This window comes from Microtus oregoni, unplaced genomic scaffold, assembly GCF_018167655.1.
Source record: "Microtus oregoni isolate MIOR12 unplaced genomic scaffold, Mior012 000016F_ref0000370, whole genome shotgun sequence".
NCBI classification, from domain to species: Eukaryota; Metazoa; Chordata; class Mammalia; order Rodentia; family Cricetidae; genus Microtus; species Microtus oregoni.
In genome coordinates this window covers 16,770,257-16,839,265 of record NW_024543075.1, presented here as the reverse complement: position 1 = coordinate 16,839,265, position 69,009 = coordinate 16,770,257, and the positions used below count along the sequence as shown (strand labels likewise).

Below are 69,009 nucleotides of genomic sequence, written 5' to 3'. Positions count from 1 at the left end.
GAACAAAACAGGGATAGTGTGGCTCTTGCCAGGGGCAACATTAAAATACCAAACAAAGAAGGCAGTTCAGCACTAACCAGAAAAGACAGTACCGGCACAGCCTAGGGTCCTTTCCTTGCTGGATGCTGTGGTATCTAGGCCTCAGGAGAGGCACTAAATGTTTTATACAGAGGGAGAAGGCTCTCAGTGTTTTGTTATTGAGGCAGGAGATGCTTGCATTTTTTTTATCTACTGGACTTGAGGTCGATCAGTCACAGCTGTAGCCTCGTTATTAGATTCAAAGGCCTTGTCTGAGTCAGAGGCCTAAGGAGCTTTGCTCTCTGACACAGAGAGGGCCCACGAGTGGGGTTGGGCTATGACTGTCCGACTGAGGGAGATGGAGGGGGGTGGAGGGCACTGGGAGAAGGAGCTCCTGCAGCCAGGAGGCCTTGTGAGTGTCTCTTGGAGGATCAGAGCAACACCCTTTCTTAGAGTGTCCACGGCAGGAGCAGGACATCGTGTTCTTGATTGATGGCTCGGGTAGCATCCACTCCAGTGATTTTAAAACAATGCTACAATTCGTGGAAACTGTGATGAGCCAATTCCACCGACCCTACACACAGGTGTGTCTCTGGGGGCACGGGCCTGCGAGGCTTGCTGAGAAGGCTCGCTGGGCGGGTTTGAGGAGTCCTGGGAAGCTGTCTTAACCTTCAGCCCCATGTGCGCATGTGTGTTTTTTTCCCCTTAGTTCTCCCTGATGCAGTTCTCCGATAGATTCTTCACACATTTTACTTTCAAGGACTTCATCTCCACCTCAAACCATCTAATCCTGTTGAACTCTGTAAGGCAGCTGAGAGGGTATACATATACAGCCACGGCTATGGAGAAGGTCATGTGAGTCCAGCCTTCCCGTGTAGCCTTTCCTGGAGCATCCAGAACTCTCTTTGGGCCTCATCTGCCCATCTAAGAAAGAAACAGGAGGATCCTGTTGGTCCTCTTGTCACTTGGGAGTTTCTGAGTGGGAGGGGGGCCTCTCACAGGAAAGGCTACAGTCTCATTTTTGAGAAGCCATCTGCAGCCAGCGTAGTTTGTTCACAGACCTCTGGACTCTCTTTCTTCACAGAACGGAACTGTTCACTGCCCAAAATGGGGCTCGGAAAGATGCCACCAGGGTCCTCATTGTCATTACTGATGGGAGGAAAGAAGGTGACCGCCTGAGTTATGATGCTGTCATCCCCCAGGCAGATGCTAAGGGCATCATCCGTTATGCAATTGGGGTAAGACACAAAGGTGGTCATCCACTACTTGCTTCCTCCTGTCACTTCCTCTTCAAGCAACTTCCTCTAAAGGGCAGAACCCGGTTTTCTCATGTATGCAGACTGGGGACCTATGACCCCATCGAAACTTTGCTTCCACTCCCCAGTGCTGTTTGAGCCTCATTTCAGAAGACTCTCCAAGGCTGACCGAGGTGTTCTTGGTGGACGGCAGCCATAACAGTGCCTTAGTCACTTGCCTCATTGTGGGAAAGCATCCAGCAGAAACACTTAAGGGAGAAATAAGTTTTATTTCATTTTTCGTTCCTTGAACGTTTCACACATGTGCACAAGGACATGTGACCACACATGTCTTCATTTCTTATTCTCCTCCCCTGTGTCACACACATGTGACCACACACACGTGACCACACACACACGTGACCACACACATGACCACACACGCGACCACACACGCGACCACATACACGTGACCACGCACACGTGACCACACACATGTGACCACACACATGACCACACACGCGACTACACACACGACCACATACACGTGACCACACACACGTGGCCACACACATGTGACCACACACGTGACCACACACATGTGACCACACACGTGACCACATACATGTGACCACACACATCTTCATTTCCTATTTCTCTTCCCTTGGGTCACTTGTCCCTCCCTTTCCTAACTTTATGTGTTTAAAAAAAATGACCCACTATGTCCAATTAGTACTGCCCATATGTGCACAGCTGTGGGATGGGGCATGGACGCCATCTTTCCCATCTCTGTGGGACTTTGGGCTAGCTTGATCTTATGTGTGTTTTGTGAACATAACCAGAGCTGGTCTGAGTTCATGGATGCAGCAGTCACGTGGTATCCTGAAGCCAGCTCTTCATAGCACCCCCAACCCTCCAGCCCTTACACCCTGTCTTCCTCCTTTTCTGCAAAGGAACTATTTATGTTGATTCACGATTTCAGAGGGGCTCAGTCCATGATGGAGGAGAAGGAGGGGTAGAATCCATGGTGGGAGTTTGAGGCCACAGCTCTTCACAGTGTGGAGGACCAGAAAAGAGGCAAGAGAGGGTGGGGTGGTTGTAGGTTTAGGGTGGTATCCTACAACCCTAAAGCTCACCCCAGTGACCTTCTTCTGCCAGCCAAGCCCTACCTCACAAGCTGTTCAAAACACGAACCCATAAAGGAGTTTCCAGACTTCTGATTCTCTCCGGATCGGTCTTTTCTGGGGACAGGTAGGAAGGGCCTTTCACTATGAACAGACCAAGAAAGAATTAGAGAAAATTGCATCAGAGCCTTCCCAAGAACACATTTTCCACGTGGAAAACTTTGACGCTTTGAAGGACATTCAGAACCAGCTGAAGGAGAAGATCTTTGCCATTGAGGGTGAGTCAACAATGAAGCTGCTTGCTTCAGGAGTCCTCAAACACAGGGATTTTCCTGGTTGAGTCTAGACTCTTATGAGCTAGGCACTAATCCTTGCTTGAGGATTTGGATCTTAGACTCTCCTAAGAAGCCTCCCTGAGCCTGGGAAATGTCTTTCTCCCCAAGCCAAGCATCATGCCTCCCCCAGGTACAGAGACAGCAAGTGGCAGTTCTTTTGAGTTGGAGATGTCCCAGGAGGGCTTCAGTGCTGTGATCACACCTGTGAGTTGAGCTTTCTCAGGCTGGTGATGGAGGATGCTGGAAAGGAGGGCAAAGGGGAGCCAGGGGAAGTCTTTCTTCGGATTAGACTGGCATCCTGCTCCAGCCTGCTCAGCCCTGGGATCCTTTCCTCCCAGGATGGACCAGTTCTGGGAGCTGTGGGAAGCTTCAGCTGGTCTGGAGGTGCCTTCCTATACCTCCAAAATATGAGACCCACCTTCATCAGCATGCCTCAGGAGAACGTGGACATGCGGGATGCTTACCTGGGTAAGAAGAGGCTGTGGGAGGAGGAGGGGCAGGACGAGCTGCCTGAAGACAGGAGAAGCCTTCGTGCTGAGGTCTGGGCCCCTCAGGTTACTCCACCGCACTGGCCTTTCGGAAGGGGGTCTACAGCCTGGTCCTGGGAGCCCCTCGCCACCAGCACACAGGGAAGGTTGTCATCTTTACCCAGGAATCCAGGCAATGGAGGCCCAAGTCTGAAGTCAGCGGGACACAGGTTGGTAGAAGAGGAAGTCAGAGTGTGGCCAGGGTGGAGAAGGAGGAGATGAAGGGCCTTTGGAGCCCACAGGGGAAGCTGTGGTACTGGGACAGGGGCAGGGCCTCGCCCAGATGGGGCATCTGTAAGATGACTTCAGGCTTGGCCTACCAGATCGGCTCCTACTTTGGGGCCTCCCTCTGCTCTGTGGACATGGATGGAGATGGCAGCACTGACCTGGTTCTGATTGGGGCCCCCCATTACTATGAGAAGACCCGAGGGGGGCAGGTGTCTGTGTGCCCCATGCCCGGTGGGGTAAGTGGTGAAGCATCCTGCCTGGTGGTCTGTGGGTGTGGGTGGAGGGCTGCCCAGGTCGGGTCTGACGCTGGCTCTGTCTGCAGAGGAGCAGGTGGCAGTGTGAGGCCGCTCTCCACGGGGAGCAGGGCCATCCTTGGGGCCGCTTTGGAGCAGCCCTGACAGTGCTAGGGGACGTGAACGGGGACCGTGTGACAGATGTGGCTATTGGAGCACCTGGAGAGGAAGAGAACGTGGGGGCCGTGTACATATTTCATGGAGCCTCAAAACTGGACGTCAACCCCTCACCCAGCCAGGTGAGGCCCAATCACTGTCTCCCGAGACTACAAGAGCTTCCTCTTTGTCTCTTCTCTGTCACAAAGATTCTCTTCTGTGACTTCATTTCTTGGCTTAAGCACTGAGCATTTTGCAGCAGGTCAAACCCAAGCAGCGGAGACATGAAAAGGCAAGCAATTACCTTTCCCGCTTTGTCTTGAGACTCAATACTTGAGTAGTTTCCAAACCATAGCAATGCAATCAGTGATCCTTCCAGATGCCGAGCTGGGAAGGAGTCCTCCACACAGCAGAGCAGGGTTTCCCGGGAAGGGACAGCTGCTTGCCTGGGCAGATGTCAAAGCCGTCAAGCAGGCAGATATCTCAGCAGACCTTTCTCCCAAGGTTAACCAAGGCCAACAAACACAGGGCAAGTTGAGAACCCGGCATCATCATTCACGGGGTAGCGACCTCATCACTGTGCAGTGTGACTCATGGTCGTCTATACAGAATCACAGGGCCACCAATCATCAGGGCGTGGTGCATGCAGCACCCCCAGGCATGGCTGGTGAGAGTCTGAAGAAGCTATGGCAATTTTGAAACAATGTGTTAATTTCTCAGAAGATCAATTATAGAGTTATCATGTGACCAGACAATTCTAGCACAAGAGAACGGAACACACGCCCTCCCAAAGCTACATAGAATGCTGCTTGAAGCATTTCTCAGAATTAATAGCCGAAAGGTAGAAACAACCCATATGACCATCTACCTTTAGCAGATAAACCAAACGTTTACCTGTGCGGTGGCATATTACGCCACTATGAGCTGGTACAGGCTCTGTGAACGAACTTTGAAATCCTATGATAAGTGAAAGAAACCAGTTAAAAGAAATCATATGTTGTATGGTTGCCTTTACACAGAGTGTCTCTAGCAGGCAAATCCGCAGAGACTGCAAGTAAATTACCAGTTGCCTAGGTTTGGGTGTAAGGGGAAGTGACAGGCACGGGGTGACTGTTAACAGGTGTCCCATCTCTTGTTGGGGTGATAAAGTGATCAAAAATTAATCGTGGAAACGGTCTCACAACCCTGAAGACACGGGAGTTGCAGAGCTGTGAGGTGAACTCTACGGTGCACGAATATTTTTAAAAGGCCATTGTGCCGTCCTCCAGGAAAGCGCAGGGAGAGCCCTGTGGTTCTGCCAGCATCTGTGTAACACTTGAGACTGAATTCAGCAGTACTCAGAGATTAGTAAAACCTCTGTGTGTTTCTGTTCCTCCTTCCCCCCTCTCCCACCCTCCTTCCTCCCCCCTTCCTGGCTGCCATTTTGTGAACCTCTCTTCTCTTCCACACTTTCCCTCCATAATGAGCCCAACGAGCCCTTTCCCCTCTTAGTGGTTTAGTCAGGGATTTGTCACCGTGACATGAAAAGGGACCAACACCTGTCTGTGTCTGCCTGTAGGATGGTGACCACCATAGGATGGCCACACCTATTCTCACATAGCACTCAGACTACTGCCTGGTACATTAGCATGTCGTGTTACTGTAAGCTGCTGTCGTTTTAATTGTTAGCATCGTTTAACAGCTGAGGGAGATCTGAGGAAGGCGTGTGACTCGGGGAGAATCCCCGCAAGTGCACCCAGTTCGCACCAATGTGCAACTTCTCTTCCCCAGCATGGCTTACAGGCGCTACTGGGGTTCACCCATGGCCTTTCTGGTTCACTGACCGCAGTGATTCTTTTCTCATTCGCTGGACTGGAAAGGGTTTACGTCGTCCTCCACAGGCTCAGACACCAAACCCGAGACTTCCTGAATGGGAGGACCCTGGAGTCCGTTACCACACCCATCCTACCCGGGGTCCCTTAGTAACTGGCATTTGTTTTGCTTTTCAATTTTATGCTTATTACCAACATCTTTGGTCTCCACAGTGTCAGAGACTAAACCACAGGTTTCCTGAGGGATTAGGTATTTTAAGAATGATGGAAATAAAAGAGAACAAAGCCACAGGGGAGGTGATGCCCCTGAGGGGAGAATCGGGGTTAGCTGCAGCCACTCCCCCACCCCAGCTTTGTGTGTCTTTGTCCTTTGAAAAGACGGCAAGACGATGCTGGGTTCAGGCTGGAGTCAACTTCTTGTTTTGTTTATGAAGTGGGACTGAGGCATAGATGGGTCCTGAAGTCCTTTCTATTTCATTTCTGTAGTGCATGGGGGTGGCACACACACACGGGTGTGTAGGCATGTGTGTGGGCCCATGCATGTGAATGCGGAAGCCAGACGAGGACGTCTGATGTCTTTATTATTCTCCACCTTCTTACCTTGAGACATGGTCTCTCACTGAACCCGAAGCTTGAAGTTTCAGCTAGTCTAGCTAGCCAACTAACTCCCAGAATCTCCCTGTCTCTGCTCCCTAGTACTGGGGTTGCATCTACGATGGGGTTTTTCCTGAGTGCTAAAGATTTGAGCTCAGCTCCTCATGCTTGAACAGCAAACACTCTTACCCACTGAGTCACCTCCGCAGCTCCTGAGACCCGATTTAGCCTTGTCATTCATCATAGTAAGGTTGACTGCTGACCGCACCCCATGTATGGTTCTAATAACCATAGTGGATTCGCTTAATGCCTGCAAAAATATAAATATAATCCGTAGGCACAAATCCTAACATAGTCTCTCTGTGTGTGAAAGACAAAAATAAGGGAACCAAGGCACAGAAAGATTGAGTCCTGGCTCATGTGAGAGTCAATGGGAAGCAGGGACTAATTAAGTCAATGTAACTCAGGTCCCCAGGACAACTTGCCAGTCTCCGAACCCTTAGGACTCTAGCCGCCATTTCCCAGCTGCCCCTCTTCCTCTTAGACTCTGTTTAAATGATCTCTTGTCACCGCTTGCCCTTCCTTCTCTCACATTCTTACCTCCCTCTTTCTCACGTCGCTTGAACTTTTCTGTGTGTGGGTGTTTTGCCTTCATAACAGATGGGGGGCTGTGTGTGTGTAAGAAGGAGAGATATGCATGGCAAGACAGGACGCCAGGGAGAGCGCAGAAGGCTAGCCTTGCTTTGACACAGGATCTCACTGCATAGCCCAGCTGGGCCTTCAACTAGAGGTGCATGTTTGTCCCTTACAAGTGCTGGGATTGCGGTCGTGTGTCCTCATGCCTAGTCAAGGGAGAAGTCTTGTTCCTTTACAATAGCTCTAGGAACTAGATGATTTGTATAAACCCTACTTTCTCTCTTGGACAGCTTCTTAGTTACGGTTTCTCTTGCTGTGAATAACAAACCGTGACCAAAAGCAGCCAGGGGAAGAAAGCGTTTATTTCGGCTTTCAGTTTCATCTCACAGTCCATCAGGGAGAGAAGTCAGGGCAGGAACTCAAACAGGGCAGGAGCCTGGACGCAGGAGCTGCTGCAGAGGCCACGGAGGAGCACTGCTCACCAACTTGCTCTCCACGACTTGCTCAGCCTACTCAGGATCACCAGTCCAGGGGTAGCACTGCACACGTTGTTCTGACCCTCCAATCTATCATCAATCAAGAAAAAGCACTACAGACTTGCCTACAGGCCAATCGCATGGGGGCATTTTCTCTAAATTTCCTTCTTCCTACGTGACTTTGGTTTGTGTCAGTTTGGCATAAAAACTGGTCAGCACGGAGGGCAAAGGCCGCCAATAACACAGTTCCACTAGACTTCTCGGAGAGGCTGTCACACAGTTAGGAAACAAGCTGCAGCTAAACCATCATATCCCTTCATGGAGTCTGATTCACCTTCCTTTCTGGACAGAGGATTTCAGGATCCCGGCTCTTCCCTGGGCTCCAATATTTTGGGCAGTCACTGAGTGGCGGTCAGGACCTCACCGGGGATGGACTGGTGGACCTGGCCGTGGGGTCCAAGGGGAACGTGCTACTGCTCAGGTGGGCACAGCTTTCCTCAGACACTCCCCACCCATCCTAGACTAGGAACCTCCTTCCCGACTGGAGGCTGAGGTCCCAGTGGCCAAGAGCCTCTTCTCAGCTCAGTGTTCCACCAACAGGACCAGACCCATTCTTCGAATGTCACCGACTGTGACATTCTCACCTTCGGAGATCACCAGGTCTGTGTTTGAGTGTCAGGAGCAGGTGGCTTCTGTTCAGACACTGGGTGACGCCAAAGTCTGCCTTTATATTTATGATAGCTCCAAGACCCGACTAGGTGAGTTTCTTCCCTTTGACCCCCCCTGACCTTTGGAAGCCTTCTATCTGATGACTTGCCCCTCACCTACACGAGTAATTTCTGTCTCTCTCCATCTTCCTTGTGTTCCACATTCCCTTGCAGGTGACCTCAAAAGCTCTGTCACCTTTGACCTGGCCCTAGACCCTGGCCGCCTGAGTCCGCGTGCCATCTTCGAGGAAACAAAGACCCAGGCTCTGTCCCGAGTTCAAATCCTTGGCCTGAGCAAGCACTGTGAGACTGTGAGGTTGCTTCTGCCGGTGAGCCGACTGTAGACGGGTTGTGGGAATCGCTGTGGTTGGAGGCCTTCTGGGGACTGGAAAGAGGTTCAGCAGAGACAGAACACAGCATGTTCCAAATTTCCACCCAGGATCTGGCCTGCAGGCGATAGCTAATACTTGTTAGCTAAGGAAGCAGATGAATGACTATCGCCAGTTGCAGCTGCCAGAGGCCACCCAGCTGGATTTAGGGAAGAGAGCAGGGTTGCCTGGGAGAGCTGTGTGGCCTCAGATTGACTCAAACAGGCATTTATTGAGTACATACATAGAGCTGACCCCTGAGACACGCCCACCGCAGGGGACGAAGCAGTCATTGCCCATAAGGAGTTCCCTAGTGATGACCGGAACCTCCAAACAAACAATTTCTAGATAGTGAATGTCAGGTCCAGATAAATGCTACCCAGAGAAAACTAGAGAAGAGAACAGAACAGTCTTAGGAGGAGCCATTGAGTACAGTGGGAGAGCTGTATGGGGGTGGAGCTTACCGACCATAGATGAGATTGCTCTAACCCCCCTTCCACATGCAGAGATGGGGTACAGCCAGTAACAATGCAGAGGACTTTCTTTCAAACCACCCTCTTCTCTAGGCCTGTGTGGAAGACTCGGTGACCCCTATCACTTTGCGCCTCAACTTCTCTCTTGTTGGCCTGCCCATCCGTCCTCACCAAAGCCTTCTGCCCATGCTGGCTGTGGATGAGCAAACATACTACACAGCCTCTGTGAGTCAGCTTTTTATGGTGTTGGGGCTCAAGGGGGACACCAAGGCAGGCTGCCCTTTTGGGTAAGATATTTATTAGCAGGAGCTATCGACAGCATGGACAGGTATGGGCGTGGTGGGGACTCTGAGGAGAGTTCATGAAAACACAAGGCAGAGTGGGGAGCTTCTTTTTTTAAAATTATTTATTTTTTATTTTATATGCATTAGTGTTTTTGCCTTCATATATGTCTGTGTGAGGGTGTTGGATCCCCTGGAACGGGAGTCACAGATGGTTGTGAGCTGCCCTGTGGGAGCTGAGAATTGAACCCAGGTCGTCTGGAAGAACAATCAGTGCTCTTAACCACTGAGCCATCTCTCCAGCTCCATGGGGGCCCCATTTTATTGGTCGCAGAGAATGGCAAGGTTTCGTGCGGTGTGGTGGATGAGTGGTTCACATCACGGGCCTGCGGCCAGGCTGTGCCTGATTCCTGGGTAGCACGAGGAGGACGTCTGGGAACCTGCATTATGGGCAAAGATACGAGCAGCTGCAAGGCTGTGAGGGAAGGGGGAGCAGGGGCAATCTAGCTGAGGTGTAGCCACTATAATGGCAGTGATGGTTTGGGGTTTGGCAACCTGAACCTGCGAGCTTCTTTGGGGGAAGTTAGAATGGTGCTTGCCGTTTTCCTGGAGCCTGGGATCTGTTATGGAGCTCGAGAGCGGCTGAGAGGTTTTTGGTGGAGAGCTTGCCATCCCTTCGCTCTGGCTGTTTGCCAGAGGCTGGTGCATGAGCGCATGGCGTGAGCTGCCTGTCACCCCAGACCTAATTCCTATGTCTCCCTTTCCTCAGCTTCCCTTTGAGAAAAACTGTGGAGCCGACCACATCTGTCAGGACGACCTTGGCATCATCTTTGGCTTCCCAGAGTGAGCTTTCACAGGCTCCGTCTTCCCCCAGAGCCCCCCCCCCCCCCCCCCCCCCCGCCTCTCCCAGGGCCCCGCCTCCCCCAGGGCCCCGCCTCCCCAGAGCCCCACCTCCCTCCCAGGATCTGGTGCTCACACTCTCATGGGGAGGGGGGAGCAGAACGGGGCATCTCCTGTCTATCTTTCACCTGCTACCCCACATTTCATCCCCAGACCGTTTCTGGCCTCAGTCACAGAATCCTCTCCTCCTCCCTCCCAACACGCAGCTTGAAGACCCTGGTGGTGGGAAGTGACCTGGAGCTGAATGTAAATGTGACGGTCTCTAACGACGGGGAAGATTCCTACGGGACCACGGTTGCTCTGCTCTACCCGGTGGGCCTGTCCTTTAGACGAGTTGCAGAAGGCCAAATACTCCTCCGGGGGAAGGAGGAGGTGAGTGGGCTTGGTAGTACAGGCCTCTGTACTCGGTTCAAAGCTCAGGCTGGTGGCTCTTGCTTAGCAGTCTTTGGTGAGCCAAGAGATCTTCGCTGGTTCTGATTGGATGGTGGGGTGGTATTACGTGGGTTTTGGACTTCTGGAACCATATTTTGAAGGGCCAGTGGGATGGCTCAGCAGGTAAGAACACTTGCCAGCAAGCCTAGTGACCCAGAGCCCACATGGTGGAAGAAGTGACACCGGTGTAGCACGGATTCCGACTGGTATTAATAATAAAAGCTCGAGTCAGCTATCAGGGGTGATGCTGAAAACCAGAGAAGCAGCGCGGCCAGTCACTGGAGAATTCTTACCTCTACCAATGCTCAGATCAAAGGGGCGATCCTATCCTCAGACCGCACCTCAGACTGCTTCAGACTACGCTGTTCCTCAGACTGCGGGCTCAGACTGTTCCTCACCTCAGACTGCATCTGAGCTCCTGTCCCCTCCAGCCTTATATTCCTCTCTCCGTCCAGTCATATCACTCCTGTCTCCACCTCCCTAGTGCTGGGATCACCTTTATATGAGCTTTGTTTTAGACTGAATTAAGTTTGTGTAGCCCAGGGTGACCTTGAACTAACAGAGCTCGGTCCCCCTCTGTCTCCCGAGTCCTGGGATTAAAGGTGTGAACCACCACTGCCTGGCCTCTAGGGATTAGCTAGCTGCACCCTGATCTTCAGGCAAGCTTTATTTGTTAAAACAAACAAAATATCACTATATACCCGAAAGATATCATGGACTCCTGCCCCTGATTCCCTAACACTATTATCTGGGCTCAGAACTCTGGCGATCTGTCCTCTGTTTATCTTTGGCCTGTGTGCATGTACTATTTGTTTGTTTTTCCTGAGACATAGTCTTACTGGCCTGAAACTTGCTATGTAGCTCAGATTGGTTTTGCGTTCATAATCCTTCTGTTTCAGCCTTCAAAGTGCTAGGAATATAGGCACATACCACGAACCTTATAAAGTACTTAAAATATTATAAAATAAAAAACTTAATGTATTGGCTACTCTGGCCTTGGGCTTGCCAGAAGTTTTTCTGTGAAGGCTGGATGGGAAATGCTTCAGCTATGTGGACCATATTGTTTCTGTCCTAGCCTCTCAGCTCTACCTTTTCCAACAGTAGCAGATGCTGACACGAATCTACAGAAGTGTGCACAATACAACTTTGTTTGCACGAATCTACAGAAGTGTGCATAACACAACTTTGTTTACAAAAATAGGGCAGGTCACTCTGTTCTAGAAGACAGAACCAGAACCATAAAGAGTTATAAAGAAACAGTTTTTTTTTTTTGTTTGCTTGCTTTGTTTTTTGAGACAGGGTTTATCTGTATATCCCTGGATGTCCCAGAAGACCAGGCTGGCCTCAAACTTGCAGAGATCTGCCTGTCTTTTGAATGCTGGGATTAAAGGCAGGCACCACGAGCTCCCAGTGAAACATATTTTTCAAAACAGTTATTGTTAAAACAATTTTAAACTTTTACTGAAGTAGTGAGAGTTAAACAAACATCCTCACAGCGCTGTTGACAAGCATCAACAGCGATCAACATGTTGACCCGTTTGCTCCATCTGTTTCTCCCTCTCTCGGTGCCAGTGTCTCATTTAGCCCAAGCTAGCTTCAGATTCAAGCAGCCAAGGCTTTCCTTGAACTCCTGATTCTCCTGCCTTCACTTTTCCAGGGCTGGGAGCACAGGTGTACACCACCACACCTGGCCTTGACTTTATTTGCTGAAATATTTTCACACAAGGTTAGACATTGGACCATGGCTTCCTCTTCATTTGGCTCTGGAGTTCTGAGCAGCAGCGATGTCTTATGTGACCGCACAGTTGTCATGTCACCCAAGGAAATGAGCGAGTGTTTAGAGCATGGACAAATTCCTCTAATTCTCCCCCCAGTATCTGTTTTCCACCTGGTTCATTTGAGTGGGAATTTAAACTGGGCTCATACATTTGCTTTGTACGCGTGCTCTACCTCCTGACCTAGCATCCCTCCCTGGGAGCACATTTTAATTACTTATAAAAAAATGAACCAGGAAAAGTAATTCCCAGAGAGCATGCAATGACAGTGATCCTAGGTACAGCAGCCCAGTGTGGTGTGCGGATCTTTGATGGATAGTTATTTAACAGGAAAGCAATTTAAAATCAAAAGGGTGAAGAGGCAAGCCAGGAAAATGGAACATGACCGCTACATTGGGGGAGGCTTTGCTACTTCTGTTGTGTACGGTTTGTTTGGTCTTGTGATTCTATCAAGAAAACAACCTTGTTGGTTTTGAGTAGACATTGAAATATATTGGGATAAAATAATACGATGTGTAGGAAGTACTTTAAATTATTAAGAAAAGAAGAGGTGGAGAATAATCTACGGGGAGAGAAGCATAGGAAAACGTTGGTAACTTGTGCTGAGTGACGGGAAATAGAGGTTGATAGTCCCCTCTTTCTACCCTGATTGTGTTTGAAACTAATTGTGAAGTAACAAGAAGCAGGGTGTGCTGGTTCATGCCTGTAATCCTAACAGTTGGAGTCTGAGGCAGGAGGTTCACCATGAGTCTGAGGCTAGATTGGGCCTTCTAGTGAGTTCTAGAACAATATGGGCTACAGAACAATAACAGCAAGAACAAAAATCCCAACAAGAGGTGAAGGGTGGGGGCGCTAGGGACTGGAGCTTTCTGCATTTTAGGAAGTCTGGCCAGATGTCCAGCCTCAAGCCCTAAGATTTCCAGCGAACTGTGTGCTTGAATCCCAGCGTCTCTCTGGAACACTGACAAACACCATCTGCTGTACGCTTTTGGCCTTGTTTTTATCTAGAACCAATGGCGGCAGCGTTCCCTACACCTCACCTGTGATAGCTCTCCAAGCAGGAGCCAGGGCTTCTGGAGGACCAGTTGCAGCATCAGCCACATCATTTTCCGAGGAGGTGCACAGGTCAGCCTGGCTTCCGCCTAGCCCATCCCTTGTTCCCATTCTCCTCACTCTTCCGTGACCACTCCCTTTTCTTCCTCAGATGACTTTCTTGGTAACTTTTGATGTCTCTCCCAAAGCTGTGCTGGGGGCCCAGCTGTCTCTAACAGCCAGAGTGAGCAGGTAAGCTGGCTAGGCCCAGGGGGGTGTCTTTCTAATTCTGCTCCTTACACCTCATTCTCTTCCTCTGTCCCCAGTGAGAATGATACGCCTAAGACCAATAAAACCACCTTCAAGCTGAAGCTCCCAGTAAAGTATGCCGTGTACACTGTGATCAGCAGGTACGCTCTCTAGGACCCCGGATGGTTCTTCTTTACGTGGAAGTAGGGTTTGCAAGAGTCACTACCCTCACCGGGATGTTTCAGGCTTTATTGTCCTTTCAGTAGGAGATGATATTGGTAGCTGCACATATTCATCAATGGGTGTTCGTTATGACCATAATTGTGAAATCACTATCATTACAGCCTATATTTAATGCAGGCTACAGGCTTTGAAAATTCACAAGATTGTCTTGGGTCCTCTGGGGTATATGCAATACACCCTTGTATTCAAGGTTCTTATAGCCTACGTGGAGATCAAGGTTGCTGTACCCAAGTCAAAATCTCACCAAGCGCTGTTCTTCAGTTCTGTACCCTACGTAGCATGGCATGTCAATCAGCTTTCTATTGCCACAAGAATCTGAAGCCATCTGCAAATGGAAAAGGCTGATTTGGGCTCACGGTTGGGAGGTTTTAGTCCACGGCTCACTGGCCTGATGCTTTGGGTCTGTGGTGACATAGTGTACCATGATGGATGTCCTCATGCCATGGCAGGGAGGCAGCAGAGAAGGCAGAGGAAGGAGTTTTGGTGTTACAGCCTATGTTGGGGCACCCTGCACTGATCTAGGAACTTCCCAGTAGATCCCCCCTTCCTGACTGTGCTGCTCAGAGTGCTAAGCCTAAATTTAGGGAACGGAGAGAATGGGTTTCAATATGAAACTGTAGCTGTGGGTTACTAAACTGGTAGTGAAAGAGGGCTCATCTGAACACTGGGGGGTCTACGGCACTGGGCTTGACCAGGGTGATTCTCAAAAGAGCCGTTGGCATTTGTGCAAGACTGTTATTTTTCATAAGAAACGGACACAGCTCATAGGGCAGATTCTCCACAGGAGTTGCATATCAGATATTTACATTATGATTCATAACTGTAGAAGAATTACAGTTCTGAAGTAGCAAAAAAAAATGTGGTTGGGGGTCACCACAACACGGGGAACTAAAGGCTCACAGCATGCAGGTTGAGAACCATTGCCGTAAGGCTTTTTGAACCTTCTCCTTCCCAACTTTTATAGAAAATAGGAATGAAAGATACCTGCTGAGGATGGGTGTCAGGGAGGCAGGTAGGGCCTTAGCTGGGACTAAGAAGCATGGGAGGAAGTATTGAGACTTAGGTGATCCTACAGATAGGGCACAGCACCTGCAGACTTAGGTGGTTCTGCATGTCAGATAGGGCACAGCACCTGTAGACTTAGGTGGTCCTACAGGTCCATCACAGGTCCCAGTCTTCAGGCAATCGAGAGCATTTGGGAGCAGTCCTCTGAGTACAGGAGAAGTGAAACGTAGGAGGGTTGCCATTGGGTGAGGGCAGGGAGCTGTCAAAGGTAGAGCAGGTGCTTCCAGGTCACCACTGGAGAAAGAACTCAGACCTGAGACAGTGAGGAGTTGGGAGGAGGAGTTACTGCAGAGCGAAAGTGCACATTTGAGAAGGAGCGCAAGCTTCTCATGAGAGAGTGGTGTAGCCCAGGATTCCGGAGAGCTTGTCTGATTGGCCGACTGCAGTAGAGACAATCCTCCTGATAGGGCCTGCCCATCTTTACTGCCCTTACATGGGGCTGTCCTCAGATGCATGATGGGAACAGCTAGTCTTGTGTGCTAATGGTTATGATCCCTTCATTAGCCATGCTGGTCCTAGTTGGCTTGGGTTGGTCTTGTTACTGTTCGAGCAGACACCGGTGGTGTGCTGTAGTACGGCTCTGCCGGTATATCAGGCACAGCTAACCATACAGGCTTTTCCTCTTCTCCTCTGTGCCTTGCTAGCTTGCCTCAAGAGGAGGAGTGGTGGGCTAGAATTTGGGGTCTAGAGGTTAGGTACCCGAGGAATAGAGTGGTAAGGGACAGAGGTAGAATCAGCTGGGATGTGAGGGACCTTGAGGTCCCTGCACTCCCAGGCTTGAACCCAAGTAGGTCTCATGAAGTTTTGTTACATCGAGACCTATGGAAGAGTCTGGCATTGGCCCTTCAAAGCTTCACGGTGATAGAAGGCAAAGAAACAGAAAAGGGGGCGGGGTTAGGAGTCAAGAATGGGCGGCGGGGCACATGGTCAACAAAATTTGCTGTATCCTACATGTCCACAAAGGACTGAAATGAAGGGTGAGGTGTAGAAATGGGGCAGGCAGTGGCCCCTGCTCTCCCCACGACACAGTGGTGTGGATCTTAAGTCTGTTCACTACACCCCAACCTATTCTTTCTTCAGTGATCTCTTTTGGGTAGCTCCTGCATGCTTCTTTATACCCGCCCTGAAACCCATCCTGCCCCCTAAACCTTCTTTTATTCCAACCCTGCCACACACCTCGTTCTACCACCCAAAGGTCCACCCGACTACTTGTATCCTCATGCCAGTGCCAGGCCCTCCTCAGGAGGCCAGGCGGGACTTCATGACTCTTCTCTCCCCAGTCACGACCAGTCTACCAAGTATCTCAACTTCTCGGCCTCAGAAAAGGAGAAGAGCAGCGTGGTCGAACACAGATACCAGGCAAGTACGGAGACTTAGGACCGGGGAGCTGGTGAGTAGGGGCGGAGGACTTGGGTATAGACTCTACCCGCAGTGCCTTCTGTGCAGGTGAATAATCTGGGGCAGAGGGACGTGCCAGTCAGCATCAACTTTCTGGTGCCTGTAGCGCTGAAGGGAGAAGCTGTGTGGACAGTGGAGGCCCCCCAGCTCCAGGTACTCAAAACCAGCCCTGGCTCCTCAGCGAAGGCCCTTGACTTCTATCCCCTGTGTCACTCACGGGTCCCTGATGCTGCAGCCAAAGCCCTGTTTTCTGTTTGCCTTCTAGAACCTTCCCACCCAGTGCTATCAGAACAGAATGGTGCCAACACAATCTGACCTCCTGGCTCACATGCAGAGGAGCCCTGTGCTGGTGAGGAGGACCGGGAGGTTTCAACGTGTCACACCAGGGGACTCGAGCTCACTTTGCGAATGCCAAATGGCACCTGCTGAACAACCAGCTGTATTTAGAAGTTGCTGCTTCTGTCAAGTACCACAGCTTAGTGCTGTCTCCTACTCTCAGACTTAGCTTCCTCCGGTCTGATACTATTTCTCTGGCCCCAGGACTGCTCCATTGCTGACTGCCTGCACTTCCGCTGTGACATCCCCTCCTTGGGCATCCAGGACGAGCTTGACTTCATTCTGAAGGGCAACCTCAGCTTTGGCTGGGTCAGCCAGGTGCGTGGGCCAGAAGCAGAAGTCCTCCCCCAGTCCATGTGCGCCTGATGGCTCTGGAGCATCCTTGGGTCAGGGCGGTTCTTGACCCCTGAGCTCCTCCCAGGTCCAACTCCCAGCTCTGCTCCACCCTCTCTTTTGCAGACATTGCAGAAAAAGGTGGTGGTCCTGAGCGTGGCTGAGGTCACATTCGACACATCTGTGTATTCCCAGCTGCCAGGACAGGAGGCGTTTCTGAGAGCCCAGGTAGTGGCTGTGTGGCAGGCGGTGGCCAGGCGTCTGCAGTGCTGGCTGGGGGCCTTGCCAGCCTGGAGGGAGGACGAGTGAAGGGCCTTAGACACTCAGTGTACAAGAGCTTCTTTATTGCACCCCTTGGAACAGAGCCTGGACAAGGAGGAGAGGGAGTTAGAGGCTAGGATCCCGGGGGCAGGTGAGGCAGCATGAGAGATGATGTTTTCCACTGGGTCCACCTCCACCAGACGAAGACAGTGCTGGAGATGTATGAGGTTCACAACCCGGTCCCTCTCATCGTGGGCAGCTCTGTGGGCGGTCTGCTGCTGCTGGCTCTCATCACAGGCGGGCTGTACAAGGTGAGGGACTTATCCTTCTTATGGCAAGATTTGATCATGCTTCTCCTGCAGGGTAGGCAGGGGCTCATGCTGGAGTCTGAGCACATCATCACCGGCACACATCACGTGACAAACCCTCCCCACCCAGTGATCCCTCGTTTGTGCCTCCCCATCCGAGAGCCACTCTCATCTCTCTCCTTCTTTCTTACTCTTCTCTGCTTCTCTCTCTGTTTCCTTTTCCAGAATAATAGAACATAGGTGCAGACATGGACTTGAATGTTGACACCAGGGCTGGACCGGGCCTTGGTCTTTTTCAGTGTAAGAGTGATTGAAGCCACATAATTCTGTCTGTGTCTAAATGATGCAATATGTACCCGGTTATTTGAAAGTCGTAGGGCTCCAGAGATGGTTACCCTTCCTGTCCTTTAGTCATTTATTTCCTCTCTTTTTTTTGCATTTGTGGGCGTATATACATGCATTCATGCATGCATGCATGCATGCGTGCGTGCACGCGCATGTGTGTGTGTATGTGCGTGTAGGTGCACATGAGTTTGTGGGTACGTACTCATATGTGCACATGTGAGTGTGAAGGTTACCAGTAGATGCTGAGTACCTGTCTCTATTACTCTCTACCTTACACATTGAAGCAGAGCTTCTCACTTGAACACAGAGATCACTTTGGCTAGTCTTGCTCCAGGGATCCCGTCTCCACCTCCTGAGTTCTGGGCTTACAGGCAGGGCACCATGCCCATGCATCGTTAGTATGGACTCTGGGCATCCGAACTCCAGTTCCCACGCTTGTCAGCAAGTGTTTTACACACTGAGCCCCTTAGCGCCTCTCATCCTTCTTCCATTTTCCTCTTCCTTCCTACAGGCTGGCTTCTTCAAACGTCAGTACAAGGAAATGTTGGCGGAAGCAAATGGACAGACTGTCTCAGGAAACGAGACCTCAGACCCTCAGGAAGCCCAGTGAGAACTTGCCTCCTTGTCTTCTTTGAACCTGCCCTCCTGAGAGGCTTCCCAGATCTTTTACTCTCCCCTAGGTCAGGCTCAAGGACAAAGAAACATTCTGCGCCAGGAATGCTGGGGCCAAGCCAACTCTGCTCTTTGTGTCTTGTTTGGGAAGGGAGACTTGTCTGGTCAAAACGTTACCTGAAAACTCTGAGGATGCAGTCTCTTCTATGGCCCAGAGAACCCGACTAGGAACTTATGCCTAGGAACACATGGGCAGTTCAGTGGCCCCTTCGTTCACTGGCCACTAATGAGCTTTATAGGATGAAGAGTGGAAGTAGTCACCCGCTCTTGTCTGTTTCCAGTTCCTCCCATCTATGTTCAGGATGCTAGGACTGAGCTCTGTTTTCAGGAGGGGAACCTCAGACAGCCTGGGATACTCTGCTTCCGTGTCATCTTCATTTCTAGTAAAATACTGTTGGCATCAGCTTGTAGCTTTTCTCTGATACTCTAACCCAGCTTTCTCTGAATTGGCAAGGAAACATCTGTACAATGTAATCAGTGGAGCTGGCTTCTAGTGCCAGCGTTGCTAGCTGGGAAGAACAGTGTCCTTTTCCCTCAGGAGGGACCTTGCTCCCATACAGCGCAAGGTCAAAAGAGGCCCATGCTCCTTTTCTGTGTGACTTCTTCTGGGAAGACATAAGCAAGCATCTGTTTACCCAGGATAGAGCACTGGCAAAAGACCAAAGACATTTTTTCACCCAACCTTGCCTCGTGCACAAATGAGAGAGCTGGCTTAGTTTTTCCATTTCTGACGGCAAACATGTGGCATCTTCAGCAGTAGGAACTTACCATCGAGCTCTAAGATGCAGTCAACAGCTGTGGCAAGAGATTATTTTATGACTTTGGGGGCATCATGGACCTCTTTGACTAATAAATCCTAGGGAAGTAGCCTACCTTATGGCTCCTGAGAATGCCTTTCCCTACAAACGCGGTGTGCCTTCATTCAAACTCTTTCATCGCTGTCTTACCACTCCTTCAGATTCTTCCCTGAGTCTGAAGCATTGAGGATTAGCATTATATAATAAATCATTTTTCTAGCCTGTCTTTGTAGTGATTGATGGCTAATCTAGACTCATGGCTGCTTTTGGTGCTGAGACCAGGAGACTGGTGAGTGCTCAGAATTAAACAGGACGCTTATGTCACCCTTTCCAAGCTCAGAGTGGAGAGAATCACAGAAAGAGCGGCAATAGTGTAAGGGCTGAACATTAGGGAGGAGGGCTGTGGCTGTGAGAGAGATGCTGTCTTATGGGGTTGAGGAACAGTTTCAGTTGTCTGCACAGGACCTGGACAAAACTGACCTAGTCAATACTCAGTCATAGAGAAGGGGCCTTCCCTGTCCAGGGGAGCTAAAAGCATTCAAAGCTTGCTGGAGGAGAGGTTATTGTCTTCATGTTTCAGTGGTTAGCCCCATACCCATGCACTTGCCTCCGTTAAATCAGAGGGTCACAACACAAAACGGAAAAGCAGAGCAAAACCACACAGATATAGAATGGGACTTGTGGACTGGGTGGGCTGGTTGTGCTGGGAGAGAGTAAGAGAGGGTGAAGGGATGGATAGAGTCAGAATGTACACTGTGGCCCCTCACTCACCCTCCATCTCCACACTTGGAGGCCCAGCTCATGCCGCTTGCGCATCAACCTTGCTGGCTGAATTCCCCAGACCCCCCATCTGCTTTTATGGTATCGCTACACTTGCAAGCCTAACTCCAGCCAAGCACCTCGTGTGCTTGCTGTAGACCTAGATCTAGTCATCAGCTTCTGTTCCGGGCCAACCTGAGACAGATGTGAAATCTAGGAAAGAAGTGCACATGGCCAGGTATCACTGCAACAGCAGAAGCTATCAGAAAGATCAAGACAGGATGTCCCCACTCAAACCCATTAGTCCCATAGAAAAGCTCTCCAGTTACTTAGGAGAACTCTAGGACACAGAATTTAAAGGAACAATGATGAATGTAATCAAATAATTTCAAGGGGCTTAAAGAAGGTACATTATTGTGAATTAGGTCAGTACGATAAATAACCAGGCCAGCTCAAGGTGTATTTTAATGGTTAAAAGGGGGAAACTCACGCTACAAGAATGGGAGGTCTGACATCCTATCTGTCAGGCGGGCACTGCGCAGAGAGGGCATGCATCTGGGTCTTCCCAGTTTTTCTGCCTGGGCCCCAGGGAGCCACACCCTAACTAGATGTGATTGGTTGATAGAGTTTCCCCATCAGTACAGTGAAACGACTTTGTGTATTCTATCTGACCACAATGCAATAAAAGTTAAAAGAATGAACACATTTCTAGTAGTTACCCAGACATACAGAGGTTAAACAACACATTCCTTAATAGTGAACGGGTCAAGGAAGACATTAGGAAAGATTTCTATTTATAAGTTTACTTTTACTTATGAATCTATGCATATATATCATATGCGCAGGTTCCAGATGTCATTGGATCTCTGGAACTCGGGTAATAGATGCTTACGGGCCATGTGTTACGGGTGCTGGGAACTGAACTTGGATCATCTGGAAGATCAATAAGTTCTTTTAACTGCTGAGACATCTCTCCAGGCCAGGAAAGGTTTTCCTTAAATCCTGGAACAAAATGAAAATGAAAACATAGTACAACAACACCTCCGAGGCATATTGAGAGCAGTCCTCAGAGAGAAATCTATGTCAAACTCCTACATTAAAAAATCAGAGCAAGCTTGATGCACCCCATAGATGTGTAAAAATAAAGACGGGGGCTAGAGTGATCGTTCAGAGGTTAAGAGTTCTTGTTGCTCTTTCAGGGGACCTGGGTTTTGTTTTCAGTACCCGGATGACAGTCCACAATCATTTATAACTGCGTTTCCGGGAACCTGATGTCCTCTTCTGGACTCTACCGGCACCAGGCGTGCATGTGGTGCACACGCCTTCATTCATGCAGGCAAAACACTCATATTCTGAGAATAAAAGAATCTGGAAAACAATAAATCCAAATCTAGTAGATGACAAGGGATAATAAAGACCAGAGCAGCCCCTGGTCTTGCCACCTCTTGGTGCAGACCTAGAATGGTCCTTTTCCGCCGCTCCCATCAGCCTTCCCTAGCCCATCTCTGTTCCTTTGGGTCAGTGGCTGATTCCCAGAAACACTTTCTGCTGGGGATTCGCAGTGGCTACATAGGCTGGGCCTCAGGTAGGAGATTCTCACTGTCTTCCCTGCTCTATGTTAGCCTCTATAACAGCTTGCTTGTAGGAGCCCCTCCAACCACCCCAAATCCACAACTTAGGGAGTCTGCCTTTCTCTGCAGACCTAGGGTTCTCCTAACCCTTTCATTCTGGTCCCTCCAGACTTGCTCTTATACCACTGAAGTCTGCTTGCAGGAGCCCCACCTCCTACCACACCTCCACTCCTGGAGAACTCCACCTCTTAGTGTGGACCTACCTCCCTAGCTCTTTTCTCCAGTCCTCTTGACTCTTCTTCCTGGTCCACTGTCTTAGTTAGGGTTTCTATTGCTGTGAAGAGACACCATGACCCCAGAAACTCTTATAAAGAAAAGCATTTAATTGGGGCGACTTACAGTTTCAGAATTTAGTCCATTATCATCGTGGCAGGACACGGTGACATGCAGGGAGACATGGTGCTGGGGAAAGAGCTGAAAGTTCCTATATCTTGATCCACAGACAACAGGAAGTGAACTGTGACACAGGGCATAGCTTGAGCATAAGGAAACTTAAAGCCCACCCACACAGTGACACATTTCCTCTAACAAGATCACACCTACTCCAGCAACGCCACACCTCCTAATAGTGCCATTCCCTATGGGGGACCATTTTTGTTCAAACTACTACATCTCCTCACCAACCTGCAGAGGCACCCTCTACCAGGGACACCAAAGGATAGAATACCTGTCTAAGAAAGCCAAGACCAGAATGAATGTCAAGAAATACCTCAAAAGTATAATTCCAGATACCTAGACTGTAGGAAGCACAATGGTCAGCACTAGGGAAACCAGGAATGTCAATCACACAGGCCTGTCTCTTTAAATGAAGAGATGTATAATGTATTTTATGTCCAGAAGGCTGGGAATGGTGGTGGTCAATAGCCCAGTGACCTTTGTGCTATCTGTATGGCAAAACCACACCTGGCTCCCCCACATTCCCACAATAGCCCAGTGACCTTTGTGCTATCTGTATGGCAAAACCGCACCTGGCTCCCCCACATTCCCACAAGCCAGACCGAAGGTGGTTAACAGCCTACGTAGCCTTTGCACTATCTTTATGACCGAGACCACACCAGATCTTCCCCTAGACCCTAAAGATAACACATGTAGCCTCTCTATGGAGCCCACCTTCTTGGAAGAAATGACACATGCTTTAAGAAGTATTTTGGTGTAATTATGCCTCATTGTACAGTGGGATTGTGTTACAACAGGAAACATTTTTCCAAATCGTACTGCACTTACATACGCCTAAAAGAAACAGCCCGGTGTCAGACTCTAGAAGGCTGAACCAACACTGTTATTGAGTTGTGTTGAACTTCTTGCCTCATGCGGGTGGCTACTCTACCAGCTCTCCTGGTATTTGCAGAGACTGTCACACTAGACCACAGTGCACACACACACGCACACACACACACACACACACACACACACACACACACACACGAACACAGTTAAGACAATATGCCTCTACCTGAACCCTGTAACCCTGACAGATGGAATATAGTTGAAACATAAGATAAATGACTTCAAAGTAGCAGCTATGAATATGTTCAAGGACCTAAAGAGGATCGAGTAGATCTCGTAATGAAGTTTGTGAAAACACAAACAGTTAAATGAAATAATAAAAACAGTTCAAGACATAAACGTAGAATAACAAAGAAATAGAATAATTGAATAAAACCCAACTGAAATAAAACTGGAAATGAAAAACTTAGGATGTAAAACAAAAACTTCAAAGGTAAAAACCTCACCAACGGATTACAAGACATGGGAGAAAGAACCTCAGGTCTTGGGGGCTGGAAAGATGGCTCAGTGGTTAAGGGCACTGACTGCTTTTCCAGAGGACCCAGGTTCAATTCCCAGCACCCACATGGCAGCTCACAACTGTCTGAAGATCCAGTTAGGGGATCTGACACCTTCACACCAATGCACATAAAATAAAGTTAAATAAACCATAAAAAAAACTAACTTAAAAAAAAAAAGAACCTCAGGTGTTGAAGACAAGGTAAAAAAAAATGGATAGGTCAGCCCAAAAAAAAGTATTAAATTGAAAAAAAAAATCAGACACATAATATCCAGGAAATCTGGGACACTCTGAAAAGACCCAGTCTGCAAATAAGAGAGGAAAGAGAAGAAACCCAGGTCAAAGGCACAAAAAATATTTTGAAGAAAATCATAGAGGAAAATTTCCATAACCTAAAGAAGTAGATGCCTATCAAGGTACAAGAAGGATAGAGAATACCAAATAGATAGAACCAAAAGAGAAATTCCCCATTATGCATAATAATTAAAATACTATACGAAGGTATTAAAAGCTTCAAGAGAAAAAGATCAAGTCATACATAAAGGCAGACCCATTAGATTAGCACCTGACTTCTCAATAGAGATTTTAGAAGCTAGAGGGCCTGGACAGGTGGTCTGCAGACTCTGAGAGCCCACAGATGCCAGCTCACTCTATTATAGTCAGCGAAATTATCAACCACAATTAATAAAGAAAAACACTTCATGATAAAACCAAATATAAACAGTATCTCTCTACCAATGCAGCTCTACAAAAGGCACTAGAAGGAAAACTTCATTCTGAAGAGGTTAACTATGCTCACAAAGATAAAAGGAATAAATAATCCCAGAGCATTAAATCAAAAGGGGGGGGGGACTCACATCATAACAACAAAGTAACAGGAATCAAGAAACACTTCTGTTGACAACTGTCAATGTAAATGATCTCAATTCCTCAATAAAAAGACACAGACTAGTCCAAGGACCACCCACCTCCATCCAGGTCTAGTAAGGTGAGCATCCAAACTGCCTAGGCTCCCACAAAGCTAGTACATGCAGTAGGATCAAAAACCCATTGCCATTGTTCTTGAGTTCTCAGTAGTCCTCATTGTCCGCTATGTTCAGCAAGTCCGGTTTTATCCCATGCTTTTTCAGACCCAGGCCAGCTAGCCTTAGTGGGTTCCCAATAGAACATCCCCATTGTCTCAGTGTGTGGGTGCACCCCTCGCAGTCCTGAGTTCCTTGCTAGTGCTCTCTCTCCTTCTGCTCCTGATTTGGACCTTGAGATTTCAGTCCGGTGCTCCAATGTGGGTCTCTGTCTCTGTCTCCTTTCATCGCCTGATGAAGGTTAATATTCAGGAGGATGCCTATATGTTTTTCTTTGGATTCACCTTCTTATTTAGCTTCTCTAGGATCAATGTCCTTTATTTATGGCTAGAAACCAAATATGAGTGAGTACATCCCATGTTCCTCTTTTTGGGTCTGGCTTACCTCACTCAGGATAGTGTTTTCTATTTCCATCCATTTGTATGCAAAATTCAAGAAGTCCTTGTTTTTTACTGCTGAGTAATACTCTAATATGTATATATTCCATACTTTCTTCATCCATAGGTCAAGACAGTAATCAAGAAACTTTTAAGAATTGAATGAAAATGAAAGTACAATGTACCCAAATTTATGGGACACAGTGAAGGCTGCTCTAAGAGGCAAGTTTATAACACTAAATGCCTGCATCAAAAACTGGGAGAAATCTCATATTAGTAACTTAACAGCACACCTGAAAGACAATGAGGAGAAATAAAACCAAAAAGAATAGACGGAAAGAAATAATCACACTCAGGGCTGAAACAATAAAAAAGAAAAAATTAAAAAAGAATCAAGGAAACAAAGAGTTGGTTCTTTGAGAAAATCAGTGAGATTGATAAACCCTTTGCCAAATTAATTAAAAGACAAAGAGAGAAGATTTAAGGTAACAAAATGAAATGAAAAGAGGGGTATTAACAACAGACACCAAGGAAATCCAGAGAGTCATCATGTCATGCTTTTAGATGCTGGACTCCACCAAAGTGGAAAACATAAAAAAGAATGATTTTTTTATGTGTATGACATACTAAAATCAAGATCAGACAGTAATTCAAACAGATCCATAACCCCTAGTAAAATAGAAACAATAATTTAAAAAATGTCCAGGGCCAGATGGATTCAGAACAGAATTCTACCAAACTTTCAAAGAAGAATTAATACTAATATTCCTCAAATTATTACACAAAATGAAAATGAAGGAACATTGACTAATTAGGTTTTTACAAAGTCACTATTGCCCTGATATCAAAACCACACAAAGATCTGGCAATAGAAAAATTTGTAGACCAATATCCCCATGAATATAGATGCAAAAATTCTTAATAAAATACTTGCAAACTGAATCCAAGAACATCGCAAAAAGATATCCATCATTATCAAGTTGTCTTCATCCCTGGGATTCAGGAATGGCTCAACATACATAAATCAATAAACATAATTCACCACATAATCAGACCAAAAGGCAAAAACAAGGCAAAGCAAAGCAACACAAAACACATGATCACCTCTTTAGTTTTCATAAAGGCCTTTGACAAAAATTCAACGTCCCTTCATGATAAAAGTCCTGGAGAGACTAGGGATAGAAGGGCCATACCCCAGTCTAATAATGGCAGTTTACTATAAGAATACGGCCAATATCAACCTAAATGGAGAGAAACTCAAAGTAGCTTGTAGCAGGCTTTCTTTTAGGGCACCAAGCAGCTTCCAAATAAGGACATGGAGACTTCTTATTAGTTACGAATGTTTGGCCTTATCTTAGCTTTTATTTTAATGTTTCTCTTTATCTACATTTTGCCTTGTTTTTTTTTTTTTTTTTTTTTTTAACCTTTCTTTCCTTTTGTATGTCCTACTTTCCTGCTTCTGGTGTCTGACTTGCTGGCGGCTGCCTGGCTTCTGGTCCCAGGCATGTCCCCCTCTTTCTCCTTTGTTCTCTTCTCTCTCATTCTCTCCTATTGATTTTCTCTGCCCTCCAGCCCCATCTATCCCTCTTCTGCCTAGCTATTGGCCATTCAGCTTTTTATTAGATCATTCTGGTGCCTTAGGCAGGCAAGGTGAAACAAATGCAACACATCTTTATATAATTAAACAAATGCAGCATAAACAAAGGTAACACTGTTTGCATCATTAACAAGGGTAGCGGAAACAAATGTAACACACCACCACGTAGTTAAAGCAATACTTTGCAACATAAACAAGTGTAACACATCTTTGCCTAGCTAATCAAATATTCCACAACAATATTCTTCTTTGCAGGTGATATAGTTTTATACTTAAAGACCCTAAAAACTCCACCAGGAAACTTTCTACAGCTGATAAACACTTTCAGCAAAGTAGTATAATACAAAATTAGTGTACAAAATTCAGTGGCCTTCCTATATACAAATGACAAGCAGTCTGTGGAAAAAAATCAGAGAAATAGTTCATGTCACAATAGCCTAAAAAATATCTAACCTCTCTGGAAAGTGATGGCACGTGCCTTTAATCCCAGTATTTGGGTGGCAGAGGCAGTCACATCTCTGTGAGTTTAAGACCAGCCTAGTCTACAAAGCCAGTTCTAGAACATCCAGGAGTGTTACACAGAGAAACCCTGTCTTGAAAAAATCAAAAATTAATCAAACAAAAAAACATAAATTTAACCTCAAAAACAAAACAACAAAAAACTTATCACCTCTAACCAAGCAAGTGTATAATATAACTTTATAATATAACTTTAAGACATTGAAAAAATTGAAGAAGATACCAGAAGATGAATCTATTATGGTCATGGATTTATCAGATTAGTATAGTGAAAATGGCCATCCTACCAAAAGCAATCTACAGATTCAATACAGTCCTTACCAAAATTCCAACACAACTCGTCACAGAAACTGAAAAAATCAACCTTTAACTTCAAATAGAAACACTAAGAACCCAGGATATCTAAACCCATCCTAAATACCAGAAGAGCAGCCTGAGGCACCACCATCCCAGATTTCAAGTTGTACTGCCTAGCTGTAGGAATAACAGCATGGTGTTGGAACAGAAACAGATGTGTTGATCAATGGAATGGAATTGAAGACCCAGACATAAGTCCACAATATATGGATACCAAAAATACACGCTGGAGTACAGACAGCATCTTCAGCAAATGTGCTGCTCAAACTGGATGTCTGCATGTAGAAGAATACAAATGGATCCATATCTATCCCCTGCCCAAGACTCAACTCCAAATGGATGGAGGACCTCAATGTAAGATCAGGTACCCTGAATCTGTTAGAGTAGAAAATAGGGGATGGGTTTACATTCATTGGCACAGGAGAAGACTTTATGAGCAGGGCACTCATAGCACAGGCACCAAGATAAACAGTGAATAAGAGGGACCTCATGAAAATGGAAAGCTTCTGTACAGCAAAGGACACCATCGTTCAGGCAAAGAGGCAGTCTGCAGAGGGTTAGTTTCTAAAATATACAAAGAACTAAAAAAAAAAACCTGAACATCAAGAAAACAGCCCAATTAAAATAGGGTGCAGGACTAGGCAAATAATTCTCAAAAGATGAAACACAAATGGCTGGGAAACAAAGAAATGTTCAGCATCCTTAAACAGCAAGGAAATGCAAATTAAAACCTACTTTGAGATTTCACCTTACTCCTGTGTGTATTTTTGGTGCTTTCGCCCAGTCTGCAACTGTAGCATGAAGCTGTGAAACTTTTTAGTCATTTCAGAAAAGAGAAATGACCACTTAGGGGAAGGAACAGGAATGCGAGAAACACAGGGCAGCACAAAACTGTTTACGTTAGCACGAGGCATGAATGCGACAGCAAAGCCGTAGCCTCCTGAAGCAGAGATATTCCCGCAGCAAAAGCAGGAAAAGCCACAAATGTCTAAAGAAGCTTAGGAAGATGGGCCACAGCTACACGCGACAGGAGGAACAAGTGCAGAAGAGCATACACCTGTTCTACACAGAGGTCTACTAGTGCATTTAGTCTACTAAAATGCAGGCTGCACCCAGGTCCTGCTGTTGCAGACATTTGGGAGGCTGAGGCAGGAAGGTCGCTTGAGTTCAGGATATGGGGGCCAGGCTGGGTACCACTGGAAACTCTACTGCTGCCCCCCACACAAAAAGAACATGATTTCAACTTAAAAATATTTAAGTTTTAAAAATTATTGCTTGTATTTGAGTGTTTTATCTGCATGTATGTCTGTCTGTGCAGCACATGTGTGCACTGCCTACAGAAGCCAGAAGAGGGCATCAGATCCCTGGAACTGGAGTTACAGATGGTTGTGAGCCACCATGTGGGTGCTGGAAATCAAACTTTGGTCCTCTGGAAGAGCAGTCAGTGGTCTTAACCACTGAGCCATCTCTCTTGTCCCATTCCCAACATTTCAACCACCTTTCTTTGTGTGCTTCTGTCCTCACCACTCCCTCATGATTGCACAAGAGCTGCCATAATTCCAGGCACTTATTCCTAAAAAACTGTACCGTAGGCAAAAAGAGCAATTTCTCCTCCTACCCCTGTGCCAAAGAGATAATTGATTTACATATATTCTCCTATCCTCTTGAGCAGTATTAATTTTGTTTTCTTACTAAGTGGAGTGCGGAGAAGGTAATCATGTGCTTTTTTGTAGGCCATTCGTTAAGTTATTAACTCTATTAAGTTGGAGAAGGGACCTGGGCAGAGGCCTAAGTTGGTAATGTGCTTGCTGTGCAGACATAAGGATCTGAATTTGATCTCTAGCATCACACTCAAATCCATGCAGAATGCTGTGGTGGGATATTAGTTAAAGAGGTGCTAGAGTCTTTTGTGCTGTGGAACATTTGTTTAATGATGCAGAGATGTGCTGTATTCTTTTATGTTGCATTTGTTTAACTCTGTGAAGCTGTGCTACTTTGCCGGCCTGAAACATGTGATTGGTCTACTAAAGAGAGGGATAGCCAATAGCAAGTCAGGAGAGGAATAGGCAGGGCTGGCAGGCAGAGAGAATAAATAAGAGGGGAAATCTTGGCTTAAGAAAGAGAAAAGAGAGGAAGAGAAGAGGGAGGAGCAAAAAAAGAAAGGAGAAGAAGAGGACACCAGGGGCCAGTTGACCAGCCATAAGCCAGCCATATAATAAGAAAGAAAGAAAGAAAGAAAGAAAGAAAAAAAGGAAGGAAGGAAGGAAGGAAGGAAGGTATACAGAATAGAGAAAGGTAAAAGCTCAGAGGCGAAAGGTAGATGGAATAATTTAAGTTAGAAGAGCTGGCCAGAAACAAGCCAAACTAAGGCCGGGCTTTCATAAGAAGGAATAAGTCTCTGTATATTTATTTGGGAGCTGGCTGGTGGACCCCCAAAAAGTAAAGAGTGAAAAACAACCAACTACATAATATAATCCCAGTCCTCTAGAGACAGTGATTGGATGATATCTCGAGTTTGGTGGCCAGGCAGCCTGACCTTAGTGCGCTCCAGGTTCCTGGGAGAGACCCTGATTCAGGGCTCCCAAGGAAACAGTGCCCGAGGCTGACCTCTGGCCTCTGCATACACGCACATATGTGTGCCCTTCTACAATGAGCGTGTGCATTCAACTGCGCGCGCGCGCACACACACACACACACACACACACACACAAATACACAATAAAATAAGAGAGGAAGCTGTTTCAGGCAGGAAAAAGGTGGCTGAACGGATGGTGCAAATATGTTTGAGGAAAACACCCCGTCCTTGATCAAGAAAGGCTCGCACAGTGTTAACCAAACAGCAATGACCGACTCTGGCGGGGAGGGGAACAGAAAATAAAGGTACCTCTTTTATTCTGAAGTCTCGATTCCTCAAAGCTTTCTGCCGTGCTGGAATGTGGGAGGAGTTAAAGATGGGGGTCATTGAGCAGTCACATTTCCAGCGTTTCCATGGCAAAATGAATGAGCAGCTGGTTGCTTTTCACACGAATGTCAGAGAGAGAGATGGTCACTTGGGATTGCAAGATGGGCATTTCGTCAGCTCGGCTTTATGCCTTATTCATCTTTTAGTTAGTGTAGAAAGCAACGGTTTTGTGGAGATATTGTTTATAGCGCTGCCCTTTGCCCACGCGCACACCTGCTGCCGTCTCACCCTCCCTTTGCTGCCGCCTTCCTGGCCTCTGATCTGATGACTCAGAAGTATAAATAGATCACATCCAGATACCACATGTGAGAAACCACATGCGTGGCCTTTCTCCCTCCTTTTACCCTTCTTTGTTTCTCTTTCCTTTTTCCAGAAGTCCCTTTCCTTCCCCAACTAGTTCCTTTTCTGTTTTTTATTATAGATATGGAGGCGAGAGGGTCAGGAATTCAGGGCCAGGCTTGGCTACACAGCAAGTTTGAGGCTATCCTGAGTTACGTGAGGTTCCATATATTGAGAGAAAACATGCAATATTTATCTTTCTCAGTCTGGTTTATTTTGCTTACCGGGTAGTCTCCAGTTCCACTCATTTTCAGCCAATGATGTAATTTTGGTCTCCTTTCGGGCGCTGTGTATACAAACCACAGAGTCTTTGTCCATTCATCTGCTGATGGCATCTTAGCCGGTCTGTGTGCAGAGCCACAGTTAACAAGAATGTGAGGTATCTTTGTGGTGTGCTAACTTAAATTCCTTCAGACCCCTGCCCAGCAGCGGCGGGACTGGAGCGGATGTAGACTACTTACTGGGTGTTGTCAATGCTGTTGTGAGTATGGGGCATATAAATATCTCTGAAGTGTTAAACTTATTTTGGAGATTTGACATGAGGACACACTACACTGTTTCTCATAAAGGCTACGCTGTTTTGTATTCTCTCTCTCAGTGCTTGTGTTTCTCTGCCTGCTCAACAATACTCATTTACTGCCTCTGTTTTTGCTGCCCCGACAGCAGTCACCTCAGTGAGCCGAATGAACGTGACTCTGGTTTTGATCTGTATTTCTCGAAAGGTTCATGAGGAAGAGTACCTTTCTGGATGCTTGTTTATTTGTATATTTTCTTTGAAGAAATATCAATTTTTTTTTTCAATACAGGGTTTCTCTGTGTAGCCCTGGCTGTCCTGGAACTTTTTCTGCAGACCAGGCTGGTCTCGAATTCAGAGATTCACCTGCCTCTGCCTCCTGAGTGCTGGGATTAAAGCTACTGCCTGGCCCGCTTGTCCAATTTTCAATCGGGTAATTTTTGCTAAATTGTTGCATTGTTATGCTTCTTTAAATGCTCTGTATATGAAAACTTTATCAAATATAAACTTTGCAACTATTTCCCTCATTCTGTTGATTATAGCTTTTAAACACAGATTTTTAGTTTTGATGAATTCTAACTTATCTAGTTTTTCTTTTATTGCTTCTTTTGTTGTATTAGCCATAAAATTGTTATTATATCCAACATTCTGAGGAATTTCTTAGCTTTTTTAAAAACGTAGTTTGTTGTATTTAAATCTTTGATCTGATTGAAGCAACTTTTCTGTATGGTTAGGGCAAGGATCCACTTTACTATTTCTTAGGGATGCCCAGCTTCTCAATCTCTTCCCTCCAAGTCTAGACACTCAGGCAACTAATGGGTCCTATTGCTCTAGCTCAGTGGTTCTCAACCTTTCCAAAGCTTCGACCCTTTAATAAGTTCCTCATGTTGTGGTGACCCCCAACCACTAAATCATTTCATTGCCACTTAATGACTGTAATTTTGCTACTGTTATGAATCATAATGTAAATATCTCATCTGCAGGGTATCTGATATGTGATCCCCAAAGGGGTCACGATCCACAGGTTGAGAACTGCTACTCTCTATTAACTTTCATTTTTAAGAATTTGTATCAGTGGCCTTAAATCCCAAAGGTGATTCCCGGAGATGGGATCAGCCATACCTTATTTGGAGACTTCTCTCAACTGCTGAACTCCTGGCATCTACCAGCCTCAAGGTTGGGTGGAACAAGATGAATTCCCTAAAGTACGGCCCAATGCTTTATTTAATTCCCCCGTTAATTTGCTGAGCGAACTTTCTCTAAGCTCCACTTGCTAGACTATAAACGCAAGGGTTCTTTGTTGTTCTGAGGTCCTGCTGCCGGATCTCCACGTTCCAGCTCCTCTTGCTGCAAGCGACTGGTGTCCTTAAAGGACCCATGGCCTAAGATCTGTCTCAGAGCTTCTCCCTGCTGAACCTGGACAGAATCTTTATTATTTGAAGCAAGTGGAATCATATGTTACTCATCCTTTCTGTTTGTTTGTTTTTTCGTGTGGTATATTTGAATTAAGCATCTGTGGTTTCTTGTTAGCTGGGGCTGAAGAATCCTGTGATAAACAAGGAGATCTCAGTCACTGATGTGAGAGTTTAACTTTGCTGGATCAATTGATTACCCTAACTTGATGGTTGCATGTTGTCTACCTGACTGGACTACTGTAAGGTGACTATGTGGCAGAAACCAAACAAAGGCAAACAAATCAAAAAGAAGAAACAAAAAGCTCTGAACAGCGCACTTAAGCTGTGGGAAAGTCATGAGTCAGACTTCCCACTGCTGGGGCAGGCATGGCTGGTTCTGCTGAAAGGTTACAAGAATTATTAAATATGGAGTGTACTAGTAAAGTGATTGTGTGGCCAGGTGGTGGTGGTGCACCCCTTTAATCCCAGCAACTCAGAAAGCAGAGGCAGGCAAATCTCTGTGAGTTTGATGTCAGCTTGGTCTACAAAGTGAGGTCAAGGACAGCTAGAACTACACAGAGAAACACTGTCTGGAAAAACAAAAGAATAAAACAAAAACAACAAACAAACAAACAAACCAAATCCCCCCCAAAAACTTAAAACCAGCCAATCAAGCAAGCAAAAAAAAAAAAACCAATTAACCAACCAACCAAACAAAAACCAAAACCCAATTTTTGTACTTTGGAGCTGAAGTCAGGGCCTTGCTCATGCCAGGCAAGTGCTGTACCACCACGCTACATCCAGCCCTCAGCTTCTCTGTGGAGTCTTCTGTGTAACTCGGGCTGGCTTTGAATTTGCCATCTTCCTGCCTCAGCTTCTGAGTGCTGGGATTACAGCTGTGTGCCCCTTACCCTGAGGCAGATGGTGGCTCTCACAGTTATGGCGCCCCCTGAGATCCCCTGAAGAGGCTGTTCGAGGAATAGCGCTGCCGCTGTGGCGGGAGGCAGTCTTGGCAGCTTTTGCACTGGGTTTGGGAGGGAGATATTCTCACAGCAAGATGTGGTACCTGACAGTATCTGAACAGTGTATTTCACTCTTAGTTTTTAGTCTACTTGACACAAACTAGAGTCATCTGGAAGAGGGAACCTCAACTGAGAAAATGTCCTTCCCAGAGTGGCCTGTGGGTGATTTTTTTTTTTCAATGAAAGGTTGATGTGGGAGGGCCCAGCTCACTGTTGGTGGTGTCCTCCTGGGCTGGTGGTCCTGAGTGGCCTAGGAAAGGAGGTTGGACAAGCCATGAGAAACAAGGCAGTAAGCAGCGCTCCTCCATGGGCTCGCTTCCGTCTCTGCTTCCTGTTCCTGCCCGTTGTTCCTGCTTTGACTTCCTTCAGTGACGTAGTGAGAAGGGAAGCTACAAGCTGAAAGCGATCCTTTCCTCCCCGAGTTTCAGCCGCAGTGTTCCATCACAGCAGTAGAAAGGTGGAGACTCTCTTGTTCGCTAAGAACGCTAAGACACTCTTGCTGAGGCAAGTGATAATATAATAAAGGCAAAGCTGGAAATTTGTATTCTTGTTGAAATCAGCAAAAATGTGGGCCTCAAGTACGGTTCATAGAAGGAAGTCCAGAATGAAAGATCATGTGTGAAATGCTTGCAGCATTCCAGACTGTGTCTAAAAGGCATGGTGGAGAGGGAGGCGATTAAAAACTCTTTATGTTTTTACATTCAAGAGAATATTGACCTGGTATGGTGGCGCATGCCTTTAATCCCAGCACTCAGGAGGCCGAGGCAGGTGGATCTCTGTGAGTTTGAGGCCAGCCCGGGCTACATAGAGAGACCTATTCTCAAGAAAAGGGGCAGGGGTCAACAATAAAAAAAAAAAATCATAGTTCCAAACACAGATTTTCAGTGACCCATGGAACCGATGACGAGGTGCGGTGATTGTTGTGCAGACGTACCACGAGAAGGAGAGACCCTTGATGCTTTGACTGGAAAGGAGCCTCGCAGCCGTCAGCCACAGTTCTTGGCCTGGTTCCCTGCAAGGAAACCATCCACACAGTAAAAAGATTAGCCTCCGGAGAGTTACACACAGTTCAAGTAAACCGATGTCAAGTCGTTGCTTAGGAGGCCAGTGAGATGGCTCAGGGTGCCTGCCGTGCAAACCTGAGGACCTGAGTTCAATCCCTGAGCCCAGTAAAGGTGGATGGAGAGCACTGACCTCACAGCTGTCTGCTGACTTACCTCCATGCGTGTGCGGTGGCAATGCACCCCTTCACCACACATGATGATAACAGATAAAATAAAGGTCATATAAAAGAGGAAACTGATTTCAGGGGCTGAATACATGCGCTGTTGGTAGACTACTTGGTTCACTTTCATGAGGACCTGGGCTCCATCACAGCAAGGCCAAAACAAAAAGCAACCCAAAGGAAGCCAGTTTTGTGCTGTGTATGCTTAACACTTAAATAACTGTCACATAGACACACTAAAAGTAGTGTATGCTATGGGCAGAGACTTTGTCATGTGCTTGAACCATATATGGCCCCAGTTTCTCCGTATATGACTCGCCTCTGTGTTTTTGTAAAATGATTGTTTGTGCTTGTTTGCAGAGCAGCTCAAACATGCAGAAGATTAAAAGAATGAATAACAGTCATGCGTTTTCCCACCCGCCAGGCTTCTCCCCCATTTAACAAATGTTAAAATACGAAGTGTTATTGCTAAATTTAGCAAATGTTATGATAAATGTCCCACCCTCCTCATGTCACCAGAGGTGACTGCTCTCTGATTTCCAGCTCCAGTGCTTGGTTAGCTTTTCCTGCTCTTTTTCTTCGAAAAAAGGAATCCCACGTCAACGGAGTGTCTGGCTCCCTCCATTTCAGACCCCCATACAGCTGCAGGATATACTTAGTCTTGTGCCCATCAACTTATATTTTCATTATCTTTCTTCCTTGCTAGTCACTTATTTATTTACTTTTCTTTTAGAGTCAGACTCTTGAGTGGTCCAGGTTGTCCTAGGTTCTGCTATGCAACCAGGTTGAGCTCTAAGAAGTGATTCTCTCCCCCAGCTTCCCAAGTGCTGGGATTACAGGCTCGGCCACACACCCAGCAAAGGACACTGTGTGCTTCTGAGTGCTGGGATTACAGGCTTGGCCACACACCCAGCAAAGGACACTGTGTGCTTCTGAGTGCTGGGATTACTGGCTCGGCCACACACCCAGCAAAGGATCTGTGTGCTGCTGTACCAACATCTGGACTCAGGGTAGACTCCCTCCACTCTTTACCCCTTGGCTCTCCAACATCTCCCAGGTTCCATTCATGTCCTGCATAGCCTCTATAACTGTCTGTCCAGTTCCTTCCCTTTCTACTTTTATGCAGCCTTAGAGAGCCCCAAGGGCCACTCAGTAGCAAGTCTTACTATCATCTGACTAACTAGGAGAAGGGTAATCTCTAGGAGAAGGAAGCCTGCTTCCAATAGGTGATGGGCAGGATTGCATTCGTCGTGGGGTGTCTTTGCCTCTGCCCCACATATTAACCAAAGTCCTTTCCCCCAGTGAGGCTCTCTTCCCGCCCCTTGAGCTCCTGACTCATTACTTTAACTCCCCCCCCAAGGAGGTTTAGCACCCTGCAGGCTCTGCAGCTCTCTGCATCTCAGCCCACTGCTCAGTAATGGCTCGTGGAGTCGTGATCTTCCTGTGCAGCTGGGGTAAGGCTTGGGCGTGGAGAGGGGCTGGCAGGTTAACTGGGGACTGTTGGTCATCTCCAACAACTCTTAGGGCAAGGGTCTGAGTCAAAGGGAGGGAGGATAGGTGTCTTTGTAAGCTATGCCTCTATGCAGAGGGAATGACCTTACCAGGAAGTCCTGTTCTCCAGGGCTCCCCATTTACAAAGCTCCATGTGCAGAGGTATAGAGAGGAGATTGCAGAAGCTAGCAGGTGGGCAGAAAGGCTGGATTCCACCTTTCTGGGCCCAGGTGCTCTCCAAGTCTTGACTTCAGGTAGGTAGGTCCCACTGCTATCAAGAGAATAGTCCATAATTTGAAGTCTATACTGGGACCTCATCCATGTATCAGATTCATACAGAAGCCTAGATTTGCACCTCTCTTGGAGAGACAGGTCTGGGTGCCGAGCCTGCTCATGGCTGCCCTAATAGAAAGAGCGCTGTGGGTTTTCCATTCCCTGATGCCGGCCGACGTCCCCATTCACTTCCCTCTGCCCCGGTATTGTCCATGAGGGTTCGAGCCTGCTAAGAAGGGGAGTCACCTAAGGCGGGAAGATAAGTGTGTGAGGCTCCTGAGTATGTGGCCGCAGGGTTCCAGCTCTCTAAGTATCTGAACCTCAAGTTCGAACGTCTCTCTGGCACGGACTCAGACAAGTAACCCTTTGGAGTGTCCTTGCCCTTGATGTGGCGTGGACTCCAGAATCCAGAGACGGCTGGTAATTCCAGGGGCGTGGGGAAGAAGGACGGTTGTTTAGGAATATGAGGGAGTAGAAAGGCTTTTGAAAGGTAGAGACCTCCTGAGGGTTTGGGCTTCGCCATCAGCAAGGGGAGCGTGACCCAGTAAGGATCGGGAGAACACGCTGGGGTCCTGCATGCACCAGCAAATGGCTATCCTGTGAGGGGAATCGGGGATATAGCCTAGCACGCCCAAGGCCCTACCTAGTCCTAGAAATGGAGAGGGAGATATTCTGGAGCTAAGAAAGTAGATGGCCTAATTCCAGATCCCGGATGTCCTTTGAAATGGCGTGGAGGGGACGTTTCCCTGGAACTGTTGCCTTCTGCATTGGGTTTGTTTTTTGTTTTATTTCTTACACTTTTGGTTGTGAGCCTAGGCTTTAACAGCTGAGACATCTGCACGTTGCCCTGGCTGGCCTGGAACTCACCTTACTGTAGACCAGGCCAGCATGGAATTTGCAGAGTCATGGCTCTGCCTCCCACGTGCCGAGATTAGAGGCATGCACCAGCACATCTCTTGGGCTTGGTTGTTTATTTATTTATTTTTTTGAAGTGTTACATCTTTATTTATTTTGTGTGCATGCGTGTGTTTGGGGGTGCAGGGGTGTGGCTGTAGGAGTACCATGGCATGCAGGTGAGGGTCAGAGGACAGCTTACAGGAGTTAGTTTGCACCTTCCACCATGGGAATCGCAGGGATTGGATTCAGGTCATCAGGCTCGGTGGCAGGCCAGCTGAGCCACCTGGCTGGCCTGACTTTGGTTATTTTTGAGGGAGGGAAAAGGATGAGGACCACCCAGGTGGCTAGCCTGGAACCACAGTGGAAGCATGGTGGGAGGAGGAGACTTGGCTCTCTTGGGCAGGTGACACCCTAAACTGGAGTGGGGTTGAGCATCAAGAGACGGGGGAGGGGGGCAGTCATTGGGGATTTGGCATCTTTGATGACTTCTAATCCTTCTACCCGCTGTATTCCTTAGTCCTGGCTTCGTGTGATGGGTCCAACCTGGATGTGGAAAAACCCACTGTGTTCAGAGAGGATGCAGCTGGCTTCGGGCAGACCGTGGTCCAGTTTGGTGGGTCTCGGTAAGAAGGCCCTGCCTGCTCTCCTGTGCCAACCCCTTCCAGGTCCTCGGCAGGCAGGTAGCTGCTGCTGGCACATGGCAGGAATGTGCCTCGGGTGAGAGGGAAGTCCTCCATTTGTTATTAATGGGCCCAGGGAGGACTGTAGAACCGGAGGTAATGCCTGGTTTTACACAGGAGCCTCTGAACCTGCCCTTTATCCAGGGCTTCTCTGTGTGTGGTCCCTATTACTGCACCAAACCCACACTCGCTAAACTTGCTGTTTACTGGTCTACCCTGAGGCTTCTGGATTGCTGTTCTACCTTTGCCTTTGTGTTCTGTAAGCAAGGAAGGATGGAAGCAGAGAAGCATGCTGGGAGTTGGCCCACAGACCCATTTAGCCCTCAGCATCTCTCTGCAGAGATATCCCATTTCTGCTAGCAGCTCCTGTACCGCCTTCCCCTGGCATGAGCTGGGCATGGTCAAGGTTGATGAAGTTACCCCAAAACCTTGGGGGATTGAGGAGGTACTTAGAAAACTACCAAGAGACTAGGAGACGGGAAAAATCTCCCCAACCCCAGGAGGCCCCACATTTTTATTTTGCATTGATAGCCACAAATTATATACCTGCCCCACCTACCTCCCACCCCCGGGCACTCCTATTCTCTTGTCCCAGAAATACAGCATGGATATAAACTAACTTTTCGGAGACTCAAGGAGGAAGGGAGCAAATCCAGGGGAATTCCAGGCTGCTCCATGGAGGAGGTGGCAGTGAGCCTGAGAAGATGGGGTTTCCCAGACCAGCAGGGAGCCACAGAGGCCCCCGAATCCTGTATAGCCATGCCTACACCCAGCTAGTAAGCTGGGGAGATGGAAAAAGCATCAGCTACAGACTCTAAGTTCCAGGGTCTCGTTTTTTTCTCCACCCCTCTCTTTACTTAAAAATGTAACACATAGGAGGAGGAAGGGCCTTGGTCCTACCTCAAGTGGTGTGACAGACTTTGTTGATTCCCCATGGGAGGCCTCACCCTCTCTGAGAGTGAATGAGGGGTGGGGTAAGGAGAAGGCGGGGGGGGGGGGGGGGGGGGGTTGGGGGGAGGAGAGGAGGTGGGAGGACCAGAGGGAGAGGAAACTGGGATTGGTATGTAAAATAAAACAAGGGGTAAAATGTAACCCATAATGTAACACCTTAGCCGTGGTGATGCATGCCTTTAATCCCAGCACTCGGGAGGTAGAGGCAGGGGGATCTCTGTGAGTTCAAGACCAGCCTGATCTACAGAGCTAGTTTCAGGACAGTCAAGGCTACACAGAGGAACCCTGTCTCAAAAACAAAACAAACAAAACAACAAAAACAACACATAGACTGGTGCACGAATGTAAAGGGTCCAGCTCAACGATTCTTTACACACGTATATTGCCAGGGTAGCGGTTGTTTAGATCAGCTGGCAGCCCTACGCCAGCAGACCCCACCTACCCTGCTCGGCACCAAAATCCAGTAACCTGGAAGGTAGCCTTTGTACTCACATCTCTCATTGGAAGTTGGTTTTTAGGCTCCATTGGTAATTTCCTGATCGCCACAAAGCTACGGTTTGTCCTGAAAATTTCTTTAAGTCATAATGGAGACACTAAAAAGATTGAGTTTCTGTAGAAGAATGAGCTTGGTAAGAAAAATCAAATTTGTTCTTCATGATTGCCATCAAGTCCCAAACCCTGTAGCCATCTGCCAAGTTCTCCTCAGGGAGCTCCTGGACACCCCTTGACTCATGCATGGCACACAGAATTGCAGCTTTCTATAAAGTATCCTCTGGAGAAAAGAACCCTTAGGAGACTGTTGAATTAAGGCTGCCTTGGCTGACGAAAAGATACCGATCCTTGTCTGCTTTTCTTGTCTGGGTGGGGAGACTGTTGGTAGTGATAAAATATTTCCAGTTAAAAAAAAATCCCCTTGAGCTGTTTTTCAAGAAAACTATTTACATTTCTACTATGAGGATTAGGTACAGACCTGATATAATCACATTAAATTGTCCAATTTAAATTGCTTACATTATATTGAAAAATTTCTAGTTAATTATAATCACCTTTGCTTGGAAAGCTTATGGTCTCAGAAAGCTGTTTCACTGAGCTCAAGGTGACTGTTTCTCAGGTGGCTCAGAATGGCAGATGCATAATGTGTTCCCATCCCTGGGAAATGTCATTTTTGGTGCAATACTTTTTTGTAAAATAATCCGGAGTCTTTATTCACCCAGCTACATATGATTGCACATGATAAACAAGCCGGTGGGCGTCCCTTCCATGCGTGTGGATAAAACACAGGACTGACTTTTCAACAGCCTCCCAAGTAGAAAATGCCCGAAACTTTCCCACAGAGCCTTACTTCCTCATGGCAAGATAGTTCCTTGTACCCAGGGTGCTCCTGTTTCTTCTCTGACTGTGACTTGTGGTTGTTTTCCTAGACTCGTGGTGGGAGCCCCTCTGGAGGTAGTGGCAGTCAACCAAACAGGACAACTGTATGACTGTGCACCTGCCACTGGCACGTGCCAACCCATCTTACTGCCCAGTGAGTGACTGAACCAAGGGATGAGTGCTCTCAGCTCTCCTAATGTGTTCCTTTCAGTGGACCCCAGCGAAGGCTAAACCCCTCAGTGAAGCTGTGTGGTTGAGTGTGACTGTGTGTGTCTGTCTTCTCAGCTCCCCTGGAGGCTGTGAACATGTCCCTGGGCCTGTCCCTGGTAGCTGCCACCAATCGCTCCCAGTTGCTGGTGAGTTCTCTAGGTCGCACAAGGGTCATGAGAGGCATAGTAGGAACTGAAGGAGGCTGAGGGTAGGAATGGGAGTTGGGGTAGAAGACTATGCCCCAACAATAAGCAATGCTTATGGAGGTGGTCTCTGCCTTCAGGCCTGTGGTCCAACCGTGAAGAGAGCTTGTGCGAAGAACATGTATGCCAAAGGGTCCTGCCTCCTTCTAGGCTCCAGCTTGCAGTTCATCCAGGCAGTCCCTGCTACCCTGCCAGGTGAGTTTGCTGGAGACAAGGCTTCTGGGGAGCTCAGCTTGCATTGTGCGGTCAGAGAGTGAGGCCTTCTTCTCCTGGCCCCTTCTGGAGGGCAGTGTGTGGCTGAGCAGGAGCCTCGGCAAGTGGAAGAGGTGGGCAGGAGCACACTTTGGCCTGGCAATGAGGACAGCAACCCTCAGTTGGTTATGATTGCATCAGAGGAGAGCCTGGGTGCTGGTCGAGCAGGGTGTGGTGGTGTCACAGTTGCTACAGGTGTTTGGGCACTCCTTGGTTTTTCTTTGATGGCAAAAACAAGTCTTAAAGAAGAGAAACCCATGAGGGAGACAGCGCGGATGGCTCATGACCAAGCTGCTGGGTTCTCCAAACTCTCTCAAGGACAAATGACAGAGCTGCAGAAAGTGCGCTGCACAGTTGTGTGAATGTCATTGTTGCCCAGGAGGATGGGACCTGGGTGCTCTCTCATTGAGAGTCAGTCTGCAGGGTTAGGTGCTTTCGTGTGTACAGGTAATAACGCCTTTCTCTGGACTTTAGCTTCCTCATTGGTAAAATGGGGTTAGCATTCATGTAGTTATAAAGATGAAAGGATTTAAGGTATACAAAGTGACTAGATCCCTGGCTGGCACAGCCCATGTGATAACCCTTATTCTGTCAAACGGTTGTGTATTTGCCTTGAGGGAAGGGCCCAGGAAAACTGCCTCATCGGTAGCCTAAGAATGGAAGGCAGGAGTCACACAGGATGCTGAGAGCAATGCTTTAGACTGGAGAGGCCACAGTGCCGTTAACAGTAAACATTTAGTTCATGTTAAAGCAGCAGCAATAACAGCCCCAGACTACACTGCCAGACCAGAATCTCCTTGAGGAGCAGAAAGAACAGAGAAGCAGTGCCTATGTTTTAGGATTTGGGGAGACTGTGTCCAGCCCGAGGAGGTCAATGTCTCCTCACAGATGTCCTGGGAAGTCACAAGGTTTGATGCCTGATGGTGGAGAACACAGGTGCATGAACTAGGTTCAAGAGAGGCAAGTTTGGCAGAGGTAGAAAGAACCAGGGTCCACTGGCTGCCATCTGAGGACCAGCGCTCTGTAAGGCCTCCGGGTTGTAGGCAGGATTGTTTTTTATTTAACTGGTGAGTGAACCAGGGTCAGGGAGGCCTCCCTGATAGAAGGAGGCCGCAGAGCTCAGGCAACCACTGTCTTGTTGGTTTATTGCCTTCTGTGAGAAGCTCAGCTCTATTCAGAAAATTGCTGTTGGAAGCCTGGTGGACACAATAAAAAGGGAAAGAAACAGGAGACATCTGATAGAACTTGACATAGACCTGGCCTGAGAGAAAACAAGGATGTTGTTTTGTAAAAAGACTGAAAACAGGGACAAAATTACAGGATGGCAACTACTCAGACGCGTGCAGGGCAGCGAGGGCAGCTGTCGTGCCTACTGCGTTAGGCTACTGGCACAATAAAGTTAATTAATATGTATATAAGATGATGGCTACGGGGTCTGTCTGCCACTTCATGACGGTTGGCTGTGGTCACCATCCTCATTGGCCTCAAACATCTCTAGGTCTGCAGAACAGAGGATGCTTGAAGCTTCTCAGCCTGCTGCGTGGCTAGACTTTGTGGTCCCTGCAGAAGTAGAAAGGGAAGTGGTGATCCCCCACTTCTCCCCAGCACCTGCCATGGTCCCACCGCAGCTCCGGCTCAGGTCCTGAGAATGGGGAAGGGGCGTCGGCCCGAAGAAATGACGTAGTGTCCAATCACCAGTTGAGTTTCACACAAGAGGCTGGCCCGAATAGCTCCAGCAGTCTTTATTCATACTCCTAAAACAAACATGTTCTTCCCACCCTCCAATGTTAACTTCTAGCAAAAACAAATATGTCAAATATGTTTTCCCCCCAATGTTTACATCAAAACATCTTAAAAAAAAAAACAATGCTTATCATTTTGCCAGCTTGGCCAAATATGGAGCCAGGTACATCCTATCTTTACAAATCTAAAAGGTGATGCGCATAGGCACACATTATCAAGAACAGCAATATCATTCCAAAGTTAACAAAGCATATTTACAGAAATAGGGGTGAACTGCCGCCAATCCCATCAGCACTGACTCGGGACAGCTCCCAGGGTCAGGAGTGACAGCTGACATCCCCAGACAAGAAACCTGAGAAGCATCAGCTCCCAAAGAAATTTAGATGAAAATATTTGAGAAGAAAAAATGGGGTTTCCAGAAATGATCACATCTGTCCCCTGCATGACTGACAAAATGACACAAAAAAACGCCAAGAGAATCGCTAATATTATGAGAGAACAAAGAGTGCAGGTCACGCTGTCCCAGCAGCACTCTGCGCTGTCTGGAAGTCCACTGGTGCTTGCTAAGGGACACTGACCCTCTGGAGTCCCTGCCTCATCTGGAGACCTGAGGGACAAGCACTCATGTTCTGGTCTGAAACTAGGCCGCATGGCTCCCAACAAGCACCCTTGAGGCCCTGGTGAAAGGAGCAGATGAAGTGGAGGGGCAGTGGCGAGAGGAAAAAGCCCCTTTTATTTTAGTGGTGTGTGGGAGGCAGTTTGTAGCGCTAATGTCTCGGTGTGACACCTCAGGGTTATGCTGGTCGGCTCGCTCCCCACCCTGTGGATAACGCAGGATGTGGGTGCTGGTGGAGGCAGCAACAGGGTCCTGCGCATAACCCACAACCCCAGTGTGAACCTAGGGACAATCTGAAAGGTCCTGCTTGTTGACAAGCTTGCGGTATGTCTTTCCTCTTACAGTGTGACCTCTATGAGGCCCGAGGTGGTAGCTTTTTGAAAGTGAGGGCCCTGCAGCCAGGTTTTCCCAGAAACATATTCTGAGGCTTGGGGATGTTCTGGAGAGCAAGGCTGGTTAGCAAGAGGAAAGAGATCTGGGCAGTAGGTAAGGGCTGGTTAGCACTTCCCTTCTGATGGAAAGAAACCTTCTCTTCAGGGAGGAGCGAGAGCCCTTGAGGCAGAGGAAGTAACCAATCTTCACCCTCCGAGAAAGTGCGAAAGTAGAGACTGCCAAGATTCCCCAGGGCGCCTCCCCAGGGCTGTGCACACTTAGAAAACTGTCAGGGAGGGAACCCGCATTTCTGGGAAGAGATGTGTTGGCTCTGTGGAGCACCTGCCTGCAAGCCGTGCAGTGCTCCAGGGTTGCAGCTTTCGCTTGCTGTCACCTGTGCTGGTGACAGAGTGGCCTCTGGGTCACCCCTGCTCCTGTCAGTCGCCCCTGACCACACTCTTGCAGTAACCCTAAATTGGATTTTGATGCAGTTGTGACTTGGGTCTGCTTTGGGTTCACTTTCTGGGGTGATTCTATGTGTAGTGTCCAGAAGTCTGTCACACACCAGCGAGGTGAACGGTGAGGCGGTTCTCTATAGATGCTTCCCTGACCTGGGAGTTTGGACACTAGTTGACCCTGTATGTAGGCTGGAACCCTAGGTAACACACCTCCTGTCCAGAGGGATTCTTGGAACACTCAGGAACACTCAGAGCTATTGCTGGCCTGCTGCATGTAGGCTAGAAGCGAGTGCATCAGCATTGGAAGGGGGCAGGCCTGGGTGGTACCCCATTATTCACTGCACAAATGTTCTGCAAGCCTAAAGAACTCCTGGCACGTGTGTAATGGTGACAGTAATCCTCACACAGCGCCATGCCTTGTATTGATGTAAGTGTATTCATTGTGGCAATAATCTGATGTGGTAGGTACTACTGTTAACGGCATCTTAGAGACAGGGAAGCCCAAGTGCTGAGGTATATTGATTAAACAATTGCCTAAATTCATCAGCTAGGGAGTGATGGAGCTGGGGTTCAAGGACAGGCACTTTGGTGCCAGGAGGCAACCTTGAACCACCTTGCTAAACTATACTGCCTGTGCTTTCTAACCCGAGAGCATGGGGTTAATGAGGAGTTGACTGGTTTCCTGAGGAGCCTGTTTGGTCCCTAGCCTTTACTCCTCCCTTCCCACTTTTCCTGGCTTCTTTGAGGGTGAGTGAGGACAGTACCAGGGCTTCTGATGCAGGAAGAAGAGGGAAGGGCCGTCTCTGTGGAGGGCTTGGCTCTGTTGAGTAAGAAGGAATTCTGGGCCCCAGGAGATGGTTGAGGCCCATACGTGCATCTGATTTCTCTCTCCTTCACTGCAGAGTGTCCAGTCCAAGAGATGGACATTGTTTTCCTAATCGACGGCTCTGGCAGCATTGGTCAAAGTGATTTTAGCCAGATGAAGGCCTTTGTCAAAACGCTGATGGGCCAGTTTGTGAGCACCAACACCTTGGTGAGTACCAGACATGGTGGCCTGTGGAAGGGTGGTACAGATGTGGCCTCACACAGCCGGTGGAGGAGGAAGTCCAGAGGGGAAAGGAGAAGGGCGGGGAAGGGGAATGGAAGGGTGAAGGAGGGAAGGAGCCGAGGAGAGTCCTGATCCTGGGGCTCCCTTGACTTTTGCAGTTCTCCCTGATGCAGTACTCAAACATCCTAAAGACCCATTTTACCTTCACCACATTCCGGAGCAGCTCGAACCCCCAGAGCCTGGTGGATTCCATCGTCCAGCTGCAGGGCCTGACGTTCACAGCCACAGCCATCCAGGAAGTGGTGTGAGTCCTTCCTGGGTGTCCGCGCCTCTGCTTCATGTTGAGTCAGCAGAGTTCTTAGCTCGCCTCTGGAGGCTCTGGAGGACCATTGGGGAGAGGGTCGGCTGTAGGCAGACTGCTTTCCAGAGTGCAGTTCCCACGCCTGCGTGAGACTGGACTTCTCTGCAGCTACTTCCCCTACGCCTGGTTCTAGGAACCTCAACAAACCCTTTCTTCTACTCCTCTGGTCAGCACTGGAGCCAGGTGGTCCCTGCAAACTCACTTAAGGTGGTGGGTCTGGCAGAGGGTGCGGTTCTCCTGTGGAGGAGTGAGACTGAGTGTCCGGGATCCTTGTTTTTCTGCGCATCCTTGGGTGGTGCGCTAAAATGTGCTAGGATCATCCCAGGCAAGAGATCCTCTGGCTAAATGCACTCGCTCAATTTCATAGCAGCTCTTGTGCCTTGGAAAAAAGATAGAAACCCCGAAGCGTAGCACCCCTCCTTGAGCCCCTCCTCAAGCCCTCAATGCTTTACCGCTGCTGGGCCTTGAGAGGGAAAGTATATGAAGTGAATTGACAGTGGCTCAGGGCTCCAGGCCCATATCCCAGAATGCACTGCAGCTCTCCAGCAGCCCGTACCCCAAAGCCAGTCTCATCTTAGCATGGAACTCAGCTATTGCTTGATTCATTCCAGCGCTAAGCTAATTTTCTTCTCTTCTTCCTCCCCCTCTTCCTCCTTCCCTTCTTCCTTCTTTCCCTTAAGACATTTCATTTTAAAAAGACAAAATGGCAGCGCTGGTGCTGTGTCTTAGTCTTAGCATTTAATAGGGAGTGACATTCCTCTAGGCCTAGCCCTTGGGAGGTGGAGACAGGAGGATCAAAAGGTCAGTGTTAGCCTAGGTTGACTTTGAGATCGGCTTGGGATATCTGAGACCAGTTCAGCTAGTCATTCGTAAGACCTTACGTCAAACCACAGCTCACAAACTCCATAACGGTGGCAAGGTTACAGGATTAAGGGTTACCCATAATTCCTCTAGACATTCTAGCATGCAGAATATCAGAAACAAGAAGTGATACATTCAAATGAATCAATAAATTCCACCTGCCCGACACAGCTCAAATTCTATCATTTGCCTTTATGCAGACTGATGGTATATAGTCACAACAGGGTGAAAACAGATTTTCCTCTATTTTTAAAGGAAAACTTAAATTTATAGCATGTTCCATGTTTTGCTACAGTTTTGACTCTTACTTTTCAACAAAGGAGCCGAAGAAGCCGTTATGTTTTGTTGAATTCCCTCCCTAATGTTGGACAATTGGGTGTTTTCTAGCCTTGTCTTCGGCAGGTGTATGGTATGTTGTGGACTTGAGTGTCACGGTGCACAGTTCCCTTATAAGCGTTTTTTAGAGCTATGACCTGACCAGCACTCACTCACCCACAGGCCATTCACGGTCATGTAATCTCTCCAATAACCAGGCGCCATTTGTTTCAGTTGCCAAATCTGGTGGCTTCAACGACACATATTCTTTCCTCCTAGTCCAAAGAGGGTCCAGCTGTTTCTGCAGATGTTCTTTTATATAGCCAGAACCCAGAGAGCTCCTTCCTATGCCTGGTGCTCAGGAAGGCCTGGCTGGAGGGACTGGGCTCAGCTGGAGCTCAGCTGGGATGGGTGGGCTTGTGTCTCCCTGTGGTTTCTTCCCGTGGGCTGCTCCTGACACCTCCGACAGAGCAGCCAGACTTCTCTCACGGTGACTTAAAAGTGTAGCCGGTAGCCATGTGTCTACATCCACGAGGGGAGCACTTGCCTGGCAGTGAGAAATAAGTCCCTGCATTGCTCTGGGTGGAAGTGAGTCACGTCACGCCCGGTTCTCTGTGAGAGAAGACAGAGTTTTAGAGCATGGTCAGGGCACAATTGCTACCAGTTTGCTCGGAGAGAATCAGAAGCTCAGAGAGGTTAAGTAGCACGTTCAGAGGTGTCTGACTCCAGAGCTGCGCTGCACCGCACTGCCTCTAGGAATGGAGTTCTGTGGTAGAGAGACTTTAGTAAATATCTAATATGAATGTCTTTACTATTTTCTTTGTTTCTAGTTTAGCTTTCTAGAAGGAAATCTTTTATCTTTTCCTTCCTTCCTTCCCCCCTTTTTTTTGGGGGGGGGGTGTTTGTGGAATGGGTAAGAAGTAAGGGGATAGGTGTGAGAATCAGGGTGAGGGTGTGTGTGTCCCAGATCTCGCTGTGTAGCCTAAGCCTGGTCAGACTGGATCTCATCCTCCTCCTGTCTCCATCTCCAAAGATTTGGACTGCAGTCCTGCATCATCACTGCCAACGCCAGGTAGTTCCACAGCGTGCCCTGCATGGTCTTTCTGATGTAACCAGATGAGCTCCCGTCTTTGTAGGTTGTCTTTCCAGGATCAATTCTGTCTCGATAGTCATTTCTCTTCATTCTCTGACAGGAAAGAGCTATTTCATAGCAAGAATGGGGCCCGCAAAAATGCCAAGAAGATCCTAATTGTCATCACGGATGGGCAGAAATACAGAGACCCCATGCAGTACAGTGATGTCATCCCCGAGGCAGAGAAAGCTAAGATCACTCGCTATGCTATTGGGGTACAGTCTCTTTCTCCTCGTCTCCCTCAGACAAGCCTGCTCTTCACCCAGTGAAGGCTCAGTGGATTTCTACTGCTTTGATGCCTCTCTGCTGCAGGTGGGGGATGCCTTCCAGGAACCCAGTGCCCTGCAGGAGCTGAACACCATTGGCTCAGCTCCCCCGCAGGACCACGTTTTCAAGGTGAACAACTTTGTAGCACTCGGTAGCATCCAGAAGCAGCTCCAGGAGAAAATCTTTACCATTGAGGGTGAGTGGGGGCAAGCTCCGGCCTTGGGGTTGAAGGGATTGCTACCAATTGCCCCCTGTAATCTTGATGTTATCCTTATTTATGTCACACACCCTACCCCTAATGCCCTATAGAGCTCAGGCCCCAGACCCTACTGTGTTCTGAGTCCTCACGCTCGCATAGCTTTGGAGAATCTAAGTGACATGCTTCCCTGCAGGGACTCAATCAAGGACAAGCAGCTCCTTTCAGCACGAGATGTCCCAAGAAGGTTTCAGTGCGGCTTTCACGATGGTGGGTGGAACAGACATCAACTCTGGGCCTTCTGTGGGTGGGGTGGGGGCCCAGAAGGGGCCAGGAGCAGATCTGACCTTAAGTCCTCTGACTGAATGAAGAGTATCATCCACGGTTCTTAAGGTGCAGGGGACAAAGGCGAGCAGGAGACAGCCAGAGCTCAAATTTTCATGGGACACACATTGTAGTGGGTAGAGGCCACACACAAAGCTCTCTCAGACTCTCCTGGATACTGGGGTAGAGGACCCTGACTGATGAGGAAGGGCCAGCCCCGGGAAGGTATGGGACCAATTACTGCAGTTATGGGGGGGGGGGGAAGCTGTTGAAATGGTTCTGGTGAAGAACAAAGCTCTTATGCTAGGAAAGGAAGGGTGGACACAGCAGAAGCACAGTGAGTTAGGGACAGTGAGCAGCTGGAGGGCTAGGAGGGCCCAGAGCACACTGACCAGAGAGGAAGCAGTGCAGTAAGACTTGTCTGAAAGCTGTGTGCCCAGTGCATCTAAAGAGATTTTCTTCTAATAAGTTGGGCTGAGCAGAGCGTGGCAGAAGGGAACCGGGTTTGTTTGGAACTGGTCACTGGGGCTATGTCAAAGGGCCATTGAGCACTTTTGGTGTTTTTACATTTCTAAGTTCTCTATAATCCAGAGTCTAGAAATGAATACGGAATGCAGGGGAGCATGAAGCATTGCTACCCGAGGGTGCTGACAGAGACCGTACAACGTTGTGACGAGTGTGGCTTTGTCATAGAGGAGCTGAGAGAGGGGCGGGGGTGGTCAGGACAAGGTCCCCTCTGTCTGAAAACAGAGATTCACTGCCCAGATTCAACTGAGAAGTGACCCAGATGACATTCTAAGGGGACCAGTGATGGTTTACTAGCATATTGGTGCCTTCATGCTGGGTTTGGGGAGGCCTGATGCCAGGATGGGAGAAGGTAGAGCAAATGGCAGGAGCCTAGGAGGCAGAACAGGCGGAAGGGTAACAGGGCCGACAAGGGCAAGGACAATGTATTGAGAGACTAAGGAGTTAAGGCATAGAGACAGCTAGTGAAAGCTAAGGAAGAAGAAAAATTAAAATGACAGTTGGGGACAGGCTTCTTTGGATTAGGCTGGCACCCTGCTCCAGCTTGCTCAGCCCTGGGATCCTTTCCTCCCAGGATGGACCAGTTCTGGGAGCTGTGGGAAGCTTCAGCTGGTCTGGAGGTGCCTTCCTATACCTCCAAAATATGAGACCCACCTTCATCAACATGTCTCAGGAGAACGTGGACATGCGGGATGCTTACCTGGGTAAGAAGAGGCTGTGGGAGGAGGAGGGGCAGGATGAGCTGCCTGAAGACAGGAGAAGCCTTTGTGCTGAGGTCTGGGCCCCTCAGGTTACTCCACCGCACTGGCCTTTCGGAAGGGGGTCTACAGCCTGGTCCTGGGAGCCCCTCGCCACCAGCACACGGGGAAGGTTGTCATCTTTACCCAGGAATCCAGGCAATGGAGGCCCAAGTCTGAAGTCAGCGGGACACAGGTTGGTATGGAAGAAGCCAGAGTGGAGTTTGAGAGTGGGCAGTGTGGCCAGGGTGGAGAAGGAGGAGATGAAGGGCCTTTGGAGCCCACAGGGGAAGCTGTCGTACTAAGACAGAGGCAGGGCCTCGCCCAGATGGGGCATCTGTAAGATGACTTCAGGCTTGGCCTACCAGATCGGCTCCTACTTTGGGGCCTCCCTCTGCTCTGTGGACATGGATGGAGATGGCAGCACTGACCTGGTCCTGATTGGGGCCCCCCATTACTATGAGCAGACCCGAGGGGGGCAGGTGTCTGTGTGCCCCATGCCCGGTGGGGTAAGTGGTGAAGCATCCTGCCTGGTGGTCTGTGGGTGTGGGTGGAGGGCTGCCCAGGTCGGGTCTGACGCTGGCGCTGTCTGCAGAGGAGCAGGTGGCAGTGTGAGGCCACTCTCCACGGGGAGCAGGGCCATCCTTGGGGCCGCTTTGGAGCAGCCCTGACAGTGCTAGGGGACGTGAACGGGGACCGTGTGACAGATGTGGCTATTGGAGCACCTGGAGAAGAAGAGAACGTGGGGGCCGTGTACATATTTCATGGAGCCTCAAAACTGGACGTCAACCCCTCACCCAGCCAGGTGAGGCCTTGTCGTCGGCCTCTTCTATTTCGTTCCCCTCTCCACCTCTTGGGTTGGTTAGTCCGTCTGGCTGCTGGTGACAGCCACTGTCTCTTTTCACAGTCTCTCAGAAGTCTGCTCCTCGGCACTGAGCACCCAGCATCTCTGGGCCGACCCAGCCTCCGCTCTGCTGAGGACAGCTTTCTAAGAGACTAAGCTGGGAACTTAAACCCTTGAGTCAAATCCCTGGCAATAGCAACCATCATTTGCTTCATGTTCTTTGTCTGAACGATTGCTTCAGATTCTGCAAGCTTTAGTTTTTTTCCTATGTAACAGAAATGATCAGGCCAACTCCTTCCTGTAAGGATAATACGTACACTGAGCGCACTGAGCACTCCATCTACCACACATTTTCTGGATGACCATACACATGATGAACAAACTACTTTAATCCTATGTCTGTATATTTATTCCACTGCTGCTTATACCCTCAGGGCAAGCTGGACTTGTAAGAGGGCCCCTTCTCTCTTTCTGAGGGTCTCCTCAGGACCCCCCCCCCACCCCACTGTTTGCTTTCACCTCCTAACCCTTCATTTCTCCTTTAGCAACCCCTGGATACCATCATCTGTAGGTTTTTCTTCTTTTCTCTTCTTGATCAGCGGGTCACTGGCTCCCAGCTCTCCCTGAGGCTCCAGTATTTTGGGCAGTCACTAAGTGGGGGTCAAGACCTTACCCAGGACGGCCTGGTGGACCTGGCCGTGGGAGCCCAGGGACACGTGCTGCTGCTTAGGTGAGAACTCACCCACATCCCACCCAGTCCACCATGTCCAAGTCACTTGTGCTGGTCCTTCTCCGAGAGATCAGCATCACACCCTCACCCCTTGTTGATGTCCCCAGGAGTCTGCCTTTGCTGAAAGTGGAGATTGCTATAAGATTTGACCCCGCGGAGGTGGCAAAAGCTGTGTACCAGTGCTGGAAAAAGATTCCCACTGTCCTCGAAGCTGGGGAGGCCACTGTCTGTCTCACTATCCGCAAAGGGTCACCCGACCAGTTAGGTGAGTGGTTTCCTAAATTTGGGTCCAACATCGCCCCCTTTCGAGGCCTCTAAGGCTCTGTAGAGGGCAGAGAAAGCCCAGGAACACTAATCTCTTGATCTTTCCCGAGCTGTGTTAGTCAGGGCCTGAGTTCTTTTTTTTCCTCTTCATGCACCCAGGCCTATGGTCTCCTGTAGAAAGACCCACAGCCTGTCTCTTCTCCTCCCCACTTCAGCCTCTGTCCCTGCTTAAGCTACCACATCTCTGGTTACCTGCACTGAAGCAGACTCTCTCAGTGGCCCTCACACCTCTCCTTATCCCTCTCACCAATGAGAAACTAGGCTTGATTGGTCCCAAAATGTGAACCCAGGCTCCTTGCCCCAACACTTAACACCCTTACACTGCTTTCTCTTCAGTATTGGAGACTCCAGTCGTTTCTGTGATTCCATCCCACCGTGGTCCCTCCTTAAATCTCCTGTCACATCTCATTCCACTCTTCTCCTTCCATGTACTTCTGTGATTGTGCCAGCCCTATCTCCCCCAGAATCTTAGGAACATCAAAACTTTCTTTCCCCAGGCTTCATTCACAGTCCATGTGCTTAGCTTCTTTTCTATCTATCTATCTATCTATCTATCTATCTATCTATCTATCTATCATCTATCTATCTATCTATCTATCATCTATCTACCTGTCATCTATCTATCTATCTATCTATCTATCTATCTATCTATCCATCTATCATCTATCTACCCGTTATCTATCTATCTATCTATCTATCTATCTATCTATCTATCTACCTATCTACCGACTGATCCATCCATCCATCCATCCATCCATCCTTCCATCCATCCATCCTTGTTTCCATGTGTATCCCCAAAGGTGTTGCAGTCATAGGCAGTGCTCCGCAAGCTTAAACAGCTAAATGGAAGCAGGGATTCCAGGTTCTCTGCTTTTGCACTTCTCATCTTCCTTTTCACATCAGGTGACGTCCAAAGCTCTGTCAGGTATGATTTGGCCTTGGACCCGGGCCGTCTGATTCCTCGTGCTGTTTTTGATGAAACCAAGAACTGGACTTTGTCTCGAAGAAAGACTCTGGGGCTTGGCGTTCACTGTGAAGTGATAAAGCTTCTTTTGCCTGTGAGAATTTGGGGAAAGGGTTTGGGGAAGGAGAGTGGGTAAGGGAGGGTTTGGGGAAGGGGAAAGAGCCAAGACTGGTTTGTCAGGTCTCTGGTCTCTACTATGTGAACTGGGCAGAGAGAAGACATTGAGACCAGAGAGGAGAAGGGCCGGGAGTGAGCCTGGCCCCTTAGCCTGGGTGTGGCACTGTCTGTCTGGATGCAGAGAAGGAGCCCAGTGAAGGAAAGGAGGAAGGACAGTGGCTCTTCAAAGTTCCTTCTTTCCCAGGACTGCGTGGAGGACGTGGTGAGCCCTATCATCCTGCGCCTCGACTTTTCCCTGGTGGGAGACTCTGCTTCATCCGGAAAACTTTGTCCTGTGCTGGCAGTGGGCTCTCAAGACCATGTGACAGCATCTGTGAGTACTTGTCCAGTGGAGTCCAGGGACAGGGTGGCTTCATTGTGTCGCTCTGTGCTTAAGAACCCACAATGGATCCCAGCTGCCCACCAGGGACAACACACCCAAGGATGCTCCCCCTCCAGCTTCTTAGGCCTGGCCTAGCTGGTACCCTTGTGCATGCCCAGCACATTCTACACACTTCCCTCTTCTCTCATCCTTACCTCGGAACCTCGGTCTGCAGTAATTCCCATTTGAAAAGCGTTCCCTTCTCTCTGTCCAAAGAAAGAGCCTGCTTCATCTCCTCTGACCACACCGGTGCCTTCCACACCACATCTCCTCTGACCACACCGGTGCCTCCCACACCTCATCTCTGGCCACACCTGCACCTCCCAGCTCCCACTTTTCCTCTGGTTCCTAAGTCTGCTACGATTGTCCATTTCAAAGCGGTACACCTCGAAACTGAGACGCCCCATCTGCATTGCTCTTGGGTCACACGTTTCTCGTGCATTGGAGCCATATCTAATTCACCTGTAGTTTTTACTTCCCCAAACTTCCACCCAGTTGAAAACTCCTGCCCTATTTCTAACATCTAGTAACGTTTGCTGGATAGCTGCTGCGATGCAGGCTGGACTTGATCCAGCTAGACTTCATTGTGCTGAAGCCAAGACCTCATGTTATCACTCTTTCATAGCCCCCTTCAGCCGGAGGCCCATTCCTTGCTAGTGTCTACGAGAGTACGGCGGAGGGGGGGGGTTAGAGGTTTACTCACAGTCCAGAGAGGGGGTTAGAGACTGAGTCAGACATGGAAGAGAAAGGAGCAAGCCATTTTTGTTGCAGCTCCCATTTGAGAAGAACTGTAAGCAAGAACTCCTGTGTGAAGGGGACCTGGGCATCAGCTTTAACTTCTCAGGGTGAGTGCTGTCTCCTTCCAGATGATGAACCACTTGTGACCACTCCCTTTGACTCTCTAAAAAAAAAATGAATTCTGTTGGAATACCATCAGTTCATGAGTTCCCACTATCTCCGCAATGGAGCCCTTCCTTCAGGCTTGCCCTTCCCTCCTCAGCCTGCAGATGTTGGTGGTGGGAAGCTCCCCAGAGCTCACCGTGACAGTAACTGTGTGGAATGAGGGTGAGGACAGCTATGGAACAGTAATCAAATTCTACTACCCAGCAGGGCTATCTTATCGTCGGATAATGGAAATACAGGTAAGCAGGTCCCTTGGACTCTTCTAGATAGCTAGAGCCTTATCTATCTCTGATACCAAAGTACTACAGGCTGAATGAACCATAAAGAAATGATAGTAATTTGGCTCATGATTCTGGAAGTGCAGACTTAAGGGGTGCACCTGGTGGTGGCCTCACTGACAGAGTCTCAAGGCAGTTCAAGAAACAGTGTAGCAAAGACGGGTGTATGTGTATGTGTGAGCGTTCTGTCTTCTTCTATCCTGGGGTCCCATGTTAATGACCTTATTGAATTTTAATCACTTCCCAAAGGCCCCGCTTCTAAACGCCACAGTCTGGGCAAGTTTCTACTTCCTTAATATCTCACAAAGGGGATTAAATGTCACACACAAAATCTTGGGATCCTCAAGCCATTTTCAAACCAAGAGCCATTTTCAAATACTGGCCCTATAACTTCCAGTTTTGCAATCCTTCTACCATGTATGTATCTAGATATTATAGGTCATCACAGATAAAGTATATTAAGCCCATGTGTCAATAAATAATATTGAGCAAATATTCATAAAATCATGCCTAGTCAGAAGTAAAAAACTGCTAGCATCCTTAAAGCCGCCCGCTCTCTGTCATTCCCTGTCACAACCCCATTCTCTTTCCCATGATGACCAGATTTTTAACTTCATGAGAGTCATTTCCAGGAATTTGTAGGGTTGCCATCCACGGGTGTGTCCCTAAATTACACGGTTCAGGTTCACTGGGGCTTGGACTCTATGTGAATGGAAGCGTGTGGGATGTGCTCTTCTGTGTCTTGACCTCTTTCAGTGCTGTTTGTGAGGTCCTCCGTGCTGCTGTGTGTGACTGTGGCAGCTGCACCATTGTGACCAAATATCTGCCAGCAACAACCTAAAAGGGGACAAGACATATTTGGCTCCCAGTTTAGAAGGTGTGTTAGATAGAACTGACGGAGTGAGTATCTACTAAAAGGGGAGGTGCACACTTTAGAGGGCGTGTTAGTCAGGGTTCTTTAAAGGAAGGGAACTGATACAATGAGTATCTATTAAGAGGGGATGGACTGGGCTGGCTTATAGGATGCTGTCTGGGCAGTCCAGCAAGGGCTGACTCGGGCCAGGAAGGCTGTAGCAGTAGCTGCACTCAGAACTGGTAGCTGTCAGTCATGAAGCTGATGTCTCAGCGCTCTCAATCCGATGCTGGAGCCCTGGGGGCCCTCAGAGAGTTGATGGGCTTCAGTCTGTGTTTGAATCCTGAAAAAGATGGATTTAATACTCCACAGCCACAAGATAGATGAACTTGTCAGCTTGCGTTGTGAGGTAATTCTACCGGAAAACACACAGACACCCTTAAAGCCAAGTTGTATTGCCGACTGGCAGCTGCACAGGGAGCTTTCCCAAATTACGCAGCCTTGATCAACACCACTTTTTGTCTTTTATGAACAAAAACCACACCTGGTTGATATGCATTGGTTAGCAGGAGCAGTCAGCAAGAAAACAAAACTATGGGAGACATAGAGCAAGGTTAGCACTTTAGGGACTTTTCTGGGCCCTGGAACTATGGATTAGGTTTTGTTCTCATTTGGCAAGCGTTGGAGCCTATGTGCTGGGTATTAAGGTCAGGATGTTGCCTCTAACATGGTGTCAGTCATGCTAAGTTCTCAGGACCTGCTTGCACTACAGTGAGAGCAGAGAACCGAGTTTCCTTCTTTAATGTCCTTTTCTGTGGACTGCCACCAAAGATGTGGCCCAGATTTAGGGTGGGTCTTCCCACCTCAAATAATCAAATTAATAAGTTGGGTTTAGTTGATTCCAGATATAGTCATGTTGATAACTAGATTAGCAACCATCACAGAAGGTGACGGAGACACAGGGGCTGCAGCTGCAGCATGGCCTCTGTAGCATAAGGGGGTTGACTATACCTTATCAGCAAAGACTAAACAGGCCTCAAGCAGGCCCATTCAGAGTAGCCTGCACCATCCAGCGAGGCTGTGCATCCCCATTAAGGACAGCCTAGGGAGACCCAGCCTCAAACGTCGATCTGCAAGAACTCTTTACATACTCCGATGGTCCTGTAGAGTGATATGCTGCCCTTTCAGTCTCTGCGTTGTGTCTTCCAGCTCTATAAAAAATGTCTTAATTCAATCCAATTGAGTTATCAATCTTTTCCTCTAGTCTTAGTATTTTTTGTGCATGAATCTTGTCTAAGAAATACTTCCTCATATCCTAATGCCCGAGTGTGTATATCTTTCCACCTACCCATAGATGGCAGGCCTTTGCTCTTTTCCCCCCTCCCCAAGTCCATACCGTCCCTCAGGCTTGTACACCAAGGGTCACTGCCTACCTGCCTACGGCCACTTGGTGTTTCCTGCCACCCCTGAGGTGATGCCATGGCCAGCTCGAGCAAGGTCTGATCCAAATAAGACCTTGTATGAAGACCAAACAGTAATGACAAAGTGTCATGGTCACAGGCTGGCCTTGAACGCCTGAATTTAAGTGTTACAGGCATGTGCCACCATGCCCAGTTCATGAGGTTCTAGGAATCAAGCCTAACACAGCTACAGAACATCCCCAGCCCGAGAAAGGTGGTTAAGGATGCTTGACACCAAGACTGATGGCCGGAGCTCAATCCCCAAGACTGACAAGATGGAAGGAGAGAACAGGCTTCTGCAAAGTGGCCCCTGATGTCACACACACACACACACACACACACACACACACACACACACACAGAGAGAGAGAGAGAGAGAGAGAGAGAGAGAGAGAGAGAGAGATTGAGAGAGAGAGAGAGAGAGAGAGAGAGAGAGAGAGATCTAATAAAGAATTAATGTTTAAAAGAAAACAATGTATTCCTAGGGAAGGGTTGTAGTTCAGTGGTAGAGAATTTACCTAACATGCATGAGGCTCCCCACCCCAAGGTTTTGATAAGCTATAATCTCTTTTAAAGTCTTTATAGTTTTACTTTTGTACTTAAAAGTCTTTGAAACAACTAGAACTTATTTAATATTTAATAAAACAAGGCAGGGATCGCATTTCATTTTTCTCTCTGTACTTTTATTTTTCAATATGAGATGATTTTTCTTGGTACCATTTATTGAAAAGCCCGTCCTCCCCTACTTCTGTCAGATAAATGTGGCAGTCTGGATGAAAAGTGTCCCCACAGTCTTAAGAATTTTATCACTTGGTCCTCAGTTGGTGGCACAATGTCTGGGAGGTTTCGGGTCTTGTGGGAGGAAGTGCATCACTGCTGGGTTGGCGTCAAGAATCAAAGCTTCGGGCCCCTTGAAGCTTATATTTTCTGTTTCACGCTGTGGTTGAGGGTGTGAGCTCTCAGTTTTCTGTTCTGGCTCCCATACCTCCCGGCCATGACGGACTCTTATCCGTCTGTAGCTGTAGGCCAAATAGACTCTTCTATATTGAAGTTGCCTTGGCCACCGTGTTCTGTCAGAGCCACAGACAAATAACCAATGCCGTAACGTGAATTCCTCTGCTCTCCTACAAGCAACCTCACCAGCGCCCACTCCGCTTGGCATGCGAGACTGAGTCCACGGACCAGGAGAACCTGAGGAGCAGCAGCTGTAGCATCAATCACCCCATCTTCCGAGAAGGCGCCAAGGTCAGTGCTACCTGACCCCCCCAGATCCTCAGTGCTGGTCTCTTTGTCCCCACACACTCCCTCCCCTTCCTTTCCCACCTTCTCCATGTCTTCCTTTCTTACCCCCTCAGAGTACCTTCATCATCACATTTGATGTCTCCTACAAGGCCTTCCTGGGAGACAGGTTGCTGATGAGGGCGGAGGCCAGCAGGTGAGCCTGGGAGAGCTAGGCTGTTCTCCTCCTCCAGCCCCTCATCCCAGCTGGCTGTTGTTTTCCTGGACTCCTTCACAAGTGTCTTCCTCTCCTTTTTCTCCAGTGAAAATAATAAGCCTGAATCCAACACGACTGCCTTCCAGCTAGAGCTCCCGGTGAAATACACTGTATATACAGTGATCCGTAGGTACTAAATCCTCAGCCTTTGCCTTGGCCCTTTGCTTCCTCCAGGCCTGGTACTTCTTACTCAGCGGGCTCTCACTGTAATGAGAGTCTGAATCAGCCCATTTTACGATAGTGGACTGAGCCTGGATCCTAACAGAAAAGCTGTGTAATTCTCTGACAGTCGGCCTGCTGTTGAGATTGCTCACCTCTTCACCACTGATACCCTCTTCTTCCTCCCGTATTCAGTCTTCCTTTCATGTGAAGCTTTCCTTGGTGCTAGATGTGAAAGGTCAAGACTCTCCTGGGCATTGTGTGCTGGGAACTTGACCACACCGAGGCAAGACAGGGCAGAGGAGGGTAGCGCTGGCGGGAGAGACGAGCACAAAGCTGCCGCGATGGGTTTGAAGGTGCGTAGGTGAGGGGGCAGGGCAGGCTAGAAGCAAGCAAGGGGCTCTAGTTCAGTTAGGGGGGACTGTGTGGAAGCCTGGGAGAATACCAAGGAACAGGTTTGGTGCTGTGGCTGCTGAGCGTGTAGGAGAACTGGAGGGGGTCAGGATCAAATGTGTCCTTGTCAATGACATGACCCATACATGGACGACAGGCATGAGTTTTCTCTTTCATCCCTAGGAAAACACTTACCACACAGCGTACAGTTAAATATACTGGGGGTATTTTAAGTGTTTTCTGTTATTGTGGGGTTTGGGAAGAGTTATATAGTTTTTTGTTTTGTTTTGTTTTTTGGTCTTTCGAGACGGGTTTCTCTGTAGCTTTGGGGCCTGTCCTGAACTAGCTCCTGTAGACCAGGCTGGCCTCGGACTCACAGAGATCTGCCTGTCTCTGCCTCCTGAGTGCTGGGATTAAAGGCATGCGCCACCACCGCCCAGATGAGTTATATAGTTTTTTTTTTTAATTATTATATCCACTTAATCCTCTGGACAACCATATTACTCTCCCTATTTTTCTCCAGTGAAAAAATTCAAGAGGTTAAATAACTTGCCCCTGCATTTACCAGGGAATGTCTCCAACAAGGCCAGCTTTCATAGCAGAGTTGCTTATATGGTTCAAAGTAAGCAGGTGAGCCCCAGGCTCTGCCAGAGCAACTTGTGCCCGTATACACATGTTACACACCTCTCAAGACTGAGGAAGGCTGAATGTTTTACTTAGTGCTGAAAAGAGGTTTAAGGCCCGGAGGTGGCTCAGTGGGTAAAGTCACAAGCTGCTGAGCCTGATGCCTGAGACCCACACGGTAGGGTCAGAGAACAGACTTTTGTGTGTTGTCCTTTCACCTCTAAACGAGCCTGGTGGCACACACCCTTCCCCAGATAAACAGGTAAATGTAAAACAATGTTTTTCAAAGAGAAAACCTTTAGAACTAGAGATTTTAAAGTAAGAAATGGGAGCCCAGAGAGAAGAGCTTTGGGAAGCACAGAGGAGTCCCAGCTAGCATACGGAGAGAAAAACCCCAGTGTTACGGAGAGAGCACATGCGTGCTGGGTGCTGCTATGGCCCTCATTGGAGAGAAAACCGGCAGGACTCGAGTGAAGTTAAATGACTTGCGTTTCAAGTCGAGTAGGAAGCACTGTGTCTGAGCTGTGAACTCATGCAGTTTGTCACCAGTGCCTCGGTTCCGAGGCTTGAACCTGAGGCGCAGAGCAGGCGATGCAAGCGTCCCAGAGCGGGTGATGCAAGTGCCCCGCTGCAGAGCACACCCTCAGGCTGCTCCACGTGCTCTCAAAGGTCACGTTGATAGCGTGGAAACTATTGGGGGTATGCAGGGGTAGGTAATCTGGCTTCTGGGTGGCGGTGAAGCATGTTGGCTCCTTCCCCTTTCTGTTCTTCCTCTTCCTCCTCTCCTCCTTTTCCTTCTCCCTTCCTTCTTTTTAAAATCAGGCTCACACTATGTGGTCCTGACTATTCTGTAACTCTATGTAGATCAGGCTAACCTCAGACTCACAGAGATCCATCTGCCTCTGCCTCCTGCTTGCTGGGACTATAGATGGGCACCACTATGCCCAGCCTGCTTTATGGTATTGGGATCTGAGACATTCAGCATTGAGAAGGTGGGAATTATAACTTAACTAATGAAATCATGAGCACAATCCAGATACCCTGGAAAACATTTGTGTGTGATGATGCTTTTCTTTATCTCAGCATTGGTATACCATAACACTTTTTTTTTCCCAAAAGTAAATATGTGTTCTTTACTTTTTCATTTAAATTTTTATTTTTGACAATTTCATACACGAGTAATGTATTTACATAGCCTCCATTCCTCTCTCTCCCTCCTTCTGCACCTTGCCTGGCCCTCCCTTTTCTCTTCTGTAACTTGAAAGCCGTGGATAAGCCAGATGTGTTGGCTTGCAGCTATAATCCTTGCATTTTGGAAGGCAGGGGTAAGAAGCTCACTGCAAATCTAAGGTTGGTCTGGGATGCAGTTTGAGGCCTGTTTCGGAAATCCAAAAGCAAGGAACCAGTAGACAGAAACCCCTGTCAGCATATATGGGCCTTCTTGACTTGAGCCCCTGGGCCGTCCCTTTTCATGTGGGCTAACTTGCGCCAACATGACTGTATCTACTCATTACTGCCACCAGAGATATGCTCTTACTCCATTTGTTCCAAGTAATCTAGCCTTCACCTTCTAGATCCCCCATAGGCTTATTCATTCTGGCTAAAGACCTTCTAGTAGTTCCTGAGGCTACTCCCTACCTACTAGACCCTATCAGCTGGAGGGAGCATATAAATGCTTTCTCTCCACTGGGAAACGTTGAACATTACAAGTGACATGCAGAAGTCGGGTGTGAAAGTAAAAATTTCTAGAACTCGACTAAAAACATTTCATTCCAAAGAAAGAGCTGGAACAAATCCATAGTGGTATAAAGAAGCCAGGGCACCAAGGGAAGAGCTGGCAATTCCGTATGTCTGGCAAAGAACACGGTAGGGAGAGGAGTGGCATGGGCGCTGAGGCTGTAAATGCACGTGGGGACCGGTGTTATTTTCCTGTGTCATCTGCCGGGCCCAGCACTCTGCAGCAAGCTATGGCTCAAGTGGAGATGGCATCAGAGTGGCTTTTCACCAACATGCCATTTTCTCTAGGCAGGAAGATTCCACGAAGCATTTCAACTTTTCTTCTTTCGACGGGGAGAGAAGGAAAGAGGCTGGACATCGATATCGTGTGAGAAGCTAGAGGCTTTGCATGTCGATCTCAGCTGGAGGGCGGGGGGGACAGGAGAGCTATGGGTAAGAAATAAATGGGGGTGTTCTAAGGATCATGTTAACATCAGGTCTCCTTTTTCCGCAGGTGAATAACTTGGGTTCGTGGAAGCTGGCCGTCAGCGTACATTTCTGGGTCCCCATCCTACTGAATGGTGTGGCCGTGTGGGAAGTGGCTGTGACAACCTCACCACAGGTACCAGCCTGAAGTTTCTCTCTCCCCGTTGTTACTTTCTGTAACAACACCGTGCTCAAGAAAATGTCCCCACCCCCACCCCAGGGTGTCTCCTGTGCGTCCCAGAAGGAACCCCCTCAGCATTCTGACTTTCTGACCCAGATTCAAAGGCGTTCTGTGCTGGTGAGAAAAGCCCATGCCCTGGAGGACACAGGGATGTACTGATGAACCAGAGCCATGTGGTCTGTCTGTGGTGTTAGATCCTCTACCCCATGCTGGACAGCCTTCAGCCCCTCTTTTCCTCTCTCTAATAAACACTTTCCTCAGCTTTATTCCCCCCACTTCTCCAGGACTGCTCCATCGCTGACTGCCTGCACTTCCGCTGTGACGTCCCCTCCTTGGGCATCCAGGATGAGCTTGACTTCATTCTGAAGGGCAACCTCAGCTTCGGCTGGGTCAGCCAGGTGCGTGGCCAGGAGCAGAGGTTCCACCCTCCCCAGTCCATGTGCGCCTGATGGCTCTGGAGCATCCTTGGGTCAGGGCGGTTCTTGACCCCTGAGCTCCTCCCAGGTCCAACTCCCAGCTCTGCCCCACCCTCTCTTTTGCAGACATTGCAGAAAAAGGTGGTGGTCCTGAGCGTGGCTGAGGTCACATTTGACACATCTGTGTATTCCCAGCTGCCAGGACAGGAGGCGTTTCTGAGAGCCCAGGTAGTGGCTGTGTGGCAGGCGGTGGCCAGGCTGGCAAGAGGGCTCCTAATGCTCAGTCTGCAGTGCTGGCTGGGGGCCTTGCCAGCCTGGTTGGAGGACAAGTGAAGGGCCTTAGACACTCAGTGTACAAGAGCTTCTGTAACTCAGTGCCTGGAATAGGGGTTGGGCAAGGAAGGGGGAATATTAAAGACTAGGAGCCTGATGTGTGCGTGTGTGTGCATGTGTGTGTGTGTGTGTGCGCACACACAGGAGAGTATGTGTCAATGAGTGTGTGTGAGTGTGTGTTAGTGTATATGTGTGTGTGTGCATGTGTGTGTGTGAGAGAGAGAGAGAGAGAGAGAGAGAGAGAGAGAGGAGAGAGAGAGAGGGAGAGAGAGAGAGGGAGGACAGAGGAAGGGAGGGAGGGAGGGAGAGAAAGGGAGAGAGAGAGCCCTCTTTGGTCTTCAAATCAGGTAGAGACAGTACTGGAAGAATTTGAGGTCTACGAGCCCATCTCTCTCATCGTGGGCAGCTCGGCAGGCGGCCTGCTGGTGCTGGCTCTCATCACAGCCGCGCTGTACAAGGTGAGGTGTCATTTCCAATCATACTCCTAACACTCCCAGTGTGGCCACCAGCTCTGCCGTGCACGAGACACGATAGTAAACACTTGGATCATGGTTGTAGGGCAGGCTTGGGAACACATTCCATCTCTGTCACTTACAGTTTAATTTTAGGTAAGTTGCTTCTCATTTGGGGGCTTTTTTTTTTTTTTGCTTCTCATTTTTTGGAATAACAACAAGACTTACATCACAGATTGGCTGAAGTGAAATAGCCACAGTATGCATGTAAATCTGCCTGACGGTTAATCTGTGCTTTTCTCCTGTAGTTATGTGTCTAACACCTGCTTGGCATACGATCTCAATACAGGACAGCTGTTCACATGCATGTTCCGGGACATGGCTATGAGTTTAGTTCTCTTCAACTTCTTCTCAACTTTCTTCCCTGCCCTCTTACCCAGTTTTTCTGGCTTACCACATTTCATAGCTTGGCTTCTTCAAACGTCGGTACAAAGAAATGCTGGATGGCAAGCCTGGGGCTCCTGCGGCAGCCGGTGAGGCCGATAACAGCTGTGAGACCCCACATCTGCTTCCGTCCTAGGGATCTGCCTTCCCAGGATCTCTACCCGGAGGAGTTGGTCTTGTTTCTGCCTGTGAATCGACTGGCCTGGGAACAAGCACTCTACGGCTCAGGGCTAGCCTGGGCAACTTCCCAGGTGTGATGCCACACTTCCTGAGCTGGGGGTTTTTAATGCTTTTGCCCATGTATTAGACTTCGGTGCTGATCCAGGGGCAGGAGCAAGTATAGGACAAAACTTATACCATGGACAAGACTTACAACCACAACACAGAGTGAGGCGAATATGCTTACCATACAATGCATCGCTTGGATAAAATGTTGTTGTTTTAAATAAAGTGAAAATGGAGGAGGAAGTTTCACATTTTCCTTGTATGGAAGAGCTTGACCCCAGCTGCCCTGCCCTTCTGGAGTCTGCCCCGCCCCCTCTGCCATGATGTTCTCAAAGAGCCAGAGGACACAAAAGTTCCACATCTTTATTGCCCTTGGGACTGTCCCCTGCAACTTCAGGGGCTCTCGCAGCCAGAACACAGGTCAGTTTGGAGACCGCAAAAGAGTCTGTCTGCTTCAAGAGTCTTCATAGCCGGTGGGCAAAGGATTGACGTGGGGGTTGTGGAAGAGCGTGTGGTTGCCATCCCCCCAGGAGAAGGGCTGTAGAGAGAAGGCAGACAGACCGCTACAATTCCTCCCCTGGGACTCATTCCCCCACCGGCCCTCCCTCAGGCTCTGGCTGTACCTTGGTGCGGATGCGGAGGTGGTGGTAGGGGATGAACTCTGGGCGCTCATGGTGGCCAGCGTGCATCCAGCAGTTGAGGGAGCAGAGGGCCACGCTGGGCAGTGCTAGCACAAAGGTCAGGATGCGCCAGGTGTTGGCTGCAGGGACAAAGGAGAGGGTCGGAGAGAGGCTATCCCTGGGCCTAGAGGCCTGGAAGGCCAGTGCCGGTGGATCGGTGGATAGGGTGGATCGGTGGAGGGTAGCCAGGAGAGGGAGCGGAAAAGAGGACAAGAGAACAGATGGCTTAGGCTACTAAGTCACAGTCAGGCCTAGCCCCGCTTACCTCCTGCCCCGCCATGGTCTCCTTTGGCTGCACTGGCCAGGCCCCGACTCAGGACCTTAAAAGGCAGAGCCATTGCTGAGGAGACGCTGGAATGACACTGCCCTTTCCTCTCCCCTTCAGGCAGCCTGGAGGCTGCCCTCCCCTCTCTGAGCCAATCACCTGTTGAGCTGGAACGGAAGGCTATTTTTAGGGGCCTTCTCTATCTAAAGTGGGGCTTGACTGGCAGGAGAGCCTCACCAGGCAGCTGACACAATGTGTGCCTTTCATGTTGGCAAGAGAACATTTCAAGTGAAAGCTGTGCCTAGCTTGGTGAGCCAGGCCTGTCACCCCACCGCTTGAGCAGCACAGGCAGGAGGAGCAGAGTTTAAGGCCACCTTTGTCTGCTTAGCGAGTCCAAGCACAGCAGTTTGAGCTACATAAGACCCTGTCTTTAAAAACGAAATAAAAGATGGCCGGTGGTGATGTCACCTTGAATCCCAGCACTCAGGAGGCAGAGGCAGGCGGATCTCTGAGTTCGAGGCCAGCCTGGTCTACAGAGAGTTCCAGGACAGCCAGGGCTACACAGAGAAACCCTGTCTTGAAAATAACAACACAAAGGGGAGGTAGAAGGGCAATGAGAATGTAGCTTAGTTGGTAGAACGCCTGGAGTGTCTGCCTGCCCAGTACCCACAATGCCCCATGTTCTGTCCCCAGGGCTACTGTAAGCCCAGTGTAGTGGCACAGATCTTTAATGCCAGAACGTGGGATGTGGAGGCAAGAGAATCAGGAGCTCAAGGCCATCCTAGACTACATACCAAGGTCAAAGCTAGCCCAGGCTACACTAGACTCTCTAACTAACTAAATAAAAATATACTATTTCCATAGTAGTGGGGAATGATTTTTACTGTCCTCACGGGCTAGTACAGACTAGACGTGCAATGTGCGTAAAATTAATGAAGTGCTCATTAAAAAAAATATTTATTAGTGTGGGGAATTGAATCCCAGGACTGAGTGCATGCTAGTTAAATACGCTTCCTGAGAGGACTCTAGCCAGCTCAGGAATGGTGAACACGGTTCTGACAGGCCTTGCCCTTCCCTCGTTCTCTCTGCCTTGTTAAAAACCCTTAGATTACATTCCTAAAGCCGGCCACCAAGGTCTATCTTCTTATTTGCCACGTCCTACTCCCGAGGCTGACTACCAAGGTCCAGCTATCAGAGTATTGAAGTCCAGTATTGAAGTCCATCAATCAAAAGACCCCTTTGGCTCAACTAATTAACACACCCCGTTAAAATGAACTGCATCACCCTAACATAGGGTTTCCCATTTTACCTTTATAAACCGCCATTTGCTTATGTGTCCCATCTGTCTCCTCTCTATCCAGAGGCAATCCTTCGTCTCCCTATCAGGTACAAATACCCCTCCTCCTCTCCCTAGTTCGCTCCCTTATCCTCTGTCTCCTGTCTTTGTCTCTTATTCCCTGCCCTCTGTCTCTCTGGAACTAATAAATCTTTAGGCTCAGAACGTGGTCTTGGGGGTCCTGAGCCCACACTGATCCACTTCGTTTCCACTGAGCTCAGCCATTGTCTTTGCTTTGTCTTATTGGAGGACGGACAACGTTGTGGGGTTTGTTCTCTCTGTCTACCTTCAGGTGGATTCTGGGAACCAAGCACAGGTCACCAAGTGTGTTTAGCGAGCACCTTTGCCCACTGATCCATCTCAGGCACAGAGGGAGGAAAGACTGAAAGAAAACAGCCAGAGCTATCTCCTCAAAGTTCTCCCTGTAGGCGAGGCCAGGATCAGACTCATGACCTCCTGCATTACAGGTGTGAATTACACTGTGCTCAGATTTACAGTCTTCACAGGCCGCCTCCAGCTTGGAACACAGTTTGATGTATCTAATCTGGACTCAGTTTGCAGAAGTGAGTCAGGAACAATTTCAGGAAAGGCCTTTACACCCATACTTCTTATTTACTTTAAGTTGGGGCGGCTGAGATGGCTCAGCAGGTTAGGGTGATTGTTGTCAAGCCTGAGTTTGATCCCAAAGACCCACAAGGTGGGAGAGACTCCCGCACATCTTCAAGCCCCCCCCCCACAAATAAACAATTAAATGTAATAGAAACCGAATGGTTTCCACTTGCCGAGGTTCCTCCTTCAGTCCACCTTCCTTGGTGACTCTGCTGGACTATAACAGATTCTTCTGAGGGTCACTGTTGTCCTGGAGCTTAGGACTGCTGTGGCCATGGGACTTTAAGTTCACCTGTCACCTCCCTGTACGCAGTTTCCTGTAACCCCCTCCCTATTCTGTACCACTACGGCTACTGAAGAAAACAGAAAGAGAGACATTTTTACTTACAAAGACTCTAGGTCTTCCTTTTCTCCTAAGAAGCCACTCAGAGGTTTGCTGAGAACTTCATCCCTTCAGGCTAGGCCTGGAGAATCCAAGAGGTTTGCTGGCTATATAACTTGAAAACTGCAAAGGTCACTACTGTCCTCTGTCGCCATCGTGTGGTGCACTTGCCCAAGTACCTGAAAAATTTTATTTATTTATTTAAAATTTCTGTCTCTTCCCCGCCACCGCCTCCCATTCCCCCCCCCCCCCCCAACCAAGTCCCCATTCCTCGTCAGCCTAAAGAGCAATCAGGGTTCCCTGCCCTGTGGGAAGTCCAAGGACCACCCACCTCCATCCAGGTCTAGTAAGGTGAGCATCCAAACTGCCTAGGCTCCCACAAAGCCAGTACGTGCAGTAGGATCAAAAACCCATTGCCATTGTTCTTGAGTTCTCAGTAGTCCTCATTGTTTTTTAATTGTGTGCAATGTTGTTGATTTTTGGGCTGCTCCGGACTGAACCTAGAGGCTGGGCATACTTAGGCAAACCCACACCCCCGGTTCACCTTTTCTTTTCCTCCTTTGGCTTCTGAGACAAGCTCTACCTGAGTACCCCTGTCTGGCCTGGAAGTTAAGTCCTCCTTGGTGCTGTATTTTGAGGTGCTTGCTTCCACATCCAACTGGTTTTAATTTAACTGCTTCTGTGTGGAGACCGTAGCATGGGCACCCGTCACTGCCTCTGAGCTCTCTCTTGTGCCGGTCATCAGACATTGTAGATTGTTTCCAGGTTATGGCTATTACAAACAATGCTGCTATGAACACTGCCACTAAGACAAAAAGGCAACCCACTGACCGGGAGAAGATCTTCACCAACCCCGCAACTGACAAAGGTCTGATCTCCAAAATATATAAAGAACTCAAGAAACTAGACTGTAAAAGGCTAATCAACCCAACTATAAAATGGGGCACTGAGCTGAACAGAGAATTCTCAACAGAAGAAGTTCAAATGGCCAAAAGACACTTAAGGTCATGCTCAACTTCCTTAGCAATCAGGGAAATGCAAATCAAGACAACTTTAAGATACCATCTTACACCTGTCAGAATGGCTAAAATAAAAAACACCAAACGCCTTTGCTGGAGAGGTTGTGGAGAAAGGGGTACACTCATCCATTGCTGGTGGGAATGCAAACTTGTGCAACCACTTTGGAAAGCAGTGTGGCGGTTTCTCAGGAAATTCGGGATCAACCTACCCCTGGACCCAGCAATACCACTCTTGGGAATATACCCAAGAGATGCCCTATCATACAACAAAAGTATAGGTCTTATTTTTATAATTTCCTCTTGCTAAAATACTCTTGATTTTAAATACTATTTCCGATTAGCAAACTTCAAGCTTGGTTTCAAACTTGCTCTGCTTGGAAAGCTCTGCCCTGACATTTTCACAACACACAGCAGACTGTATAATGGAGATGTCGTTGGCCCCTGTATAATGGAGGTGTCGTTGGCCCCTGTATAATGGAGGTGTCGTTGGCCCCTGTATAATGGAGGTGTCGATTGGCCCCTGTATAATGGAGGTGTTGTTGGCCTCTGTATGATTTGATATGTCCATTGGTCTCTGCCTCCAACCTTGTCTCTGTAAATAAGTTACATTTATATTTGAATGGCTACAAACATATTGTAGGCATAGTAAAAACATTTTATAATTTATGAGATGATTGGGTTAATTCAAATTTAAATTACAGGGCG

The 69,009-nt window shown here is 48.4% G+C and overlaps 3 protein-coding genes across 3 annotated transcripts in view; 2 read left to right on the top strand and 1 right to left on the bottom strand.

The window, feature by feature from the left end:
* The window catches only part of Itgax (integrin subunit alpha X), a 20,768-nt gene extending 2,279 nt beyond the window's left edge, over positions 1–18,489 (top strand). Inside the window, exons 5-29 of the mRNA XM_041666574.1 lie at positions 472–602; positions 728–873; positions 1,103–1,256; positions 2,505–2,655; positions 2,843–2,916; positions 3,051–3,180; positions 3,267–3,409; positions 3,563–3,703; positions 3,790–3,999; positions 7,724–7,854; positions 7,974–8,131; positions 8,255–8,409; positions 9,015–9,146; positions 9,972–10,045; positions 10,309–10,474; positions 13,318–13,434; positions 13,514–13,593; positions 13,668–13,751; positions 16,179–16,257; positions 16,345–16,449; positions 16,562–16,645; positions 16,837–16,950; positions 17,092–17,193; positions 17,427–17,537; positions 18,391–18,489. Coding sequence (XP_041522508.1) covers positions 472–602; positions 728–873; positions 1,103–1,256; positions 2,505–2,655; positions 2,843–2,916; positions 3,051–3,180; positions 3,267–3,409; positions 3,563–3,703; positions 3,790–3,999; positions 7,724–7,854; positions 7,974–8,131; positions 8,255–8,409; positions 9,015–9,146; positions 9,972–10,045; positions 10,309–10,474; positions 13,318–13,434; positions 13,514–13,593; positions 13,668–13,751; positions 16,179–16,257; positions 16,345–16,449; positions 16,562–16,645; positions 16,837–16,950; positions 17,092–17,193; positions 17,427–17,537; positions 18,391–18,489 — 3,071 coding nt within the window. The remainder of the gene's footprint in view (positions 1–471; positions 603–727; positions 874–1,102; positions 1,257–2,504; positions 2,656–2,842; positions 2,917–3,050; positions 3,181–3,266; positions 3,410–3,562; positions 3,704–3,789; positions 4,000–7,723; positions 7,855–7,973; positions 8,132–8,254; positions 8,410–9,014; positions 9,147–9,971; positions 10,046–10,308; positions 10,475–13,317; positions 13,435–13,513; positions 13,594–13,667; positions 13,752–16,178; positions 16,258–16,344; positions 16,450–16,561; positions 16,646–16,836; positions 16,951–17,091; positions 17,194–17,426; positions 17,538–18,390) is intronic.
* Positions 18,490–36,329: 17,840 nt separating this feature from the next.
* Positions 36,330–64,215, top strand: LOC121457786 (integrin alpha-D-like). The gene is made up of 30 exons (XM_041666788.1): positions 36,330–36,366; positions 38,091–38,196; positions 40,626–40,729; positions 40,861–40,931; positions 41,069–41,183; positions 45,332–45,462; positions 45,636–45,781; positions 48,208–48,361; positions 48,459–48,609; positions 48,806–48,879; positions 50,033–50,162; positions 50,249–50,391; positions 50,564–50,704; positions 50,791–51,000; positions 51,639–51,769; positions 51,877–52,034; positions 52,997–53,151; positions 53,419–53,547; positions 54,367–54,440; positions 54,596–54,737; positions 58,221–58,334; positions 58,445–58,524; positions 58,631–58,714; positions 61,786–61,864; positions 61,991–62,098; positions 62,183–62,260; positions 62,428–62,541; positions 62,686–62,787; positions 63,240–63,350; positions 63,811–64,215. Exons 1-30 carry the CDS (start codon positions 36,330–36,332, stop codon positions 63,922–63,924), a joined length of 3,486 nt encoding a protein of 1,161 aa, XP_041522722.1. The 3' UTR covers positions 63,925–64,215.
* A 147-nt stretch (positions 64,216–64,362) lies between these two features.
* Positions 64,363–67,367, bottom strand: LOC121457523 (cytochrome c oxidase subunit 6A2, mitochondrial). The gene is made up of 4 exons (XM_041666327.1): positions 67,292–67,367; positions 64,959–65,125; positions 64,637–64,773; positions 64,363–64,551 (listed from the first exon to the last, which is right to left on the bottom strand). Exons 2-4 carry the CDS (start codon positions 65,029–65,031, stop codon positions 64,468–64,470), a joined length of 294 nt encoding a protein of 97 aa, XP_041522261.1. The 5' UTR covers positions 65,032–65,125; positions 67,292–67,367; the 3' UTR covers positions 64,363–64,467.
* Positions 67,368–69,009: the final 1,642 nt, after the last annotated feature.

Bases quoted from the DNA above. Each gene is read 5' to 3' on its own strand.
- LOC121457786 (XM_041666788.1), top strand. From the start codon at position 36,330: ATGGCTCGTGGAGTCGTGATCTTCCTGTGCAGCTGGG. The intron at 38,197-40,625 runs GTAAGAAGGCCC...TTGTTTTCCTAG, and splicing joins GTCCAGTTTGGTGGGTCTCG to ACTCGTGGTGGGAGCCCCTC. The intron at 51,770-51,876 runs GTGAGAACTCAC...TGATGTCCCCAG, and splicing joins GGACACGTGCTGCTGCTTAG to GAGTCTGCCTTTGCTGAAAG.
- LOC121457523 (XM_041666327.1), bottom strand. From the start codon at position 65,031: ATGGCTCTGCCTTTTAAGGTCCTGAGTCGGGGCCTGGCCAGTGCAGCC. The intron at 64,774-64,958 runs GTAAGCGGGGCT...TTGTCCCTGCAG, and splicing joins AGACCATGGCGGGGCAGGAG to CCAACACCTGGCGCATCCTG. The intron at 64,552-64,636 runs GTACAGCCAGAG...TTCTCTCTACAG, and splicing joins ACCTCCGCATCCGCACCAAG to CCCTTCTCCTGGGGGGATGG.